Raw genomic sequence first — 72,089 nt, forward strand, 5'->3', positions numbered from 1 at the left:
TATGCTTAAATATTCACAAAAGTTTGGAAATGGTTTCTGGCATCTCATTGCCATGGTGATCAACTCCGTGCATGATATAACAGCATGAGTCAGTGTGAAACAGAAACCCAACCATACTTTCAGCTGCTGTATTTGTTTACATTTATATAGGCTATGAAGAAAATGTTTTGCTTTCCTTATTAGCCATGTCTAACATGTAGCAGCAGAAGCCGCGGGAAGATGTAAGGGTGGGTAGACAAACAATGGAGGAAGAAAATACTGAGGTAAATACAATCTCTGGTTGTTATTCACAAATTATGGAAATGCAGGGTGCGGCAGTGACAGGGCTGTCTGCTGCCAGAATAAAGATGCTGAAGACTTTATATTGGCTGCTATAGAAGTCTTCCTGGTGGCACTAGAGCCAAGGATGTCGTTGCATTGTGTCAAGAAATCATGAGACTCTGAACTTAAGGATCAAAAGTTCAAGATAAGGTTTTTATGCCATACCGGTAATTTTAATTTTCTTGGGGCTCTCTTTGTCTGAAATTTGGCTTCTGCCTAAATTTTTGTCTTTCTTCATTTGCCTGTTTGATTCATATTTTCAAAACTTTGCATGAAAAGACTTTGAAATACATGATAGAGGCTATGGTATTTATAGCGAAGCAGGAAAAGGTTAGTTTAACCGGGCAATGTTCCTATCTAGTCTGGGTCTGTCTGTCTTTTCAGCCTCCCACATTTCTGAGAAGATGTCAAGTTGTTAAATAAGGATTGTGTTCTCCAGACTGATTAATTTTTTTTTTTCTTTTTTTTTTTTTTTTCCCCGCAAGCTCTTCATGAAGTGTTCCAGAGAGCGGGAGCTAGTTGAATCAATTGAAGGGGCAGTGGAAAATAGATTATGTGGCTCAGTTGCCTGTAACCTTAAGCCTAAGGGGAGGCATGGCTTTGAGACCAGGGTAAAGCCACCTCAGATGCAACATGTAGTATCCACTTCAGACAGCTGTCTGCTGTGTTACATAATTTTCCTTATTTCATAAATGTTTTAACTTTTTATCTTACAAGCAACCTTTCTGAGTCTATTTTGTTACATAGCCCCTGTTTTATTGTGGTGAAACTACTGATGCTTTCATTTGTCTTATTAACACAAAGCCTTAGTATTAAAATAAATTTAATTAGATTATTAATAAACATAAATGATTAATAATGAATAATCAAACAAAAATAAATAAATAATAAATATGATAATTAAATAAATAATAAATTAAAATAGAATCTTTACTATGGATATCATCCTTTTATTGAAGGGAAAACTTTGAGGCTGGGATATTTAGTTGGATGAATATGAGCTTTATTTACAGCAGGGATGGGATAACTGGGGTCAGGGGAGAGCAGCGGTGTGCTTTCAGTTTCCCTTTGGAGTCTGGCTTTCCTTGTGCAAAGGAAAAGAATAGGAAAAGGTCTCAGATCCCTCTGTGGGATGAAAGGAGGGAAGGGCAGAAAAACACGTGGCCTTGTCCTGTCTCCTTCCACCCACCACTTGATCAGTGTCAGCTGGGGAATCTGTAAAAATAGATTTCCTTGCTGCCTCAGCTAGTGTCCCCTTCAAATGTTGAAGTCAAACTCTACCTACATCTTCTAGTAGATAATTTCAACATGTAAAAAGTCTCTTCTCTTCTACTGGGTCTTGTTGGCTTTATACCCCTTGTTAAACAGGTGCACTCCTCCGAACTCTGTGCTTGAGCAACAGAACAGCTGGATTGCTGACTGCCTCTAATATTTACTTATTTCTTTTGGGGCAACACTGTAAACACAATCCAAGCTAGTGGGCTGACAGAAGGTTGGGTTGTCCAGTGCCTGGTGCCAGATGACTTCCACCTTTTCTTCACACCAACTACTTGCCACAAGGTCTGACAGTTCTAGCTTTTGGGGTTTTTTTCTGTCTATTTCTATGCCTTTAAGAGTACTAAATGAGCTGAATTGCACTAAATTTATTTAAGTTTTTAAACTTTCTTTGAGCACTTTTTCCAGCTTGGAGTTTCATAAAAGGTATGCTGTTTAGCATCAGATGAAAAAACTTGGAGCATGAAATCGCAGTAATAGGTCCCAGCTGTTGCCTGTGATATTAGAGGTGTTGGGACAAGTGGCAGCTGTGGCTGTTTTCTTCCCCTACCTTCTTTTTGCATTTGTGAAGACACAAGCTACTTCATGAGCTTACTTTGCAGCTTCTTTTAGAGGAACCTCCAGCTCTGTTTCTAGACCACAGCTCCCAGGACATTTGGACACTTGAACTTTTGGATGTTTATTTGGATTCTTTATTTCTGTATTTCCCCATTGGCGAAGGTATAGTGCTGTGTAAAACCAATGGCAATGCCCAAAATGTAGCACGTAGAAGGAAAGAAAAGGTTACGAAAGTAATGTGAGCTGATGTAAGCTGCCAAGGAAATGACAAAGGGGTAAAAAAATGTAATAATATTTTCTGGGAAAAAAAAAAAAAAAAAAGGACAAGTAAAAGGTAGAGGGCTGCACAATAACCATTTGTGCTCTCTCCTGGATCTGCTTTGTCCTTATGCCTGTAGTGAGATCTCCCTTGGCAGCATTTGTGGAGGATATTTTTTGTGAAAAGCCAGTTTAAGAAATGAAGCAGTGTGGAAGGTAGAATTATCATAAATTATTTCTCTTGCTCTGATCTCTCTCTGGCAATCCTGCCAGTTGCAGAGCAAGGCAAGCAGTTCCAATTGGAAAATGCTGATCTCTTTTTCTGTTAAGATTTGTTAAACATAGTTTAGAGGGCTCTAGGTAAGGAAGTTCACCTTTAAAGACAGTGTGATAGTAGCCACGTGCTATTGCCAGCTGCCTCCAATTCTACCTTATCCTGTAAAACTCATTAGCAGCAGCATGTTTTGCAACATGCAGGGAACACCAGCAATTTATGAGGGGAAAAAAAAAAAAAAAAAGATCTTGCTGGTTTTTAATTAGCTATCCTGAGATATTAGTTGCGTGCTTCTACTTACTCCCACCTTTACTCCTTTGTAACAAAGAGCTTTTGCTGCATAATGAAACCATAGGGAGCTGATGTTTCTGTGGGTACACATTATGGCACTATTTAAAAATTAAGGATAGAAATTAAATAATCGGAAATATTTGAAGCAGAATGAGCTCATGAAGTTTGCTGGAATGTACTATTTTCTGACTCCTTGTTATAAAGCAAGAGTAAGCATCCCTAGTGATGGTCTCCTAACTATGAAGAGTAGGCTCTGCGATTTTCCTGTTTCTGCACAGCGCTGTATGACTGGTCCTGCCCACCTGCCACACATCTCCGCCTAGCATTCATGTTCACTTAAAAGCCGGGGTACTTTACAGCCTCTAGTAGTCTGATTTAAGTTTTCAGTGGAGCTTAAACATTTGGTAATTTTGGCTGTTCGAAATTTAAAAAACATACAGTAAAGTGTGTGTGTGTTATTATTTTTTTATTATTTTTTTTTAACTCAAACGTCACCTGTTTTGTGGCTTTCATTTCTTTCAAAAAAACAGTCTTGTTTAGCAACTGCCTAACCCAGCTAGCTCTGGGTTTCTTTTCTGCTACAAAGTGTTTACCAGGATACCTTAATCTTTCTTCACATGTGCTTTCTGAAACAATGTAGAGTAAAAGCAGCATGTAGGTACAGCACTGGCATCAGCCTATACCTATTTGCTAAATAATCTGTCAATGAGGACATGTACCTACACAGGTGTATTTACATGGCCCTTTTAACAGCTTACTGGACGCCTGTGCAGTGTGTAAGGTGGCAGGTGTCACTGGAGGGCTTGCAAGCTGTTTAAAGCGATCCTTTGCTAACCCGGTGTGCTGTATTCATAATTTTTGCTATAAAATCATGCCCTAGGTAAATCATGCACACTGTGTGATTGCAATTTGACTGAAAATAATTATCCAGGTAGCTATTGACTATCACTAAAGTATCGATTGCTCTCCTTGCAGGGCTATCACGATTCCCTGCCAGGTCTTCAGCTCTCTGCCGCTAATTATTTTTGTCTATAGATTCTTTCAAGAAGTAAATGTAAAAAGCTGAAAGCAGAAACGCTACTTTATATTTATATTCAGAGTGACTGATTGCTGGCAGTCATTGTAATACAGTTCAGGAAAACAGCATCTCACTGAGCTAGAGGGTAATTGCCTGGAAAGTTGGATTTGAACTTCTTGGATGTGGGAGTGCTGAGGCTGTAGCATGACAGCTCAGGGATGCAATAGGGAAATGTGTAATAAAACAAAGGAAGAAATCATTAAGATAATGCAAAGTACAAAAGAGGAAGCCAGAGAGAATTGGTAAGAGACAGTAGGAACCAGAACACTCCATTGTGTTTATGGTAGGAATAAATTTAAGAGCAACTTGGAGACTAGGCAGCTTAATTAAGCTTAATAATGTTAAGAAAGCTGTAGCTGGACAGACAGTTGCCTGCTGATGGAAGAAGTCAGAAAGTCAAAAACCTTCAGAAAATCAGCAGGAAGAAAATATTCCATATTGCTGAAGAACTGAGGCAAAAATGTGAACTGGTTGGAATTCCAAGTGAATAACAAATTAACTCTTTGCTCTTGTTTCCCTTCCCCCCCCCCCCCCCCCCCCCAGGTTCTGAGTAGGAGCTACACTTCCTCCAGATTTTCCATCACTTATCTGAACTGGAATGATTTCTGTGTGCAAGTGAGTACTAATTCTCCACATATGTTGGACAGAAAATTGGAAATACATAACAGGTGAACCAGAAAATGCCACACTTTTTTTTTTTTTCTCCCAGCATATTTCATTTCAGTGTTTCAGTGCTGTGCAGTCTTTAGGAAAAATTGATCTAAAAGTGTTTCTATGCCCCTTTTTTTGAAAAAAAAAAAAAAAAAAAAAAGTGGCTGAACTTATTAAAGCTAGTTAAAGTATGGGTATAATTCACAAATCCTCATTTCTGATCACTTAAAATAATTTTTCAGTAGAGATTCTCTCTCTCATGTACTGTAAGTATGTTACGCAGCTATATCAGGCAGAACTTGAAACCATAGACACTTAAATAGTGTAAAGAGAAAAACATCATCGGAAGTAAGCTGCTTAATAATAGGAAGACTCTGGTAAAAAATAGACAGTCTAATCTAAAGAACTTAGATTTTCCACTTATTATTTGCATATGCGTAATGCAATGGTGTTGCACTGGAAGTGAGATGGAGGAGTTGCAGAATATCCCAGAATATTCTGATAGCATTTAGTTTCTATATATTTCACAATGTGGAAAGCAAAACCCTCCTGGAAGATTGTGAGCTCTGATTGCACACAGATGATGTGCTGTAGGAGCGAATGGTTATTGTCAATGAGACGTCTACAGGACATATGTAGAAAGTCTTGAGTAAAATGACAGTTAGCAGAGAACACAGTAAACAATCGTCTTCCCAGCACTGCTTTAGATTAACGCAGCGAGAGGGTGAAGAGGCTGTGCAAACATGGAATCAAAACTCAATGCTAAGTTTTCATCCCTGAAGAACAGTGGCTTTTCTAACCAAAAAGGCTTCTCTAGCTACTGGTTTTTAACAGTCTGTGCTCTATCCTGAAAGATACTCTGCAGCTCTCTAAATAGGAAACATCCCAGATTCTTCTGGGAGAAATTACTGTTCTGCATTTTCTTCCTCACGGCATCCTGGCAAAAATCAGACACCACAGCAGTTTGAAACTAGTTCATCCTCAACTGTATTACGATTGCTGCAATGATGTATGTTGTAGGATAAGATATTCTTCTTGCTATCACTACGTCATTGGTACAGATGAGACCTAGAACAGTTTTCAGTTCACAGGTCCATAAAGACATTTAGTTCAATTTAGTGAAAATGATGGGGCTTGAAGCATCTAAAATCCTCTGATCGTCTGTTTTGAGCTTAAGCTTGTAAAAATGCAGCTAGAATAACGCTGGAGAGTAAACAACATGCAAGCTGTACATAACAATTTTTGATTTATATGCTGCACTGAGCCAAGACAAAGGCATTGGGAAAGATTTTCACCCACGGTTACTCCTACAATAATAACTGCAGGTTGAACATCCCCAAAGCCAATAACAAAGAGGTAATGGCTGTATTAGGCGCTTGTTTTTGTTGCTGCTTTAAATGAATGAGAAGGGATGGTGGGGGGAAGAAAGTGCAAACAAACTGTTATAATGAGAAGACTTACACTGGTGTAAATGCATACTAGGCTCATTTTGCTACTGGGAGTGAGCTCGGAGATATGCTGGTGTAGGTGCTAGCTCATGTCGTATGTACTGCATTAAACATGTTCCCACATAAAGTACAAAATAAAATGCCTTACAAAGTCCATAAAAATTAGCATCCTTAGGGATCTTCCTCCCTGTTCTCATAATTTCATCGCTTCACTTACTCACTACATGACTATTTTGCCATACAGCTGGGACAGATACTTGAGGGGCAGTAGACCTGCCCACCTTGCTGTTCTCCATGCAGCCTGGCTGCCTGCTCCACTCACCCGCTCCTTCCTATACCAATAAATCTTTTGGCAATGGTAGCCAGGAGTCTCAAGCTTTATTTATTTTTTTTTTTTTAATAATACTTTTAAGGTTTACATGTGTGTTTGGTTTTGGGGTTTTTTTTTTAAATCTGAGGTTTTGATTCTACATCTGTTAGGCATTACTAGAAGCCATTATAATAATACTTGAGGTACAATAGAAAAGACCGAAAGGAACAGTGGGATTTCTTTTAAAGGATGCTTTTAATGCTGCTTTTATCGCAGATCCTTTCTGTCTCGCAGCTAGGTGCAAACAAGATGACGATTCTGATGAGATTTGTACAAAGGTAGTGACTCAGGTGATGAGGGCAGAAATTTTAATTATAGAAAAATGCATCCTGCTTTACTCATGGCTTTGTTAAAAATTCCCATTTTTTACTTTTATAAATGCCTTTTATACAGTCTTTATATGGATTGTACAGTAATTGGAAATAAAACTTCTTCCATAATAGAAATGAATGTTAAGGAAAAAAAAAATCACCTAGACAACTACATAAGCTGGTAATTTCAGGTGTGCCTGACCTGAAACTAGCAAAGTGAGAAACAAAGAGGTTTTCTTTTGTCATCTAGAATATCTCCTGCCAATTTGTGTCTGGACAGTTAATGCAAAGCCCAAGGTTCTGAAAATTTTGTATGTCCCATCTTGCTTCACATAGTTCTCAGGGCTCCAGCTGAAGAGGTCACCAAGTCCTTCCTTTGGAAGATTGATTCACCAACTGCAGAACATTGCTATCAAGAGTAATTCTTGCTGTTTAGTCTGCATGTTCACTGCCAGGAACATTTCTTGATGTTCAGCCTATATTTGACTTTTAAGTTCCTTGTATATTACTGAAAAACTTTCATAAATAGGCTTATAAAAGTCCTACTCCTTGGTAATTTTTCTTAGTTTTTACTTTTTTGCAGCATTGTTTTGTCCTGTTTCTAGTTAACCAACACAACTTTTTTTTTTTTTTTTTAATCCCTTAAAGAATTATTTGTTCTTGGAAAGAAATTGTATAAAATATGTGGAGTAAAACTGTGATTGGGGTGTGTGTGTGTATATATACATATATATATATTTTTTTTTTAAGTGAAAATTCAAGTATCTATTTTAAGTGAATGAGTAAGATGCGGTAGGAGGCTTTTTGAGATGAAATTCTTCCACGGTCAATCTCGGCACAGCAAGTGTATTAAAGTTTTATGAGTTGTTTGTAAGTGGGAAAGCACTAACTTGTTTGTGACCAGCAACAGAGTTGCAAACTTGGTCACTAGGTGCTCCACAAGATACAGAGGTAAGTTTCGGTGCACTATGCCTTAAAAAGTGAAGACTTCTACTCATGACCAGTCTCAGCAGAAAATGTAACTAGGTATTTTTTTTTAAATGCTTCCTACCTGGACAAATAATGGCTTAAAAATGCTTGGTAAACTTGTTGGTTAATAACTAACAAAGTTTCATTCCTCTGAAATATTCCATACAAATAGCTCAGTCTGATTAGAGTACTGGGTTTATTGATCCATGTCCTGTTCTTTCTTTTTAGTCTTGCTGCAAGTCCTTTCATCCTTCCCTTACTGCTGGGCTTCATCAGTTTTAATTTACATCTGCATTTGCAGATGACTCTGAAATACAAGCTGCTGCTTGAAAGTTGCAGAGTTCCCACCAGCTTAGCTGGGTGGGATCAGAACTTGTACTGGAAGGATGCTAAGGTTTCTCTCTCTTCCTGCAAAGGGATTACTTGCATAATTAATTTAGACAGCCTAGAGTACGTTTCCATGAGGCACTACTCTGGCACCGTGGAGGGACCTAAATGTAGCACATTTTAATTTTTAAAAAAATTGTTTTTTATTAAGAGAAGTGACCTTCTGCTGTCTTTGTGATTAAAACCATTGCAAATCACATGCAGCATCAGGATGAGACAATCTGCCTTATGGTCTATTTAAATTGTAGTGCCACTCTGGCCTATGTTTTTCATCAGTAGGGAAATACAGGTACAAAGCAGTAACAATCACATTTTTTTAAATGTAGAAACTTAGATAAGAGCCAAGCTACAAGACAGCATGTGTGGAAATATTAGGAATATACCTGCAGTACATCTGGGATGTTCAGCTCTTGTATCGTTGTATGTGAGCAAGCAATTGTTGCTCTGGCTGTTTGTATTTGCCTAACCTTCCGTTATCAAATAAAATCCAGTAGAAAATACAGTTTCTGTCTGAGACAAATATAACTGGAATCCTCAGAAAGACTCTAAAGGTCAGATCACCTGTTTTGAAATATTGCTCCCCAGTATCTACAAAGTCTTAGTGACATTAAACAGTACAATGTGTAGGTTGCTAGAAGGTACGCCAGTGTTATATACTTAAAGCACAAGCTGTAACCTAGAAATAAATAAAAAATTTCTGTGGTGAAAGACTCTGACCAGTATTTGTGGAATAAGAATATTGTGGAAGCTGTTTTTAATTTGGCAGCAGGTGAGCTCCAGATTTCTGATGCTTCTGGCACTTTGTCTGCTGGTCTTGTCAGATAGTGGCTCTCACCGGGTCCAGGAACTATTGCTCAAATTGACTTCCACACCTATTTACTTTGAAAAGAAAATTGGTGATTGCTTTATGCATAAATGGACAAATATTTGCATTTTATAATTGTTTACACGGAGATTAGGAAAACAGAATCATAACAAGGCGTTTTTCTTCCTTTGAAACGGGGTAGAATTTCAATTAGCCGTATTTCTTATTTAGGAAATGTGGCACTATAGGGAGGCTTGCTGTTGGTTTTTGTTTGGTTTTTTTTTTTTCTTTTACAGTGAGTTTTACCATGAAGCTTCTTAACTAATATTGAAATAATTTCCTAAGCATCTACTTAGCTTGAATTAGAAGGCCATTTAATCTAAAAAAGTAGAGAAAAAGGCCAGTGGATCTACAAATATTAATTGAAAAACATCTTTTGTCAGGGATTTGTATGTGGGAAAAAGAAAGTGATTTTCATGTTTGCTAAATTTTCAAAGCTAACCGCACACACGCAGTTAAGATTGCATCTGTCCAGTAAAAAAAAATACACAAATGCACATAAATATATTATGGTGACATGTATGAGTATATGGGACTGTGAAAACATGGCCATTCAGCAAAACCATTGGTGTTGATGGGCAAAGTCTTTTTCAAAAGTGCAGCTGTGAGCTAGTTAATGTCTAGCGGGGGTGATGTGGTGGTGTGTGGAGATAGTTCTGGAAATCAGTTGAAGTTGGGCATGTAATATCCAGGGATGCCTCTGAAAATTTGCTTCCTAGAGTTAATCAGTAAATGGGAAAATGTATGTGAGAGATAGAGACAGGGTGAATATGCGCATGTAAGTAACTCCAGCCACATACCGACACAGCTGTGATTTTCTGATCATCAAGAGTGACATGGAAACAGTGGGAGAGCAATTCCAGAGAGCAAGCAGAGTTCCATGCAAACCAGAAAACTCTGAGGGGAATTAAGGCTGAAATGAGAGATGTTTCTGTAAGTGACTGCTTCCATATTACCACAAGAAGATCATGTTTAGTTTCTCAGGAGATACTTTCTATGATTAAATTTCACTCCTGAACTACCCTGGATTCAGCACATGATTGAGTCACCTTGAATGCAAGGATAATTTAAATGAGAAAAATCATATTCAACATCAAAATAAAATTTTTGCTCCCTACAACTCATTTATAACATGCTTCTTTCTGTTAAAACACTACTACCAGAAACCATTTCAGACTGTTGGAAAATATATAGGAGTTCAAGTGTAAATGAGACTTTAGTCTTTTTACTTAACTATGCAATGCTGAGTACTTACACTCTATGCATATTTGTTTAGGAGGCTTTCGGTAATGCAGAGCAAATCTGAGAGATTAATGTCAATATACTGTGTTAAAGGAATCATTTAATTGCCTCTATTGGTTGCACCTATATTGCTTTTTAGTGGTTTGATCATTCAATAACGCACAGTTTTACCTCCGAGTAATTCAGTATAGCTTGGGGTGGGGGGAAAGCCACATTCCATATATTTACAGGTTTTCTTACAGTTAGAAAATATCAAACAATCTCCTTTCATGCACTGAAGATCACTAAAATACAGAATCGGCTCTACTGAGCTCAGATGCTCGCCCGTTGTCATTGCTTAGCCCTGGCCGGCAGCTCAGCCCCACGCAGCCACTTGCTGGCTCTGCCCGTGTTGGGTTCAGGGAGAGAAATGGAAGAGTAAAGGTGAGAACACTTGTGGGCCGAGGTAAACAAAGTTTAATAGGTAAAGTAAAAGCCATGCACACAGGCACAGCCAAAGGCGGCACTCACTCACTCAGTCACTCACTCACTCACTCACTCACTCACTCACTCACTCACTCACTCACCACTCCCCCTGGGCGGGCAGGGGCTCAGCCATCCCCAGCACAGCCGGGCTCCATCGCGTGGAACGGTGACTGTGGGGAAGACAAACGCCACCGCTCAGAATGTCCCCCCTTCCTTCTCCTTCCCCAGCTTTACACGCTGAGCATGACACCATATGGAATGGGGTGTCCCTTTGGTCAGTCGGGGTCAGCTGTCCCAGCTGTGCCCCCTCCCAGCGTCCTGTGCCCCCCCGCCTGCTCGCCGGTGGGCTGGGGCAGGGGCAGAAAAGGCCGGGGCTCTGTGTGAGCGCTGCTCAGGGGTAACGAAAACACCCCTGAATTGTCAGCACCGTTCCCGGCACAAACCCAGAACACAGCCCCATACCAGCTACTGTGAAGGAAACGACTATCCCAGCCAAAGCCAGCACGCCCATTGCCTTCTGAGGAAATTCTGGTTTAAACTGAAAAACCTCCATTAAATCAATGTGGCAAAGTAGAACAGTCCCCTGCTGCTGATCTCATACTTGCAGGGTGACACATTGCGGTGTCAGTGTAGCGGAGGTAGGATCACGCTTCATAAGATTAAATTCCTTGTTTTTATTTTCTTGTACGTATATACCTCTCAGCCTAATTGAGTTATGGTCTAAGCTTAGACCTCTACTTTAGCCATAATAAAAAAACCCAAAAAGGCCTTTGAAATCTTCGGTCTTATCAAAATTTTATCACTGGCAAGAGCAGCTTGAAACACAATTAACCTGTTACCAGTATCAGGGTTATTTATCCTCAAGCTCAAACCATTGATGTTATTGATCTGCTTTAGGGCTAATCGCTCTGCTGTGTAATCTAGGAAGTTGTTACATTACTCCTTTCCGTGGCACTGATGTGTTTGAAACTGTAGGTTAGGACTGGTACAGTATGAGAACTGATAATTCCTCTGGTAAGATTGTATACCAGGGAGATAAGGACAATTCATTGTGGAATGGGAAGTAACCTCTCACCGTGACTGTTGTCTGCTTCTTTTCTGGCCACGTAGGAAACATTCACCTTTCCACCCCTTGTATTAATTTTAAAAAGCATAGTTAGAAAGGTTGTCCTAACGGTGTTTTAAAATCACTAAATATTTTACTTTATAGCTCTGAGGTTAAGCAGAAGCGAAATGCAGAGCTCTGAGCCCTTCATAATTTGCGAGACTAGAGGAAAGATGTTTAATCACTCTTTCAGCCAAAGTATTATGCCCTGTGGTATCTTCTGACACATTATCCGTGAACCTTCAGTAGGCAAAACACCAGCTGAAGTCCTTTCAAATCTGGCAATCAGTTGATTCGTGTTGATTTTTGCTGGATGAAAACCAGATCCCTGCAAAGGAAAGCCTAAGAAATAGCCATTTGTGCAGGCTGCTTCCTGAAAACTCCTTGTAATGACTATAGCCAAAGACTTTTTCTCCATCAAAATTAAGCATTCATTTTGTGTTGAAGGTTGACTTTTTATAATTACACATTTTTTTCTTATCTGATGCTAATAATGAAATACTCTGTCTTCCATCCTCCATTTAAGAGGTATGTCTTGGGTCACAGATACAGGAGAATGTGGCCATACATGCAAACTGCAGCACTAAGGGAAGTAAATTTAAGTATATAACTTGAGATATACACTATAGTCACTTTAGTAAAGACAAAGGTAGATTATTGATTTGTCAGTGAGGAACTGTGAATGAAGGTGATATTAGCTGAAACAGGGTCCTAGCAAAGTCTGAGATTTCATATAAATACATAGAGAGCCAGGTCTGCTACTGAGAGTAATGATGGTAATGTTATGGATCTGTCTTAGGCACTATAAAAGAGATGCATGATGATTATCAGAAGGCAATAGCTGATATCCAGCAAAGGTTTTTAGCAGTTGACACTCCATTATTTTAAGAGATGGAAAAGTAGCCATTGAGCAGTATTCCTGCTTAATCAACAACAAAATTAGTTTTCATGCACAAGCCACTGTGAAAGGGTTGTTGCATTGTTTATAGGCGATTTAGTGGCTGATTTTTTGTAAAAAAAAGCTTCTAATTTTTGCCTGTAGTATTATTCATCACTGTTGGTAAGACTGTAGTCTTAACACGAAAATAACTGCTAGTGTTTTCTTTGAAATAAATGGGCTGTAGTTAAGAATTATCTCTTTAACTTATATTCATGACCCTAGACTTGCTGGTGTTAATTGAGATGTTCTGGGCATGTATACAGACTGTGATGGTGTGTGTCAGGGTTTGGTTTTTTTTCTATATAGGCCTGTTTTGTTGTAAAACTCACAGGATTTATAGATTTTATCTTACTGGTTATATTTGGCATTGTACAGTTTAATGGCAGCAAAAGTTTCCATGTTCTACTGAATGTTACTGCAATTTGTCATAAAGTGGTTATCTTTGAACCTGAACATTTAGAAAAAAGATTCCATTGCCCTGTAGGATAGAAACTTTGTCTATATGAAAATCTGTGGCTGTTTAATTTAAGGAAGGATTTAAAATAAATTACTGTTGAACTAGTTCAAAATGACTTCATGAGAAGGGTGAGCAAACAGCAGAAGATACAGAATATTAACTAATTTATGGGAAAACAGTTTCAGTTTTCCCATAAAAGGTTAATTATTTTTAATATAATTATTAAAACACAACAGGGGACAGGAACAGACTAAAGAACGGGTCAAAGAACTCTTACATCAGTTAGATGCTTTCAGCCTAACAGGATCTGATGAATTTTCCCCTAGGGCATTTCAGAACTAACTAAAGCATGTCTATGCTTAAAATTGGGTAAAATCCCAGAGAACTAAAGAAAGTTCAAATTAAGCGTTATTTCTAAAGACAGATGGAATACGAAATGTTTCAGGAAATATTAAGCGGACAGCCTAATTACAAAATGCAAAGAGGAAGCTGTAAAATAAAATGTTCCATATGTGTACATGTAGAAACTGAGAATAAGCTGCCGATATGGTGGACTGTCAAGAACAAATCATGCCTCTTCTTTGACTGCTCATAACATGCTTAAATTAAAAGGAATTGAAGGTAGGGTAATGTAGCAGATGTAATAAAGCTTTGGTAAAGATTTATACATCACCCTCTATAGCATTTGCAAAAGCAAGCAACAAGCACGTGGTCTTAGTAAAATTTGTTTTAAATTTACTCACTTCATAGAAGAGCTACCCCCCCAAAAAATAGATATATGTTTTCCTGTGATGCTGGAAGGATGTTTTTTTCCTCTCATTTCAGTAATGGACACAATTCTGTATCCTATAGAGTGGTAAATTTTGCAGGCAGGTTGTCCAATTATACTTCTATTCCATTTTAAGGTTTTATAGTATGTAAAACCTGGTACCTTATCGATTACAAGTAACTAAATTTGCACATTAACTGCATATGGTAGGACATCTACAAAACCAGGAGCTGGTGTGTCCTATAGTAGAAATGTTCTGTCTTAAAACTTCTTCCTCATTTTGCTTTGATTATATTGTGTGACAACCCTTCAAAATACATTAGGATAGGAAAATTAATGACAAAACTGGTATAATGCACATCCTTTCGGTGTTTTTTTTTTTGAGAAGCTTCCACACTCCTGGGGTTTAGCAACACTGTCATTTGCAATCTGTAATTTTCCTGTTTTCTGCAATGATAGAGGATTAAAGACCAATTAGGTTTCAATCTGAGCACTAATCCAAGTTTTGGACAGCTTCCCATTTTTCAGATTTATAGTTGAATGTAAGCACAGTTCATTGTTCCAACAAACTTTACATTTGATGTTTTTTACTGTGTCCCCACACAACAGATAAAAATATTGCCATACTTCTCATTTTTAAAATAAATGTTAGATAGCATTTTACAACACATGGACCTACAATATCATCTGAAGCTGAACCTTTAGAATTGAAGGATTGTTTGTAAGGGATTTATGAGTAGCAAAGAAAATTCCTGAAAGCCGATATTCAGCGTATTGGATTTATATTGGGTTTTAAGATCGAGTTCTCATTGTAATGTTATATATAACTGCATCACTTGTTTACATTATATTATATAACCTTTTTTGGGGAGCAAAATGGTGATGAGTAAGACAAGATGCCATTTATTGCTTTAAATCGAAACTTGTAGGCTGCCATGGAGTGGGTGGGGAGGTGTGTACTGCATTTCTCAAGCAGGGAACGCTGTTTGAAGCAATTACCTAAACTGCTTAGAGACATACAAAGAAATCTTTCATACTTCAAGCATTTTCTGTTAGACATGAGACATGAATATCTCTATGTGCACAAGAGATAAGCTGCTTTAAAATGGTTTTCTCGCGTGTTTGGAAAAAAGCATGAGGCCCCTGGAGTTCATATCTTGAATTCCAACTTGGATGCAGTGTTTGCAAAGTCCCTCAGCAGCAACGGTGAATTTCAGCAGAAATATGTTTGTCATTCTGATTGCTTTTTATCCTCATTGCCTGTGTCTTTTATGATGTTTCTAGTTTCATATAGTTTTCTTTGGTTTTGTGTTTTGGTGGATTTTTTTCTCCCCTCCCCCCACGCAAGAGCTCAGTGACATTGTTGACCTGGCAAGCACATTGCCAGGCTAGGCACCTCAAGAAAACCTGTGGGAATGCTTGTTCTGGTGGTAAAAGGAGTCCTTTGAGATTTACTTTCTAATCTTGGATAATGTTTATTATTAAAAACCCTGTAATTCTACTGATTTAATTCTACTGTGCCTTGGAATGTTACACATTTGGGAAGGAGGCAAATTTGGGAACTTGGGTGGAAGCTCGTTAGTTAAATAATTTTCTGCTTGCAGGAAGAAGCAGTTTGCCAGGGACAGCTTGTTGTCTTGCAAGTTGTAGGTTGACTCAAGAATTTCAACATCCAGCTGCTGTGGTCCCAGGTGAAAATTCCTTTACCTGTCTCCTGGGCATCTCCAATACTGGTGGGAAGTGCCTCTGAGCACAATGTTACCAGCAGGAGTACCTTGGTTTTCTGAAATTTGCCTGCAGGATTGGTCTACCGGGATAAGTTCAGTTCCCATGAGGTTATGATTACTTATAGGGGCACCACATCCTACCTGTGCAACCAGAAACCTAGGTTAGAGACAACAAAACTCAGCTAAACCTACCAGATGCGTTATTCTTTTAGATTAACCTTTTTACCTTGAGATCCCCCCTGCCCTTAAAAAGGGGGAGCTTTGTGTTGTCAGGAAACAAAAAAGCCACTGTAAATACAAAATAGCTTCATAAAGTTCCAGTATATAATAAGAATATAATTTTTCCAAGCTATACCAGTCCCCGCACAGTCTCCTAGCTGTTTATCTCTTCTAATCTTCAATGATTTAGGACTTGAAGTGAGAGACAAATGTTTATTTTTTTACATTTCTGTGCTGTTCATTAATAAAATCAAGCTTCGGTAATTGGGCTGTGATGGCAGATACTAGATATGCATCAAGAAATCTCATTAATCTCTAAAATCATAAATGATCTTTTTAGTATGGCTTTCATTCAGTAATACTAATATCATCTTAATAATATCACATAGTAATTGCCAAGGTTCTTCTCTCCTGAAAGTGGAAAATGGTATGACTATCATTGTTACTCCATTTTACAGAAAAGAAAGCTGAAACACAAAGAAAAAACTAAATTCCCTGAACTTGCATGATACAATGGGTTCCAAGAAGTGTTAAAATCAATACCCATTGCCCCTGTAATCAGCCCATCATAGTATACACAGTGCACAATCCATAAACTGGTATTTGCATAGATTTACATATGAATAAAGTAAGATTTATATTCAACAGTTACTGGCAATATGAGAAAACCTTGGACATAAGATAACTGACAACAGTAGAGCTTCAGAAGACAAAGGAAAATCCAAGAGGAATTGCATCGTTTAGTGACATTCATAGACTGTTGTAAAATCGTATTAGATAATACTGAAATTAAAGGCATAGTTTCCAAAGATGTTTTGGAACGTAGCTTCCATCATGCTTTGGTTTGGAGGTGGAGGGGGGAGAGGTTATTCTCAGCAGCTAACTTTGAGAAACCTGTTCTCTCTGGATTTTCTTGCTTATTGAATTAGAAGAGGGTGGCTACAATTAAGAGCCATCAGGGTAGCTTCAACTGAAACCTGACTGAACCCTTTTGTAGAGGAACATATTGCTTTCTGTTGTCTTGAGAGGGAACGGAGACTGGGAGAGCTAAGCTGAAGTTCATGTTTCTGATTACTTTTTTATGCGGAGTAATTTATTCGATATCATAAAGTATCCACATTACAGTAAATTTAATACAACCTTCCAAATTCCTGCTGTCACGCAGCCATAGAAGGCTTGAATTTCTGATGTTCTGTGACCTCTTTATGCTGTTGGAGCAGCACAAAGTGACTCTGTAGGAGGCAAAACTGCTGACTGGGGAATCTTGCTCTTGGCATAAAGCTGGCAAAACACCTTTATACTTTGCTATGGCAGTCCCCATTATTCTTAGGAACAGGAAAGAAGAATCAGTCATTGGGATAGAAAAGGAAAGGGGATTGAAGCAGATGTTGTCAGAGATGATGATGAGGAGGTGGCAGATGTGAGACCTAAACTTGTATTGGTGGGAAGCCAGGGCACAACATGCTCCATCTGCTCCTGTCTGCATGTGACCCAAGCAGCAGTGAACTCTATATTATTAAGTGGAATTTGCTGTTGAGGGCAGGAAATTTGCCTCTCAGTAGAGGAGAAGAATTAAAGGGACAAGACTGGGGAAAAAAAAAAAAAAAGATGATATGACTAAAGCAAGAATTGTCAGAGGTGTATGATGAATCGCTGACAGAACACCAATGTGTCATTCATGAAATAAATGTAATTATTATAATTTTTAAATTATTATAATTTTTTAAGCATAGACATATGTCTTTGTTTCACCCATTCCCTGGAAGAGGAATGAAATAGGCTGAAGAGATGTGAGTTCCCCTTGCAGCATGCAATGGAAGTTTGGGTTATGATCCCTCACAACAGTGGCATGCAGCAGAAAGCTGAAAGCAGTGGCAATCATGCTCGTAGGAGATGACCTTTCCTAAACAGCAGTGGGGTTCTCAAGTTTGTCAAAACTTGTCAGATGTGTACATATCTCTGTAGGAAGGCCTGCTGCAGGGGAAAGGTTCTGTTTTTTGTCTGCTTCCAGCAAGAGCTTCCTTGTTTTATGTGTTCAGCAAAACATTTCTAAAAGTAGATTGTCCTCCTGAACGCTGTTCAGCTTCTTTCCTTCCAGCCTGCTTTTGATAGACTTAAACCAAGTTACATTTAAAATCTATCCAGACTGCATTTTTCTTGTTTCTCCTGAAATCCCAGACACCTACCTTCCATGGGTAGAGAGCAAGCTGAAATGCAGTCTGTTTATAAGAAACAGAAACCTATGCCATATTTTACGAAATGTTGTGAATGTCCTAATATTTTGCACTGTAGGAGCTTGGCTGGCTGTATATAATACCTCACAGAAATGTGTGTTTCCTTTCCATGAAAAACAGACAGTCTCATTAGAATAAAGGAAAGGTTTATGATGAGATTGTAAAATGTTCCTGTCTATCCTAATTAGTTCGATAAAGACACAAAGAGCAGTGAAAGAAACAACAATAAAAATCTTTCTGTCACTCTTAGTGGCAGAACAGTTTCAAGATTGTATCAATTTCAGGATCATCTGATAGCACTTAATTGACTTGGACAACCGTGCACTACAGGGGGATGTCAATAGCTGGTCTTTTTAGATGTATGTAATCAGCTGTTGCTTTAAATAAAAAGAATTAAGTCTCAAGAATGGCTTTATTCTTCTCAGAGAAAGACAGAAAATACAATACTGTTTATTGCTGGAGTATTAAAGAGTTTACAGGAGTATAGAGAAAAATAGTAAGAGCAAGTAAGAAGTATCTGTGTTTATAAAATTGAAGCCTTGGTAAAAACAGCTCCTAGGTGATGAAAGAAAGAGATAAAAGACAAAAGTATTCAGAAAGAGAACTTGAAGACTGAATTAATTTAATTTCTCGTTATTGCCATGGACACAGCTCCTAATCTAAACCTGTAAGTTTCACCTCTGCCCTGCGATAAATGCGATGAATTCCTTTGAGTTATGATGAATGATGAGGCTTCTGGATGGCAATTACCAGTAAGTCCTGAAATAAATTCTCATCTAACATTTTGCAATTGTTCACTGTAATTGGTTACTTTATTGATAGTGTAAACATGATTTCATCTGCCTTATAGCAGGAAACTGAATCCTTGGAAAAAGAATCCAGAAGAACTGGCCTGCTAGTGCCTTTCAGTCTGTTGCTGTCAGTGTGGTGGTGGTGATCTTGTTGTATCTTGACAAGAACATAAATGCTCTTGTGATTGTACATTCCTCTCAGCTTTATTTTTGCAGTCTTTTGGCTCTTTCCATTCCTCTCTACAGTAGTAGCAACTTCTTGGAAAATTCTTGATTCAGGTGGGAAAGGAACATGAGCATCAAGAAATCTTTATCCTTTTTAGTATGTCTGATCTCCTTGGAGTTCTCATCTGGAGCATCGGTCCTGAGAGCACAGTAATCTTTGCCTGGGTCCAACAGGAAAACTTGATGTCTGAAAGGAGACGGGGTAGAAGGTAACCATGTAAGGTAGAAGAATTTTATTTATTTTCAAAAGAAAATTTCAGTTTGTTACTGTTCTTACTACGTAGGTGCTTTACTGGTTTACTGTACTACAGCTGGAGTTAGTTCTTCCCTGTATCTTACATTCTCTCTGAATGCCCAAATCCAGGTGGGATCTGGAAATGTAAGCAACCCTTGATGAAAGGGCTCAATTCAGTCAGCAGTCTTGGAACACACCACCTCTGTGAGGGATCTCCACCTCATTGAGTCTCAAGTATTTCATGGTGGCCACCTGCTTTTGGAGTGGGGGACCTGACTTCTGCTCCTATTTCAGTTCTAAGAGTTACAGCCTGCATCTCCCAAGGCATTTCCTGAACATCCAGGATCTGAATTTCTTTGCAATGCAAGTATTTCTTATCCCTTCCATTGAAAGTTTTTGAATGTTGTTTCTAAAACTGGGCTTTCGCTGGGTCACTCCCATTTTTCAGTCATTCTAGACTTAGAAGGATTAGCTAGTAATTGAAGCTGTAGAGCCATAACCAGAGGGTAAACTCATCAGCCCTGTGCATATACATATCTTATTCTATACAGTAACTGGGACATGTTTATCAGATTTGCCTGGTGGTCTGGGTTGGGGCAGGTGGAAGTGGAACTTTTGACATCCTTTTTCACTTTCATATACAGCAATTTCATACTTAGAATTTTAATTGAAAAAACCCAACACCCTGAGCATTTGCTTTTACTGTAGTCTTTCTATGCTACCTGAGATTATCTGTAAACCAAGATATAAAAATGTGAATAAAACAAGCATGAACATGCCTGAACATGTTATTAAATTTGCAGGAAGACAATAGGTATTTAAATTAAGGAGACATCACAAATCTGCATAGAAAAATGTTCAGTGTAAAGACTACAACATCTAACAAGACGAGACAAGCAAGAACTCATCAACAGAGGGAGGCTCTAATTGGAGTGGCACAGAAAGGAAGACAAAGAAAACTGACTTTTCAAAGTCAGTTGTTTTTTTAGGCAATGAAATTTTTCAAGAAACCTAGGAGAAATCTCATTCCACTGTTTACTGGCATATCATCAAGGTAACAGAACAAAACGTGTTAAAAGCAAAAAGCATCAAAGAAATTCTGTAAAAAGAAATAGCAGCCTGGGATAGATGGAAATGCTCCCTCTGAGTCAAATCAAGCCTTAGAGCAGAATAATACTCTCTTACGTGTTATCTTCATTAGCGACTGTTCTGCATCCTATTTAACAAGTATTTCTGTGAGTGGCAGAACGCATGACGCTTGATTTTCTCCAGTGCCATCTGTTGTGTGGAATCTCTAATGGTTGAATCTGCTCTGTAAACATTTCTTCAGTAGGAGTATTAATCTCTCTTTCTCCTTGGTCGTTTTATGCCACCTCTTCTGACAAACCTGGGAGCTTAACATCTTTGGTGCTTCTGCCCCAGTGTCAGATAGAGTTGTCCTTGACTCCTAGGCATGGATGAGAAGTTTGATGTTTGGAGAATTACAGGGCGGAGAATGATGGATATTGGGAATTTTTAAGTTCTTTTCTCTTTCATAAGGGGAGAATCCTGAGCTGGGCTTAGAAAAGGAAGATTACTTCTGTAACAGGTTCATGCTCTTTTCTAGAAACATTGTATTTGTAAACAATCAATTAATAATGCCAAATGAGTGAGCCATGTTCAGAATGCCCAGTCTGATCCCAACTAGCTGACCACAGCTCTGTGTGCATTACAGCACTGTCTGTCATTAGTAACAAGCACTTACGCTCACAGTAAATGTGATGTTAGGCATCTGTGTTGTCTTTTCACAAGCTGACTTTCAGCCCTTACCCCAAAAGTACCCCTGCCCAGTGCCTGATTTGGTTGTCACGTATGTAAAGCTGTAAACTCTTCAGAAGGGATAGGCAAGGAAAGCGGCCGTGGGGTAGTCCTGTGTGTTAGGGAGTGTTTGGAGTCTCTGCAGCTCCACGATGGTGACGATAGGGTTGAGTGTGGGTAAGAATCTTGGGGAAGGCCAACAAGGCAGTGGGAGTCTGTTACAGACCACCCAGCCAAGATGAAGAGGCATGTGAAATATTCTACAAGCAGCTGGGAGAAGTCTCACAATTGCTAGCCCTTGTTCTCCTGGGGGACTTCAACTTACCAGATGTCTGCTGGAAATGCAGTACAGAGAGGGAATAGTCTAGGGCGTTCCTGGAGCATGTGGAGGATAATTCCGTGACCCAGCTGGTGAGGGAGCCAGCTAGGGAAGGCGCCCCACCACACCTGTTCTTTGTGAACAAGGAAGGACTCATGGGTGACGTGATGGCTGGAGGCCACCTTGGGCACAGTGATTATGAAATGAGTTTTTGATTCTCTGAGAAACAAGGAGGGGGGCCAGCAGAACTGTTACCTCAGACTTCTGCAGGGCAGACTTTGGCTTGTTAGGAGACTGGTTGACAGAGCCCCTTGGGAGGCAGTCTTTCGAGAGGGATATCTTAAAGGCGCAGGAGCAGGCCATCCCCATGTAGTGAAAGACAAGCCAGAAGGGAAAGAAGACCAGCCTGGCTGACAGAGATTTGGCTGAATCTCAGGGAAAGAAGGAGAGTTTATGGCCTTTGGAAGAAGGGGCAGGCAACTCAGGAGGGCTACAAGTGTGCTGCAAGGTTATGCAGGGAGAAAATTAGAAAGATATTGCAAGGTTACGCAGGGAGAAAAGCAGCTGTAGGCAGTTGTCTACAGCTGCCACTGTAAAAAAAAAACAAAAACAACCAACAATAAAAAATGTGTCTATAAATACATTAGCCACAAAAGGAGGGCTGAGTAGAATCTCCATCCTATATTGGATGTGGGGCGAAACACAGTGACAGTCTGAGGTGCTTAATGCCTTCTTTGCCTCAGTCTTTCACAGTAAGACCAGTTGTTCTCTGTGTACCCAGGCCCCTGAGATGGAAGATGGGGGTAGGGAACAGAATGAAGCCCCCATAATACAAGGGGAAATGGTCGGTGACCTCCTACACCACATAGACACAAGTCAATGGGGCTGGATCAGATCTACCCAAGGGTACCGAGGGAACTGGCAGAAGTGCTCACTGAGCCACTTTCCATCATTTCTCATGGCTAACTGGATAGGTCCCAGTTGAGCAGAAGTTAGCGAATGTGACACCCATCTACAAGAAGGGCCAGGAGAAGGATCTGGGGAACTACAGGTCTGTCAGTCTGACCTTGGTGCCAGGAAAGGTTATGGAGCAGGCCATCCTGAGCGCCATCACATGGCACATGCAGGACAACCTGGTGATCAGGCCCAGCCAGCATACGTTTATGAAAGGCAGGTCCTGCTTGATGAACTTGATCTCCTCCTATGACAAGATGATCTGCTAAGTAGATGAGGGAAAGGCTGTGGATGGTGTCTACCTAGAGTTTAATAAAGCCTTTGACACTCTCCCACTGCACTTCTTCTGGTGAAAGTTGCTGCTCATGGCTTGGACAGGTGTACTGTTTGCTGGGTAAAAACCTGGCTGAATGGCTGAGCCCAGAGAGTGGTGGTGAATGGAGTTAAAGCCAGTTGGTGACCGGTCACAAGTGGTGCTCCCCAGGGCTCAATATGGGGCCCAGTTCTGTTTAATATCTTTATCAGTGATCTGGACTAGGGGATCAAGTGCACCCTCAGTAAGCTGGCAGATGCCAAGTTGTGGGGGATTGTTGATCTGCTGCAGGGCAGGCAGGCTCTGCAGAGGGATCTGGACAGGCTGCACCAATGGGCCAAGGCCAGTTGTATGAGGTTCAGCAAAGCTCAGTGCTGGGTCCTGCACCTGGGTCACAACGACCCCATGCAACACTACAGGGTTGGGCAAGAGCAGCTGGAAATCTGCCTGGCGGAAAAGGACCTGGGGGGGCTGGTTGAATATGAGCCAGCAGTGTGCCCAGGTGGCCAAGAAGGCCAGCAGCATCCTGGCTTGTACAAGAAACAGTGTGGCCAGCAGGACCAGGGAAGTGATTGTCCCCCTGTACTCGGCACTGGTGAGGTTGCACCTCAGATACTGTGTTCAGTTTCGGGCCCCTCACTACAACAGGAACATTGATGTACTGCACCGTGTCCAGAGGAGGACAACGGAGCTTGGGAAGGGTCTGGAGCACAAGTCTGATGAGGAGCAGCTGAGAGAACTGGGGGTGTTTAGCCTGGAGAAAAGGAGGCTCAGGGGAGACCTTATCACTCCCTACAAGTACCTAAAAGGAGGCTGTAGTGAGGTGGGAGTCGATAACAAGTGACAGGACAAGATGACATGCCCTGAAGTTGCATCAAGGGAGGTTTAGACTGGATATTAAGAAAGAATTCTTCACTGAAAGTGTGGTCAAGTACTGGAACAGGCTTCCCAGGGAAGTGGCTGAGTCACCACCCCGGGAGGTAAAAGATGTGTAGGTGTGGTGCTTAGGGACATGGTTTAGCGGTGGACTTGGCAGTGCTGGGTGAGCAGTTAGACTCGATTATTTTAAAGGTCTTTTCCAACCTGAACTGTTCTGTGATTCTATATAGCAATGTAATTCCATTAGCTCAGCTTCGATGGTGTTAGTCCTCATTTACATGAGTATCAGCGACAGGAGAAGGTGGCCCTCTGAACTTCATCTGAAAAATACAATTACTCTGTGCATATAGAGATTGATCAGATCTTCCTGGAGCCGAGGAAAAGCCTCCCACTGATTTCAGTAGTCTTCGGGCCCTTATTAAAGAGTTCTATTTCATTCTGAGGTACAAATAAATAGTCTTAACAGCGGTGATCAAGCAATGCTGGTCCTGTTTAGAAGATGAATTAGCCAGTGAAGAGAAATGAAAGCTTATATGAGAGGTAATGTAATCTAAAGAATAAACCATTGTTTTCTTAACAGCAGTAGTTACTTCAGTAGACTGCACTTTTATCACTGAATAACAAACCTTTATTCAAATCTCTGTTCGAAGTTGGCCATCACAAAAATACTGGTAATGGTTTGAGCAGGTAGAAAAACATTGTCATTAAGGTCAAGGATCAGAGCCTTCTCTTTGGTAGAGAAATCTCCATCATGTGAATGTCTCTATTATGATAAAATAAGGAAGTAAACTACAAGGAGGTCATTGACTGTAAGAAGCAATTTTCTAGCTCTTATTGCTTCTGATACTCTACAGTGTAATTCACAAACAAAAGCATAAATCAAGAGCAACCTTTTCCAGCAGGTTAGCTGAGAATGGGGAGAGATGAAGGCACATAACACAGGATATTAAATTGCCATGACCAATTTCCTGTAATCATTCTTAAAAGAAAGCAGAACATGTCTTCCTTATAATTACAAAGATATTTTGTAAAATCCTGCATATTTTAGAAGTGTTTCAGAGCATCCAATATAATAAGTCTTTCTGCTGTAAAAAATACGAACAAGCAAACAAATGCAAGCATTCATATATATTCCCCTGCTACGCTAGTAAATTTTCTTATCACATGCATGAGTGCTCCCTATTCTGGCACTTACTTTATCACAACATTTACAAAGGCTTCTAGGCCACGAACAAGTAGTTTGAAGAAAAGTATGTAGAGGCTGCTGTGTCTCATAAATACAATCCATTTTCTTTCATTTCTTGATAGTGTATCCCCAGCTATAACAATTCTGCAGACTCAGCTATTGGGAGCATTTATAAATTGCATGGGTTTGTTTCCCAATATTTCTGAGAGTAGAAATTATATCAATATTTCAATAGTTCTTCAGTAAGCACTGCTGCTTATAATCCTCACAGGCATGCATTGATTACAATTAAGCTGAATTTAATAGTGGAATCATGACTCTCTGAATTTACATTTTAATTTTGAAAAGTTATTAGCTGAATTTTAGGTTTTTGCCATGTCTTGGCAGTATACCAGGATGTCATTGGTCACAGGTACCTTCCCTACTGCTACCTACCTCACAAATATCCCTGTCTGTGGATCACGTGCACTTTTGTAACGACACCTTCAGTGGCCAATATATTGAAACTTAGAATGAGGGCAAAAGCGGTAGGCATTAAAGGTTTTGTTTAGTTAATAAAGGAGGAAAAAGCATATGCCTAGGACATGAGCCCGAGATGAAGATTTCCAGTTGCGGCTCGATGCTGCCATTGACTGGAAATGACTGCTCCTGTGGGCTTTGTTACCTGGCCAGCTATGCTGGTAAGGTCACACTTTCATCATGAGATGGTCATGTGAAGGATTGTGCTACCCTAGTAGTGTGGTGGCTAAAATTGGAACTAGATTGTTATCCTAAACTCGAATTTTTTAGAATTTATGTTTTTAATAATACCTTCTCCCTTTCAATCCCATCGATGCCTAACTTCTTTAGAAACAGTCTTGTATTCACTCCTATATGCAACTATCTTATAAAAAGTAGATATTTTCAGAGAAGTCCTGATTTCCAAACAGCCTTGCCATTTCCTTTTTCAGTTATATAGTATTTCCGTTTGTTATATTTAGAGAATGGGTCTTACCTACATATAAACATAGTTTATAGTTTGCTGCTTTTAAGTAATGCTGAGGCAAACTGAATTTTGAAACAAAGGTTTTCTCTGGTATTTCTTTAAAATACAGTTGATTGCTCAAAGCCTATCATTTGGCAACATGCAGCTTCTAATGTGAGTGGTGAAATATGTTCTGTTAAGGTGGAGCTTCCTAGCCAATTAAGGATTTTCTTTTTTTTAGGGAGGTGTGTGTATATCTACATGTAAATTTAGCATTTATTAATAAACCTTGCTGAAAAAATGTCAAAAATAGAAATTGCCATTTGAGAAGCTATCAGCGAAGGAGAAATTAAAATGGAAAACAGAATATAGAATTTAAATAAATTCAATAGCAGAATCATCGAAAAAAATCTGCTCCCAATTTTAATATGAAACTGTATGTACTTTTTCCATTAAATTTAAAGAACTTGTACAGTGAATAGGGACATTCATAATGAATTTTACCTTTCAGCTGGTACAAGAAGTTATTTGTAACTGAATCTGTAGTTCTGTTCATTTGTCCAACGCCAGCATTTGAGATAGCCTTTTTTGATGGGTGGGAAACTCATTAATGTGAAAAGCCAAAGTTCACAGGAAAAACAACTGGTATTAAGTCAGCATTTCAATTTGGTGCTTGCGAGCAAGTTTCAGCCTTAGGGAGTGGGGCTGGTCCCCTGTGGTACTGGCACTTCAAGTGGTGGTAGCCCAAAGGATGTGACAGGGCAAAACATCCCTGTGAAGTTAATGGTACATCGAAGGAAGGTATGCTGATGTTACACCAGTTGTTAACAAATAATATTTAAACTTCTAGAGAGAAAGCAACAACATAATCTGGAACAACTTGTGTATGCAAGTTAGCGAGTGCCAATTACATTTCCATCCTACCACACTCCTTTTGACACAGGAAAAGGGTAAGGGTAGGGGATCTGCGTTCTTCCTGTCTGTGCCAGTGCTGCTCTCCTTCTACATGGTCTCTGAATGTTTTGCTCATCCCACGTAGCACTAGCATTTTCTCCATCTGCTTAAATCATCATTCAAATTACAATTAAATTCAAAATTAAGTATTGTGCACACAAAGTGAAGTAGCTAAGCAGGAGCAGCTTTGCCATATTGTGTTCTCACAGCACTTACAATTATAAATAGTTGTACTGAAGTAAGCTAAAAAGAAATAAATGTTTCTTTCACATTCCATAAATTTGCTTTCTCCTGAAACTAAGATTTTCTATATTTGTTGGGTAAAATTTTGAGAAGGACCTCCTTCATTCCGTGTGAGAGACAGAGTTGGATGTATCTATAAAATATCACTTCTTTGGATCTTTGTTTCTCTTTCAGGACTGTTTCAAAAAGGATATCATTTCCTATTTTTGGTATAGCTATGCTAGGAAAACAGTTCAGAATTTTTCACCTGTGAAATTAGAGTGCGGGAAATAACTGATATCAGCGAAGTGCTGTGAGCAATTTTGTTGTATGACTGGGATAGGAAAATTGCAAGAAAAACTCACACAAACCTATTTCTTTGATATTTGCATTGCACTTGCATTTCTAAGATAGAGGAGGTAAACCAGAAACTTTTGGAGACTATGTGATCTTCTTTTTAAAATTTTTTTATCTAAAGGAAACTTAAACTCAGTCATCTGTGTAATCGCTGGTTAAAACCTTCCTAAATAATAGCTGATGAAACACAAAACCAGCAAATATTAAAAGGCCGACAAAACCCTATAAATGGAGATGATGACTAACAGCTTTTTTCTTGTAAACATGTTGATTTAAAATGTAATTATGGAAATAATCTTTAGTTTAGATACCTTTTGCCTTAGGTCTTATGTCTGTGCATTTCAAACATATTTTGTTATGATATTCACACCTTCCTAAAACTACCTTTTACATCTTTCTTCATGATACTCTTCCACTGTTTATAAGATGGTGAAAAAGCTGTGTGCCAGTATTGAAAGGACCCTGGTTGCCTGCCAAAGCTCCACACCTAATCAGTGCATTTGTTGTGGGTAAAAGTGAGGTGCACCTTACAGATTTAAAGGGTCAATCTCTTAAATAGTTTTGAAATTATATTTCTTTGTGTATAAACAGAAGGACATTGCCAGCAGGACACCTGCTTTCAGATGAGGATCCCTTCTTATAAATTATCCCAAGACTGCATAGTAATGAGGCCATTTATATGGAAATAGATGCACTACTATTCTTTTGCTGGCTCTCCAGCAATTCATGAACTGCCTTTCACATTATGAGAAATGCTTCATGAATCAGATGAAAAGCAAAATTGAGACACTGGTAATTTCCAGCTTCCTTTGATAAATACTGCTCCAAACATGAAGGTGGTGAAAGAGCCAAAAGGTGTAAGACAGAGGAGGTGCAAGTGATAATAGTGTCAGGGGAATCGAATGCTATTGCAGATAATGGTCTCCTCTTTCTCTGGTGATAAATAGAGAAGGACAGCAGAGGCATTTATCAAAAGATAAACAATCAGCTCAAAGGTGTTTACTTTCATAGAGAGAGATGCTTTTTACTTTTGGATGATGGTGATGTATCAGTGACTCTTATCAATTAAAATCAGTAGTGTCTCCAGTACATTAGCAGAGCAGATACTTACCCAACTAAAAAGGCTGCTTGTTCTAATTTCCTTAGATAATGAATATTTCTGAGGGATAGGCAACATGCTGATTCATAAAAATATACTTGACTTAGGAGTCGCTTTAAAAGAAAATCTCAGAACTTTCTAAGCAAATGCAAGTAAGTTCAGGCAGAAGTAGGAAGTATTTCAGATGTGTTCTCTGCAGTGAGCAGCAATAATTGCATCGGAGTCTTGGTAGAATTTTAGCTTGCATTAATTAATTTTGAGCTTCACCAGGTAGTGAGTGAAAGCTAGAATTTGTGTAGGGATGCCCCAGAGTGGTAAATCTGTAAATTGGTAATTTGAAACTAATTTCTAATAAAGGACCTACTGAGCTCTTAGGAATTTGTGACACTGTATTCTCACCTACCAGTTGCTGAATATCATAACTGATTTTAGTAATTTTTTCCATCACAAACTGAAAATTATTAGTTGTAGGTAACATTTCATATAGCTAAAGAAAGCTGTTATATATATACACACACACAACTTTCTGCGTGTGAGTGACAGCTTTTATAATTTTATTTTGAATTTCACAATATTGTTTTTGCTTCTTAAAACCACTATTCTTCGAGTCTTGTAAATTATTAAAAATTTCCTCATGATTGGAATGAACACATTTGGAAATCAAATCTGTGAGAATAAAAAGAAATAAATATAAAGAACACATCTAAAATCTCAACACTGTGAAGGAGAAAGGACTGGGTTTTTTTCTGGGGACTGAATTACAGCATGGTATAACTCAGGTTGTTACTGCAAGATCTTCCAGGTATTTTCTTATTTTCAGGTGAGCGATAATTGGGGGAAGGAAAAATATATAATTAAAAATAAGGGTGGGTGAATATTTCTTGAATATTTATGAGTGATATTACTAATTTGTCTCAGTAAAAAAATGTTGGATTGGCTACCTTAGCTGGCTATGGTTGAACAAAGATTTACTATAATCTAGGAAAACTGCAGTTCTGCTACCCTTTGTAATTAAGGGCACTTGAAGGTACAGAAAGGATTCAGGGTCAGTCTGTTTCTTGGGTAGGAAGTTAGGTTTTGGAACTGCTGGTCGGTGGGTGCTTTTATTTTTTCTTCTTTTTCCTCCTTTTCCATAAATGAAGAACATTGTTTAGGATATTATATGTTTTCCATGGTCATTAAAGGAGCTGCTTGAACTCTCATAACAAAGATTCTAGGACAATAAAGTGAATCGCAAATTGGAGAGGCTAGGGAGAAGGGGAAAAAAGGAAATGGAAAGGTATTCTGGTCCTTTGCCAGTAAAACTTAACACTGCATTTACCCCATGGAGATCCCAAGCTCCAGGGAGGAGAAGGCATGCTATTTATTTCCTCATGCTACTTGTTTGTACACAGAGATCTGTCAAAGATATTAATCTTGAACTTTGTCCACCTGGTTATTATTGCATCAGGACGAAATATTGGACAATGGTTTTCCTTCTTAAAAAAAAAAAAAAAAGAAAAAAAAGAAAAAAAAAAAGGACGAATAGGAAAAATCAAAGGCAAGAAAAGAAATGGAATAAAAGTGGAGATTTTTCTTACTATGTCAACTTTGTCTTCTCTTGATGTCTCCTGTTTCTCCCCCAGAAAATGCAATTTGGATTGGAGTGTATAAAAAAGATGCTTTAAAGAGCCTTCACAAATTGGCAGTGCATTTATTTATACACATTTCACCCTGACTCATCACACATCATCATGAGGCTCCCCAGACTACGCATAAAAAGAGCAGGCATAAATCAAACTAGCTGCAACTCTTTCCTCTCTTCACCAATTTTTAGATTTTTCACCTGTTCTCCCACCCAGTAATACACATAGAGAAAACACAGGGATTTTTTCCTTATTACTTACAGAGGGAATACCATTCCTTATATTGTCATCACTTGTAATCCAATAATAACGGTAATAATAAGAATCCTCATTTCATATGTATTTTAAAGCAAGATATACTTCTGTGGAGATACAAGCATGTTATTTTTGCCATTGTTCATCTAATCTCTTGAGAATTTTTCTTTCTAATAAGTAGTTAATATTAAACCTTTCTGTGAGCTTCTAAGATGTAAAGTTTCTACCAAACAATTCTTAAGTGTTTTTCCTCTCTGATTTTCACTTTATATATGGAAAAAAAAATCCAGTCATTAAAGTGTGCAACCTTTTTTTTTTTTAACTTTTTTATGGAGACAGTAAATCCAAAATAAATTGTATTGAAATTTAATTGAATTCAAAGTTTTCTGAGCAGTTATTTTGCAACCTGTATCTTTAGTAATTTTTACAAATTCCCTGTAGGTGGTATTCTTTCTGCCTCATTTTAGACTAGTCTCCTGAAACCATCTGTCTAGACTCTTTTGTGTTCAATGAAGTGAGAAAGGTTTCCCTGGAGGATGATGCATGGAACCTAAGTGGGGGTTCTGCTCTGAATTTCTCTTCAGAGAAACAGTACTGTAACCCTTGTCAATACAAGGATATGTTTCAGTTCCTATTGGAAATAGATGACTGAGTACCTTTTCCTTTTTTGGGGGTTTGTTTTTTTTTTTTTTTGTTTTGGTGTTTTTGGTTGGTTTTTTTTCCTCATTTTGCATTGGGATTGGTTGGTTGTGGTTTTTTCTGCTAATAGACATGCCAGTCTTCTGGGATTTTGAAATATATTGCAGAAGGGCTCTGCCAATGGAAGCCAAGAAGTTAGGGACTCCCCCAAGATCTATATCTATCAGGTTCACCATATACCTGACAGTATTCCTTCAGAGGACTGAAAATGTGAGGGTAGGGCATGCCTGGGCAAAATCAAGATCTATATCTATCAGGTTCACCATATACCTGACAGTATTCCTTCAGAGGACTGAAAATGTGAGGGTAGGGCATGCCTGGGCAAAATTTGAGAGACAAAGCTGTTTTTGGAAAGTGACAAAGTAAGTAGTGGGGATATGAGAGAGAAATTTCTACCAAGGGAACTCTGGGCTTGATAGACGAGTAAGCAAGCTGCTGCCTCTGGGCATCAGCCAAGGCATGTTGAAGTTAATTGTCTTTTTTTCTTTTTTTTTTTTTCTTTTTTTTTTTTTTTTTCCCTCCAGTGTTCATCACACTCAGTGTGGAAGAAAGTTAAAATTTAATGACATGGGGAAATGACAGGTAGGGCTGAGGGGAGGTAAGGTCCTCCCTCAAATCTGCTAATTTATGAGTTGAGCACATGAGTTAAGATTCAGGTTTGTCATTCAAAAAGAATTACGTGAGAAGAGAGGAGGGGGCAGCAATGATAAGACACACTCCTTCCCCCAAACCGATTGTAGCTGTCTTGTGGTGAAAGAAAGATTATTCTTTCCTGAATAGACATCTCGCAGGACTTGTCTTAGGGCATGTTTGTTCTGCAGCTTAAAGATTATGCCAGAATGTTGCTAGCATAAATTTTAGATGTCAGTGGAGGTGAGAATTGAATCTCACTGTTTTCAGGTTGGTAAAGATCATCCAAAGCTGTAAATATTAATTAACACTGTTCTTTACCCAGTGGATCCTCGGCCTGTATAGATTAGGAGGAATTTTTTCTGCTTTCCAAAGAATATTAGAAAAATGGTTCTTTTTTGCACTGTTTTGTGGTGGCACTTGGTGAATTATGTCTAATTCTAAATGGTCAATGCTGTTCTTAATACGAAACATTTTTTCCATCTTTTTTTTAAAGGTAAAAATAGCTAAGCATTTCTTTCCAAATGGAAAGTGGCATTTATTTAAACCCTTTGGGTCAAAATTTATTTTACATATATATATAAAAATCTGTAGGTTGCTGCATCTAGTGCTTTTGAGTAAAGTCAGGATGTAAACAACTCTAGCAATTTAAAATTTTACAGTAGAATACAAAATACTGGCAGATTATCAACCTATAATTGTTAGGATTTTCATCTTCCAACCAGTAAAAATCACCTGCTTAGGTAATGATGGAAAGATCTTCCATTCAGGTTTTATGCAATACAGTCCCCTCTCCTTTCATTTTTCTTCTCCCGAGAGTATGAGTTTTTAAAAAATTATATTGTAAAGGAAGTTGGAATAATGGATAACATCACCTATTTTGGTTGTCCTGCACTGTTTGATGACTGAAACAATGTTGGAGGAGGGTTCAAGAATCAGGCTTTTGCTCTTGATCACAAGTTTCCTAGCTATTAAGACAGATTGCTTCTTTTTGTAGCTCTATAATATACCAGCTGTCTCTTTGGTGTCTTTCTTGAAAGAATAAATGCACTCCAAAAGGAATTACTGCCAGGAGGGAGAGTGCTTCTCTTGACAGTTCTTACGCAGTGAGCTGGAGGAAAGATGCTGATCCTGATGCTAATTCAGCTCACAGAGGTTCACCGAGCTATGACTGAGTTTCAAAGCCCAAGTGAATTTCTGGGGAACAGAGGCCAAAGGAATAGACTTCCACATCTAAACTTAGTGAGCTGAAGATTGTACAGGAAACCTTGCATGAGGTTTTGCTAAACTTCATGCTTTGCTGCTTTGCTAAACAATTCCAGTTTGACTTCCAGGCTATCCACTGACTCAGGTTGCCCTACTTGGCAATGCGCCATCTCATTTTCCAGTAGTCTTCCCTCAGCAGAACAGGGTGGAACCTGAGTCTATAATAAATCTGTCTAATTGAAATAATAGTCTTAAATTGTTTTATATTAGAAGAACACCTTTTTTTATTCCATTTTATGATTATACATACCTAAATATGACTTAAAAAAAACAATTGTACTGTTCTTCAGTTAGGAGTTGGTCTGAAAATGTTTTTTGCTAGACCTGGTCCCTCGTTTTGGTGCCCAGTGCATTACAAAGCATTATCCTACTGTGTCAACCAGCATGCTTCAAAGAACAGTAACTTACAGCTGGTTTTATTATCACCTTATATAAATCTACTAGAAGTGAGCTTGGATTCCAGGAACCAAGTATCAATGTGTTTGATCCCTAGTGTTCTGCTGTCCTAGTGGCATAATGAAAGCCATATATCTTCTACATGTAGAAGGTAGCCACATCCAAGAAAGTAGATGTGGATCTGAATGGGGGAATTCCAGCTTAACCTCTTGCTTTTGTATTTTATTTGCACGTTTCCCTGGGACCACAGCGGATAAGAAAAACGGGCAGTAACAGAATTTCCCAGTGTTGCTGTTCCACTTCAAACCTGGGAATATTTTCAGTTGTGTTGCATTTGCCTTAAACCCAGCAGATTGCTTTAGAGACAGTGACTGCTGCTTTTGAATACGTTGCCATGCCACTGTCTCCTTCCCTAGATGATGCAAAACCTACAGGAAGGGAGCGAATCCATCCAGGGAGAGCCCTGGGAAATAAGTGCTGGTTTCATTTATTGATTTTAAGGTGTTCAATCTCTTTGTCTCTAGGTCCTTCTAGCACGGACCTGGTATGTTATCACATATTTGTTAGAAGAAATAAAAATAAACAGACACTGTAAAGAATCAAACCGATCTAGATGGGGGTTCAGACCAGTTTTGCTAGAGGAGGCTTTCTGGAAACCCTGTTATGTTCACTAGAGAGATCTGTCACAGCATCCAGTTCTTGCCTTATGTTAGATCAGGTCCCACCAGTTTTAGTTACCTTCTCCATTATTGCGTTGCTCACTGCGGCTCTCATTGAAAAATCCGTAAGGTCTTAAACTTACATTATTTCCTTTGCAAAGCACAACCCCTTACCCTGATACTTTGAAGTACGTTTAATGTTTTCAAGAATAATTTGACTTTTGTATGATAAAAATAGAACTAATTTAATGATAAATATGTTGTTTCTGGAGATTAGTGTTTGTATGAAGAATAATTAGATTATTTTTAAATGATGATGTCAGGTGCTATTAATCTATTGATTTTAAATGTAGTAAACTTTCAGCTACAACCTGTATGTGAACTTATGCTACTTGTGTTGAAGCAATAAACATAATAATGGTATTGCAATTACTAGACAGGAATTATTCGTGTTATAAATGTTGTTCTCTACTAAATGTCTAGCACAAGACTGTTGTCAATTCTATCCTTTTCTCAATATTATTTAAGTAATACCAGATGCTCTTAACTTCAGGATATCGAATACTTCATTTCAGCAATTCAGACTGAACAATATATAAATCCTCACCTGTATCTGTAATTTGCTTGCTGCTAGGCACTGTCCAAAGTTTTAACCCTTCAGTGCTCTAAATTTTCTTTGAAAACCTGTAGCCTAGTCATGTAAAGAAGTTATTCAGCTGGCGTTAATTTTTTTTTTTTTTTGCAAGATTAGGTACTAATTTTTGTCTGTTGGTTTGACAGTATCTTTGAAGGAAGCCACTCCTTATGTGTCATCTTCCCATAAATACTTGCATTAACAAAGCCGTGTAATGCTATTACTTTTTACTATTTAAAAGCCAATGAGGCAGTATGTTTCCTTACTGTGTGTGATCTGTGGTGCAATGCAGAAGAAATACATGACATTTCACTAATTTTGCACTGACAAAGTGTGATCTATATTGATCAGTATCCACTGCAGTTGCCTGTCCAAAGCTGAAGTTTTTTCTTGCTTTTTAGTCTGGTGCAAGGAAGAGGAGAGTCCTCCAAATACTATAGACCCATTTCTCAACAGTAAGAATGAGTGTTGGCCACCAAATGTGCAACAAAATGCCGCAGAAAACAGTGCTGACCCTTTGCAATGTTAAGAGATGGTAGATTTGTCAAGACTTTAAAGACTAGTATGAAGTGGATTACATGACTGACAAGTATAAGGAAAAGCTTGCCCTTCTTATTTAGTCCTCGCTCTATTTTGTGCAAATAAGTCTTCATTCAGCAGTATGGAGACCTGATTTTACGCCATGATGTGAGTGCCCAAGAGACTGCACTTGTTTCCCAGTGCAGGACTGTAATGCATCCTACGTCTTATCAAATGCCTTGGCAAGAAAACACAGTGGTTAGGCTTTAACATATTTTTTTTTAATTCTTTTCTACTTTACTGTTTCTTGGGATGGATAAGATGTGGTCATTCTAAATCTGTTTGGGAAATTGGCACCAAATTTATTTTGCTATCATTATAGGTAGAGGAGAAAATTGTGCTTGAATACGTGAAGAAAATGGAGGTTTAATTACACTTGTTTTTATGGCTATAAGTTTAGCGTTCAGAAGCAGCCTATCATTGCTCCAAGTCGTAGTGCCTGGAGGTGTTTTACTGTTTTCTTTTCATCAGTAACTGCTGTACAGCTGACTGGAAGTGAAAAATTGAGCTTTTGTTAATGTGGGTTCAAATTCCAAAGAGATGCATTTCAAGCATGAGCATACCCATCTTTTCCTTCATAAAAAGAGTTCTCTTTAAAGGTGTAATTTAGCATGGTATCTGTGTAGGGAAATTATAGGTTTGCAGACAAAGAATTGTGTTTGAGTTGCATCGCATGATAAGAAATCTCTAATTTTCTCAAAATTCTTGCTTCAGAGAATTTCTGAGAGTGAATCATATGGGTTGGGGATCCCTTGATCCAACATCTCTTGATGTTGGACTAGATGACTCCAGTTCAACAATATTCTTCAGCTGGGTTTGCTCTAAATAACATGTCGTTAAGATTAACTGTTCTTTAACTTTGTTGTCTTCTAAAAGTTCATCTTTCAAATAGCAGAAACAACATTATACAAATAAAAGTATTGTCAAGAAGTTATTGATAAACAAGTGAATGGTTTAAATTATGTAAAGGTTGAAAAGAGTACTAATCCACCCAATAATAGCCAATAATAAAAACCAGCAAACATCAGTATAATCAAAGTGTCAGCTAAAATTTTACTTCGTTTATCCATACCTATAATAAAGACATAAGTGGATAAACAATAACAAATAAATACAAAGGCCCTGACATGCATCCAGGGAAACTAGAAATACATGTTCCAGAAGCTCTTTCTAGGACAGGCCCCCAGTGCAACAAGATGTTTTTTATTTTAATTGAATTCCTCTTCCAATCTGGTTGATGTTTTGAACTGTTATTTAAAAGACTCGTCTCCAGGGAAACAAGATCTATGTGGGACTGAGAGACTGACTGACAAATTAAAGTGTGGTTGTAGTCAGAAAAAGTGACTCTGGAAAAATGACATTGTGGGCTTCCATATTTTTCTTTCTCTGGGACTTCCAGATCAAATTAACTCAGCTGACAGGTCAATCAGTGATTTTTCTGCCAGTGTGTCGGCTCAGTGTGGGAACTTTTATCACATGGCTAGCAATGCCAGCTATCAGACCCAGGATGGGATTATCACCCATGACGCGCAAGGCAAAATCCAGGCAGTGTCCCTGTTTTTTACACAGGGAAACGATTTAAATGATATCTTCTTGTTTGTTCACTCTATATAGTTTACACCAGTCTTCATCTACCTTTCCTAATTCATACTGATCCTTGATTAGGATAGTGCATTGTCTTAATCTTCTGGGACTATAAACTTCAGCCAGGTCAAGTATGTAGCGTCTTTCTGGGCAGGTAGTTTAGCTACTCAATTTTAAACAGTTTTGTCACCATTTTCTGCTTTTTCACCCCCTTTTCCTACTTTCCTGTTATAAAGGCAGAGGGTGACTAGAAATGGAGCAGACGATAAGGTGTGGAGAGCAGGAATCTGCTGGGAAACTGGTGCAAATTGTTGACTAGAAGATACGGAATGTCATCTGAGAATTAGCACTGCCAAGGAGCTGGTTTAGTAAGCCAGAAAGAAAACTTGCTTGGAGGGGGTTTGGGGATGACATTTCTTATAGATCCAGAGGAGGGCCAAGCTCACAGGTTAGCAGAGTGACTTGTGGCTTAAGGTCAAAGACTGAAGGAGAAAAATTAATGTGTTAGGATACAGGCTCCTCCTCATAACACCGTGTAGTGTTACTGCTGCAGTATCCGATGACTTCCTACAACTGCAGTAAAGCCTCCTGGTCCAGGTGGCAGCCAGAAGCTGCATCTGCCCAGAGGATGCTCTCCTCCATCCTGGAGCCCCAGGCTTGGAGCAGGCAAAGGGGACGACTGGGCAGTGCTTGCAGCTGGGAAAGCCAAATGTCTCTGCAGCAAATGCAAAGTGCTTGGCACAGAGCTTACCTGGAAGAAATGGACAGTGGTAGAGGAATATTTCTCCTATGTGTATGCACATATTTAGGAGCTCATGTGTGAGACTGTGACTTATTTTTTCAGAGAAAACTGTTGGAAGTGTTTCAAGATCAGATAAGCATCAGGAATAGGACCGTTGCTCAGTAAACAACAGTACAAAATTCTGGTTTGTCTGTTCGCGCTCTCTCTCTCACAATTTTCCCTCTGGGAGAACTGCTTATGCAGGACAGCAGTGTATTTTGATAGTTCTAATACTGTTTGTATTTCAAAACATCTTACCATTTTTTTACAGAAATAAATGTTTAGGTCACATATTTGGACTAGAATGGCATGAGACCTGTGAAGGTCAAGTAGGAGCTTGTTCCCCTGTCTTGGATCGGTTTAAAGTTGATTGGAGGTGGCACTGTGTGCTGGACAGGTGAACTTCATCTTTATGGTTAAAGAGTGGGCAGAGTTGCATGACCTTTGCTGTAGACCTCTACTGGATCTTTTAATCTTGCTGACCTCAGCTTAATAAACGTACTGGACCAGAGGATCAGGAGACTGAATTAATGTTAAACTAGTCTTGACTTTCTCCAGAAACAAATGAAAGATGTGTTGAGAGGCTTAACCCCTCTGTATTGAGAACGGATGAAATGTAGGTTTATGCACTAGCTGAGTTCTCCCCCTTCTTGTGCATAATGGGAATGGTTGATACTCTTCACTGAATACCTATGCAGGGGCAGTTGTCTTCTGGAAAATATAATATGAATTTAAAATGAGCACTCTCTTTAATTCTCAAGTTGGATGAAACTTAACCATTTCAAGCCAGAAAGCATATATTTTTATCAAACTCAACAGGTTCTCTTTGTTCCATCAAAACCAGTCATGTCATATTAATGATAGCAATGTTTCTTTTTATACTTGTTTCATAATCTCTTAAAATAAACCCACTTTTTGTACTATTTTTCAGTCAACCATTGTCAGACATTTTATATTTTAAACTTCTTTGTGTAAGCATAACATTATTCCAAAATTATCCTTTCTGCAGATGTGTTCTACTAAAATTTCCTCTAATTATTACTTTTGACATCAGTACTTTATTGAATTAGTTGTTTCCAATTTAATTATACTTGCTTCATTGTCTAGGTCACCTTTTAAACAAACTCATATCAGTTTGAAATTGCTGTTATTACTGAATTGAATTGTGATTGTTCTATTCTCATGAAGATAATTCCTATTTTTTGCTCACATTTGTAAAAGCAGAATTAACATTAATTTATTTAAACAGTTTATAAATTTATTATTACTGGTAGTAAAAATGGATATAAATAATGTTTGCTTGTTCAGTTTTCAAAAACATATGGGAGACAGTGTTCTAATTAAGTAATCCTTGGTTTAATTATTGCTCATTCCAGAAAGTGAAAAGGTGAAGTCATATCCTTTTTGATTTTAATTATTTTTTTTATTTCTGAGAGATGCAATGTATGTGAGGGCTACACAGAAACAAGCAAAACCATTGGTCTTCACTCTGAAGAGCATAAAGTGTTGAGCATTTACCCAGTATATGTTTAAGCCCCAGAACAATCCTAGTGGACTTGCATGAAAACAGTTACAATCACAGTTGGTTTAGGATTAGGTTTTAACTCAAATTTGGCACAACAAATACTGGCCATAAATAAACGAACCCAAATGTAGAAGGATGGATTTAATAATATATTAGAACTGTAATGACAAAATAAATGCTAACTCTAGTAAGAACATGTTGGTAAATCAGACTTCTTACAAACATCTTTACAATCCCATTATCCTTTCTACTTGAGATGTGTTTAAATAAAATTGCATTGATGATATTAACAATTTGTATTAGCAAAACCAGTGCTAAGCTGGTTACTTACTATTATTACTACCAGGTCTTCTACTAAATGTTCCTCCCCCCCCCCCCCCCCTTCCTTCCACATAAGCAGGGCTTTGATGCAAACAAAACATGTTTATATTAATATCAGTTTGTTAGCATATGTGAGTTTGATAAAATACCATTGTTTATGTGTGACTGTTTTTCTTTCAAAACTTATCATTGTAATATTCTTATAGTCACATTAAAATTTTAAAGGTTTGGGTATTTTTAAATGGCACAAACATATATGAATGCAGTTATGTGTATACATATTTATGTAGTGATGTATATGTAATACCAGATTTGATAGTGCAGAAGTCAAGCAAATGCTGGCTTTCAGCCTAGCTGCCTAATTTATCAGCCAGAAAGATGAAAATGAAAAAAGTATTTAATTTAAGGCTAAGCCATGAAAGATGGCCAAGCCAATGAAGGAGGGATGTCCAACAGTGAGTTTTTTCTGTGTGTTTTTTGCCATCTCAAAGGGGTTGTTTTAAACACCGGGTTTGTGTACTTGTGTGGTGTAATTTTTCTCTATCACATGTAATGTCCCTTAGCTACATGCAGGTGCATGTTCAATATATCTGCAAAATGACACTAATAACTAAAATGAGTGGCAGTCTGGCTGCCCTTGCCTGTGGCTGAACGACAGCACTTTGAGTCCCCCCCCGCCCCTCCCTTGCAGGCTTTGTTTCACTGCATTTTACTGCATTTATTCACTTACCAGGAGAGTGTGAGCAATGCCAAACTCTGCTTTAAGAAACTTGGTCAAATCAGTATCGTGACACCTGGAGTGTTCACCTCTGTACCAGCGTTTGCACAGATGAGCGCTTTTGTGAAAGCAAACGTAATGCTTGCTCTGGGTCACCGGACATATAGCAAACAGACCTGATCCAGGCAGGCTTTTCCAGACGTGTTGTTCATCCCCATGAGAGATGCAATATCATCTGGTTGCATTATACTAACCTTCACTCAAAGGGGTACAGGCTTACTCTCATTTATTTCCAGTTATACTTAGCCTGGCAGAAATTTGTGTATGTACAAATGTTTAATTGCCAATGCTATTTAAAAAAATACCATGGGACCGACGGGCACATTATTACCCGCTTGATCTTTGGTATTTGCTGTATATCCACCAAGCCAGGAAAACACTTGTTTCTTATGGAGCCATTCTCCATGCTGTCAGAGAGATGAATCTGAGGTGATAGAACTAGGAGCTCAGCAATATTTCTTGTTCTCAGCTTTAAAAAAGAGATGTTGGGAAAATCTCAAAGCGTTTCACAGGAAACTTTGACGCTTCTTAAACAATAACAACCATGTCTGAAAAATGTCTCTTCTGAATTCATGGGAAAGTTTGAAGAAGGGTGGAAATTTCTTCTAAGGGGGAAAAAAATAATATGTAAACCCAGCATTTAATTTACGTTGACACAAGTCAACCATAATAATAGTCTACAGCATACTGTTAGGTTATTTTTTGCCAAATCATATTTTAAGGAATAAAGCCTATTAAGTAAACATAGTTTTATTATCGCACTCTCTTTGTTATGCTTGTTTCTCTGTAGATGAAGTTTATACTCAAACTGTCTATAAAGTATTTTTGCTTCAGTCAGCAGCTGCTGAGGTTTGAGGGAAATAAATTCATTTTTGAAACTGTGTGTTAATGTGTTTCCAAAAGGAATGTTGTAGAGATCATCTGTTTTGAGGGACATGTAAAAATATTATGTGTTATGAATGAGAAAAGAACCAAACTTTAAAATGTCAAAGTCTCCTGTAGACCAAAAATTCTCCATGTCAGTCAGCTCTGTTCAGGATGTCTCCCTTTTTTTTTCAGTCAAAGAGCCTTTACTGCAATCCTAAGTCCTGGTGCCAACAGGCCACTCGGCATCAGTGGCAGGCAGGTGCTGATGGGGAAGAGACAGGAGTGATCATGCACTTAAAAACCACAATAGTGACATCTGCAGACACTTCTGAATGTAAAAATTCTGTGCTGGGGATTAAAAAGTATAAACTTCACATTATGTGTAAATAGAGAATTTTTAGCTGATGTAGCTGCTGCTTGATATGCGATCTCTGTTCCTCATGATAACAAAGAGACTGGCCTGCCAGAAAGACAGAAAATGCACCTGGAACAGAATCTGACCCCATGAGCCGAGTGTAGAGTTTACTCTGGGAAATGGTCTTGGGTCAGCAGTGGGGCCCAGAGCAAACTGGACTGCAGAGAGTGTGGGATATGACCCTTTGGGCAAGTTTATTTTCCTCTCTAGCTTTATTCCAAGCATGCTGAAAAGATAGAAAATAAAGGAAATAACACACAACAGAGAACTTACCAGAAAGGCTGGTAAAATAATGGGTATTGCAAATGCAAATAATATAATGAGCTGCTTCAGACAAGCATAGAAGGTCAGCACTACCAACCCCACTTAAAACGATCACCAGTAAATAAGCTGTTATATGTTGGATTCCCTTATGTTTGTTTGGATAAAAGCTCTAATTTCACTGATGAAAATACTTAATAAAAACACAACCTTGACTGGATGCCTAATGTTTCCAGTCTTATGGAGATTTAATAAATGAGGCCCTGCAACTTTTATTTAGTGTCTTCAGGTGGTAAATTAACTACAAGAGGGCTTCCCTATTGTTTCCTGAAAGCAGTGCAGAGGGAGAATTAAAAGCAAAACACTAATTTAAATCTGAGTGTAAGGGCTAGAGAGTTCAAAGACAGCCTATCCTTGGTACACAATAATAGTCATATGAAGGCAGAACACCATAGAAATTAAATTTAAATGTGGAGTATATGTTTGAATATATGAACAAACTACTTCATAAATTATTAAGTGCAATGCACTTTGAATGATGGAAATCAATCTGGTGATTTTCTGATATAAACTATTTGTCATGCAGCTAAACAACATACTTTCATTGCTTTACTTTTAAAACATTCCTTGTAACTGAAACTAAGAATAGAATTAGGTGGCTTTTATGGCCATCAGTCTGACCATCAGGTCATCAACTGATGCAAAGGGGCATCTGCCCACTGAAGTCAGTGCTGGCTGGCAGTTACGACAATGGAGTCATAGTTTTATGTGTTATGGTTTGTTTTGGGTTTTTTGTTGTTGTTGTTGTTGTTGTTTTTCGTTATACACGCTGGACAAGAGCAAAAAGAAAGAAGTTACCTTTGCTTTACCTCATGTTGGTTTTTTCACCTGCCTCTTGTTGCTGGCAGATGTGTGAGAAGGCGCTTGCAGGAGGGGATCAACAGCTACATGAGAAATGAGATTTAACCTGGCTGGCCGATGAACAGGTACAGACGAAAGGGTTGCCAGCAATGCATGGTAGGGAAAACACAGAAGGGAAAAGCTGTGTAAAAATGTTTTCAAAGTGTGTGGGAGGTCTGGCTTCCTACGGTTTGTAGCTGAGTCCTCATCACAGCAGCAGCAACGTGTGTGCTCCTTTAGGGGTATTTCCAAGCGTGCTGTGCACCTGTGCACAGCCGCAGGGGTCCCTCTGCACGGCCCCTCCACGGGGGCTCACAAGGGCACTTGGTGCAGAGCCTGCCCCTTAGCAGGAAGCAGGCGTGGGGCATCTCTGCTCTACTCAGGCATATTGTCCTGAAATCCAGCAGAGTCCCGTCCCTTTGTCAAACACGGCCGTTTGTCCTCTGTGTTCAGTAAAGAATATGACAACACAAGCATCTCTTTCCGGGGAAGCTGAACAGAAAACGCGACAGACAAAGAAACAGATGAAGAGGGTGCAGATGGGACCAAAGGGGTTGGGGGAAAGACAAAAATACAAAAGTTATAGAAAGAGACACAATGCCAAGGCCTAGGAGAATCAGACCATCTGGTTCTGTTGCAGCATCTCTACACGATCGTCTCCTCTCTTTGTTTCTCTTTGTCACCAAGGTGGGATAAACTGTGTGAGATGTAACATAAAGGCTTTGGTCTGAAACAGATGCTGAAGTAGCCTGCATTAAGAAAAGCCTGTTTTATTCGCTATGATTTGCAAAAAATCTCTCAGCAGTACAGGCTGTGACAGTGATTTGCCGTATGCAGATTTTTCACTGCAGCGATAGCTGTTTGCAACCCCTTCTGCATGTTTATAAGGCGATACCTTGTGGATAAACTGTGAATCCCTTGAGCAAAGCAGTGCCTGCTAGCATTTTACACATCTGAAGCCTAGTTAAAGCTGACTCACATTACAATAAATGACCCAGCTGACCACTTCTCCCAGGCTGTGTGATTCAGGAAAGCTGAGCCGAAGGTTGCTCCCAGGAACCAGGGTAGTTCAGAGAGTTTGTAACAGAATGCAAAGCCTTTCACTCCTGGGTTGTCCATCTAGGTCCAAAATGACAGTGAGTTATGTTTGTATGGCCTGTGTGCTAAAACTGGGTTGTTTCACTCCAGTCTGCAGCACAGCTGACACATAGTAGTTGTAGCTGTAGGAAGACTAATGATCCCTTGTTCATGCCACATAAACCACCCCTAGCGACTTCTTTAGTTTCCACCAGGTCGTGATGGACACGTTTTGGCACCTGTAGGTAGGAGTCTGCAATGCTGTTACCTCTTCTGCAGCTCCTGGGGAATAAAAAGCAACCGTGAGTCTCGGTCAATCTGGCGCCTTTAATAGGCACTAAATTGACTTAGAAGGGATGGCGAGAGAAGCATTTGGGAAGCATATAATAGACCCAAAATGACCTTCATGCCCTGGGACTGGAGTTGCAACATTTACAACAGAACGAACATTTTACATGAATACAAATTTCAAGTGAAACAACCATGGGGAGAATTTTACATTCAGCAAGCTGCTGCTGGGCTGATAGGCGAGGGGAGTGTGCACACAGAGCTGGGTGCAAGTTTTGCATATAATTAAATGGGAAGCCTGCACGAAGGTTATGCCATCTCTGTAAGAAGCCCTGCATGTTTTAGCATTTGACATGCAGCATTGTGAGTAGGAGAATGGTTAAATGACAGCCACAATAACATGTTATATTGTTCGTAGCAGTCAGGTGTCAGCAAAATGGATTGATTTCTATTAGGGAATGTTGAAGGAGTATTGGATTCGACTGAATGAAGTAAATGTGCTGTAATATCTCTCTGAAGTTTCTTGCGTTTTCCTGTGGTAGTACCTGAGAGAAATAAAATTATATGTGTAAATACAGATATTAAAAATTAGCAGAGTACAGATACTGGAAAATTCCTGTCTAGGAAGCCCTTTGGGAACCATGTCCATGTTTACTGTTTCCAGCCTTTCTGGACAGGATGCTAAGTTCCACACCTATGATCAAAATAGTATTTTTCAAAAATGCTCAAGGAAAGCTGCCACAGAGAAATGCAATTCTTTGTTAGACTGACTTTTAACCATGCCAAGGCATTAGAAACAAAGTGACTTTCTCTAGCCTGAGTCAGCAAGGGTTTAAGTAATTGTGGTGTATTTTTTAGTGCTACTAAAGGGATTTTGCTTTAATAGAATAAGAAAAAATACCTTGGTCCTTTTATCCAAGACTTCTGAAATAGCAATGCCTACATTATCTTGAAGATGAGCACTCTGCAGAAAACAGGACAATTCCTTTCCCCATAAGAATAGCTTGCTGCTATCATCAAACTCTGCTGCTGACCCAGACTCAGATGAGCTCTTACTGCTTTGGTCTTCAGTTCATACATTTTTAAAAAATCTGCAAATTTGGCGGTGAAGGTTTCTGTAAAGGCTTTGTGATTGGTACCCTCTTGGTTTAAATCTAAGCAGTTGTCTAAACAAACGCCTCCCAGTCACGTAGGCAGCCTATTTTGTATGTGAAATTTAGTTAAGTGATATCAGAAATTTTAAGTACCTTTTTAAACACTTGCACTCCATCCTTGTGCTTGCACATCTTACAGGCAAAATAACAAAATCTCCAGTACGTGCTCTGGCACTCCAGGAAACCTATTTGGCTTATTCTGGTGTGACCTGCTCTTATCAGAATTTCTTTGTTTAGACAGCATTGGCATTTGTATAGTTTTCTTTGGGTTCTTTTTTTCCATGCTTGTTTTCCTAAGGTAATCATTAAGCATTAAAACAATTCTTCTACAGCTGCTTTCATTAGAAACTGTTACTGGTATGGTCTCAGTTCACGCTATTAGGACATATACAAAAGGTTAGACTTTTTGCAAAGTTGCAATGTATCAGAATTCAATGACTTGATGAAAACACACCCCCAAGAAAATTTTGCAATCAACAGTGATAGTGAGTGAGATCTGAATTTCACCTGCAATGATCAATAGCAGAGAACTTTCCATCTTTGCAGGCATCCACTGGTGGACACAAAGGATCAGAACAATACATTCTTGCCTCATAATCTTCTTGATTATTGTTTTTACATCTCTTAGGGTGAGCAGTAAGTTCCCTTTGTCTGATGCATAGTTGAGGTAATTACAGAACAAAGTAACGACAATGAGATATGACAAAAGCTGAAAACCAGTGCTCGCTAGGGGAACTATTTGGTATGTTTTGACCCACGTGCAGATATACAGACCTTCAGTGTTGGGCTGGACAGTCACAGCGTGCTCAGTTTTACCTACTAGGCACAGCTACTCACTTTGAGCCAGTGCTTGTATTGGGGTGGTTTTCAATCCCTTTCTTATTGGGAAGCAAAACGTGGATTTCGACTGATAGTCTGGACCTCCTAAGCAAACAAGTCCTTTATATTTGTGCCCTTTTTCTGCTCCTGTTCAGGTGTATGACAGCTGAGAAATTTTTATTGCTGGTGTGGAAGATCAAAGGTAAACTGTCTCTTCATTTTGCTTCTCTTTTTAGTTTCAAGCATTTGAATATGCTCCTATTGGCTAAATTATTGGTATTTGTTATACTGTGTATTGGCCAAATTACCCATATTTGTTATACTGTGTTATCTGTAGTCTTACCTATTTACTGAATAGAAAAAACAGGTATTTGAGATGGTTATTGTATTTTGTGATTCTTATCATGTTTTTATAGAAGAGTGACTCACTTCACTTGGGTTGAGATGTTTCTGATTTACATAATGGGAAAAGGAGAGACTTGAGGAGGGAGAAGAAGGAGGCCATGATATTTAAGGATGATATTTGTATCAGATCCTGGTGGCCCACAAAGCAAACTGGATAGATACAAGATATTAAATCAGGGGAACCAATATCTCAGGTTTATTTCTTTTGAACTTTGAAGCTTTATTTTGTCACAGTTATGAGGAAGAAATACTGTATGCTCACAGAAACAGAGGAAGGAAACAGAATTGTTTGTATATCATGAACACAAATTTGGTTTGAGATTTATATTTTTTTCCTCAAAATGACAGTGAGAGGCCTTATAGATGCATCTTTAAAAGCTCAGAAGCCAAGTTATATGCATCCTAAATAGCAGAAAATTATAGAAACAGTGGTGGTACGATTTTGTGGCCTTTTCCTGAATCAGCTCCAAACTGAAACTGCAGGTGCCAGAAGAGACCAATTAGTATGAATATCAACACTGTAACTGAGATACTGAAAATAAGTAACCAAGAAATTGTCAAAGAAAGAGCTGAAGAAAATAATGGTGAGATCAAAACAGTCATTAATACTGAAAAGCTAAAGTAGGATAAAAGGACCATGAGCATTACGGTGCAGCTACCCATGCAGCCTACAACAGTTTTGTAATTAAGAAGCCATTAGCAGTCTAAATGCGGGGTAGTGTTATTCTAACTCCCACATCATGTCAGTTAAAACACCACTAATATGTTTGGTGCATTGTGAGGCAAATCAGAGATAAACTGCTGAGGTCTACACAGATAAATTTATCCTTTATGCTTTTATAGAATTGACGGTGGGTGGTTGGGGAGGTTTTCAGTACCAGTGCTCAGTGGGAACACTGTGTTCCTGCCTGGCTTTCCAGTTGACAGAGGTTTGGGCTGAAACTTGAGAGAAAAGGGTTCAGCACTGGTTTCTGCCATAAGCCTACGGAGCAAGCTTCTTGGTCATTTTTTTCCTCCAATAAGTCTATGTTTTTTAGGTGTGGAAAAGAAAAAGAATGTGATTACTATATAAAGTACTTGGAGTACTAGAGGTTAAAAATGTTGTTATTTAGATAGATCAAACTATATATACACAAGCACACACATACGTTATCACCAAAATCACCGAGCTTCACACTTCGACAGTGTCCATCTGTTTCCTATTTCTCTCAAAAAGATACTTTCATTTATTAGCGTAAGAAGAAATGGAAGCAATTGCAGCGCTAGTTTTAGCTTAAAAAGTTAAACTGATTTCAAGTGTTCTATTGGTCAAAATACTGAGGGAGTTTAAAATATGTATATACCCACTGGATATCCACTGTGACTAGATATCACAGAAGAGTTGGAACAAATGTTAACAGAAATTAAACATGCATCTGAAGATCTGTGAGTCCCAAAGGAACAGATCCATAATAAATGAATAAAATAGTTCAAAAGCATGCACAAGAATAGTTCTCAAAATTATCTTAAAAGGCCAAACTAAGTGTTTCAAGCAGAAAACAAGAGGAAAACGGGGCTCAGACTTTGACATCTATATTTTTTGAATGTACTGCATGTACTTTAACATAGTAAACAAAAACATTGTTCAGTACGGTATAGCAGAAAATGGATGAATAGAACACATTTCACATATGAAGAGACTTTCAAAATTCAGGAGTATTTCTTCAGTGTAAGCCTTTCTAGTGGCTTCAGATGGGAAAGGATGACAACATTTTAATAGTGTTGAGCTTGAGATTTATTTCTCCATTTAACTTCTCTGTTAATTAGTTCATTTTACCAACTAGCCATTTACTTGACAGATGATTTGTTAAGTAAATGCAACAACAGTCATGCAAGCTTGGAAAAACTTTTTAAGATCTGCCAATATTGCAGTTAGGGGTTTCAGGAATTAGTGATTAGCTGATTAATATGTACATTTATGTTCAAAATGATAACAGCCTGTGGTATTGGGATGCCTAGAGTTCACTCTGTTAACACTTGGTCTTTCAAGCTGGAGAATTGCCTAAAATGCACCTAACTTAGCACAATGTCAATAAGTAGGTATGAGATTTTATATATGACTTGAAATAATACATTTATCACATTATAGTCAATAGTTAAGGGAAGTAGAAGAGACTATAACGGATTCTAAGAAAATATATGTAACTGTGCCCAGAATTCCTGTAAAAGAAAAGTGGAATATATGAGGTTGTTACTGCTTCTCTCTGTATGCCAAAAACAGTGTTTCAAAAACCCTGTGGCTTTAGGGAGTGAAAGCCTGGACCCACAGAAGTCAGTGGGAGTATTGTTATAAATTCAGTACGGCCAGGATTTCACCTCAGGTACTAGGAGTTTAGCATGCAGCAGGGAATGAAGGCATTTTGCTCTTGATTTATGAAATACATCTTGCTGTGTCAGGTTACTGCATTGTTGCTGGTTTATGTTAACAAAGTTGGGGTCAGATCTTCCTGCTGAACCCCCCTGATTGCTGCCATTTGATCCAGATCAAATCTCTATGCATTATTAGCAACACGGGATTTACAGAATGGGTCTGAGCAGTTACAATTCCACATGAAGAGCATTGATATGAGAACAGATACTACGCTGCAGTGCTGATAAAGTTTAAGCCTGTAACTGCTGATACCCAGAAAAAAGGTGAGTGTATCAAGGAAGAAGGGGTGTCCCGTCCTTTTTTTCTCTTGTATTCTTTTCCTCAGCATTTGCTGGCCACCGTTGGAGACACAGAGGTAGTTTATGTGAACATGTTTGGATGCTGTGTAGCACTTCTCACTCTAAGCCTTTGAGAAAAATATTCCCCCTTCTTTCTCTTTCGGTTAAAAACATGGAGTGAAAGAGCAAATACGTGTCATGAGCAACTCTGCCTCCTTGAACAAGGGGGATAGATAGCCCTGTTGTCCATACACACGTTATGGGGAAGCTGTGGAAGTTTACATGCTGGCAAGGTAGCAGTGTGGCTAAAATACTCCAGGTAAGAGCAAGACAAGCATGAGAAAATAATGGTGATTGATCACCTATTTCTAATAGTTTTTTCTTCAATTTCTGAAACACTAACCTGTGTCAGCCAAGTGAGGGTCAGCGCCCTTCTAGCAATTGTTGTATATATGTGTATGTTTGACATTAATGCAATTCGAATCACATCCTATATCTGCGATCCTTAGCATCTATTTTATTCAAACCATTCAACTCCCAAAACAGCATCCCTGCTTTTCTGATCCATTGCTTAAAAACCTGCAGTTCTCTCCAAATTAATTGGCAAGAACAGCTAAACGTGAGACAAGCCTGGGCTTGCTCTGTGCACCTCCAGCCCAAGGCTACAGTGCGTTCTGTAGCTGTCTGGTCGCAGCATGGGCTGCTTCCCTGCTGTTTTCCAATACCGCCTGACCCTTACTACAGGAGCACTTACCTGCCATTCGAAAGCACCTGCTCTAGCCCTAAAACACACTGGAAATAAAGAAGGGAGGAGCAAAGGCCCGGTGTGAGCACTGGGTAGAGCCTTGCTGGTGAGAGAGGTGTGTGTGTGTCCTCTGGGTCTACTCTGTTCCTGGTGAGCATTAGCTACTATTAGCCAGGCTGGTGGTTCCTACTTGTCTGGAGACACTTTTGATTTAATTTCATCTAAGACACGAAATACACAACTAATAAAGCTCTATGAAGTATATAAATATAATTTAGTGCTTTGAGTGAAGTGTCCCACAAATAACAAAACAACAAGGGAAGCAACAGACTCTTGCTTCAGTTATGGACTGAGATGTATTATTAAGCAATGGGAAATAGCACTGCAAACAGGATTATTCCTCAACGTGAACATGAAACCTGAGTGAATTTGGTGCTTGGAAAGGGAGTGCAGGTATGCAGGATAGTTACAGTGAGTTCAGTCCTTGCTCTACTGTGTGCCCTGAGGCTGCCCTTCATGCTTTCAAAGATTGCATTGGATACAGGAGGGGAAAAACAAACAGAAGGACATTCTCTGTTTTTATAATGGGGAAAACAAAAATTTTGGAGAAGTCTAACGCAGATTGTTAGCTTGCAATCCTGTCTTGCATTATAAACTCTGAAGTTAGCATTTCCACTATGTAAGTTAAACTACGGTATAAGAAATACTCTTTTTTCATGACCTTTCAGTAGAATTATTGTTTCCCTTTAAGAGTGTATAAACAATCTATAAATATGGAATTATTCTTATGAACTAAATGGATGTTGTTATATCTAAAATAAATCAAAAATTCTTTGAGCTTTTTACTGCTTCTGTTGGAAGTATCAGATTATTTTGGTCCAGACAAAAATGTAACTGCAGAGATTAAAAAAAAATCAACATCTCTAAAGTACCAGGTGTTATATTAATATATTTTCTTTAAGATATGCATTGAAATTGCAAGTGGATCAGAAGGCAGTTATTAAATTCTGACTCAATAAAGAGATTCTGAAGAGTTTAAATAAATGATGGGGCTTTTCCCCTTTGTGGAGCAAAATTGAAATTATGAAAATGTACAGTAGTCCCAGACATTTGTACATGCTCCTGAAGTTGCAGTATTTCTCATTATTTTCAAAATAATGAATGACAATGAAGGTCTTACCTAATGGGAAAAGAAAGTAATGAATTGCAGAAAATACTGAAAAGATCTTTTGATGTTAATACTGGACTACTAGTATGTTGTTTATGGACATCGAGATTTTTCTTTTTAGATTCTTATGAGAGTTACTATTCTGCAGTTTTCTATCAAAACCTTTTTAGTTTGCCCATGCAATAATGAATGCAGATTCCTCAAGTTTGAAAGTTTTTTTTTTTCTTCTTCCTACAAATAGCCTTATCTCCTTATATCATCAGAAATACTGTGTTATTGTGTTCTAGAGATAGAACATAGGATAGGAAATAAAAAAGATATGGAACAAAAATTTAAAGGCAATGTGCAAAGTTTGCCTCAAGGGATTTGTAAAGACTTTTACACAGCTCTTGCCCAGCACTCTTTGCTCTGGTTTGTTTGGATCATTTTACAGTCTTATCAGTTAAACCTCAATACTGATGTAACTTCTTGAAACAGTTACAGTGTCCTTACTTTACAAGTTTACAGAATATTTCATCCTCAGTGTCAGTCTGTGTGATGGATGGTATTTGCATCGCAATGGTTTTCTGAATGTGAAAAAGGGCTGACTAATTTATGACAAAGCCATTTTGTTGATGCATGAATTGATATCTATTCACCAGGCTCAGTCTGAAGCTGGTACCTTGAGAAATTAAGAAATGCAATCTATAATCCCACTGTTTTTGCACATATTAAAGGCCTATGTATTGTAGATGATGCATCTGTACCTGGAAACCAGCATGTAATATACAGGATACCCCAGATGTGTTGAAATGGATTCTGAAAGTACCCGAGAGGAAGGCTGTCCTCCCAAATGCAGTTACTGCAGCCTCCTAGCAATTCTGATTAAAAAAAGAATAGTGATATACAGTATTAATGGGAAATTATGAAGTTTGGAAGTCACACAAGATGACACATGCACAGACTTGCAAACCTATGGAGCCCTTGATCTCTAGATTAATATGGTGCTGTGGAGGTTCATTTACATTCTCGGTGGTATTTTTGTGGGGTTTTTTCCCTTTCACTATTCCCTGCTAACTAATTTTGGTGATGTTGACAAATCCTTTTTATTCAAGAATTAAAAGAGAAAGACTAGTAAATTCCATGAAAATCACACTGGACCCACCTAATTAGCTCACTGGAAAACAAAAAAAAAACCAAAACAACAAAACCCAAACAATTGCACGGCCTGTTTTGGGACATGGTTCCTGAGTTTTCTTTTGTTGTGATGCATTAAGAAAGGTTCATTGTCAAAATGATTGACAGAAGCTCATAACGAAAAAAAAAAAAAAAAAAAGAAAAAGAAAAAAGAAAAAAACCAATGGCTTTATCCACTGTTGCAAAATCCCACACAAGATGAGTCTTGATCTACCCTGCATCAAGGACTTACCAGTGCTGTAGTAGATATATAAACTTGTGACAACTGACCTAATAGTAGAAAGGAATTAAATATCTGTAACAACACAGATGAGGAGTCCTAGCTGTGTGAAAAGAATTTCAAAGCAGGTTCTTCTTGATCACTTGCTTGTACAGCACTTAAAAGAAGATTACCTCATAATACTAAATTTCCTGTAAATCCTGTTTAAAATACAGTAAGGTGGAAAACCCAAAACAAACTCCCAAACCCCACACAATTTAAAAAGCCAACCAATAAATGATTTGATAATGCAAACAAAATTTCAGCTGGGAAGAGAAGCTAATTAAATGGAGAATGTGTAAAGATTTTTAGTATTAAAAAAAAAAAAGTGCTAGCACAGGTAAAATAATTTTCTTTTGTTTTTATCTCCGAGTTTCCAAAATAGGTGTCTTACTATGGGACACATTACAGGTAGATTTTGCTGTGTTATCTGTGTCTTGCTAACATGAACTGACATAATAAGCATCAAAAATATCACATGTAAAATCAGAACTAAAGATCGTTCTTCAACAAATAAGTCGCAAAATAACATGGGTTTTACTTCAATAAAAGGATATATGGTTATATCTTTTAAACGTAATTTCCATTTAACTCTTTTATAGAGATAAATGGAATACAGACAATGAAGATGCTATGTTTACTGTCAAAGGGAACTTTTCTGCTGAGCCTGTGCTACATAACTATGAGCAGAAAATATTCTACATGTATAGTCCCAGTCCGGTGGTGTTTCCGAAGTCTATAGAATCTCATCTTCTGTCAGATGGCATCACTGTGCTCTGTATGGCCGTAGGCAGGCCCCACTCACTGTGGTGGGTAGGAAGGTACAAGAGACAAAAAGGAAGATTTTAACATTCCTCTTTATAGACAGATTTTATCTATTAAAGTGGTGGGATGAAAATGCAAGACGTTTCCAAAAGTACTATAAAGGGTGAGACACGAAGAGCAAAGCCTCTTTTTTCTGTCTTGGAAAGAAAAAATTAAGATAAACAGTAACTGGTTATCCTCTCTGTTTGATTTCCCCTCATCCTTAGTAAAACAAATAAAATCATAAAAGCTTAAAAATGGAGGGCAACTCTTTAAATTTATCCTTCTCTAGTGGCTCCTTACTTCTAATTTCCATGTTCTGAAGTTGCTTAATTAAAACCTGAGAAGGTTATATTATTACACATAGCCATCGAAGTTTGTTAGCTAAATGACACTGTAATTCATATATTCTAGGCTGTTTAGGGACATGTATGGGAAATTAGAACAAAATATGATTACATGGCTTTTATTTGTATGTAAATTTCTGCTGCTCTGCATGGATATACTAGAACATCTAACCAGACCAATAATAAACAAAATAATTGATGTCAAAAAGTTATAGAAAGGAACAAGAAGTGATCGTGCCTTTATGGATTTTTATGTAGAAGTTGATAGAATGTGGTCCTTTATAAATCACTGCTTTTGCAAATAACAACATCTTTTACCATGTTTATATATACACATAGGTATGTATCTATTTTTTAAATTAGGTGTTGTTATTCCCCATATACACATAAAAATCAGACCATTTTAGCCATTTTTTTAAACATTCTTTTTTACATTAAATTTCTTCTAGCCTGAACCAAAGTAAAATGAAGACTAAATTGTGAATTTAGTACAAATTATGAATTTTGCAAACAATTTTTACATTCTAATACCACCCCAGATAATACATCTTTGTATTTGTTAAAGGAAAACTATAGACTGAGACCTAAACAGCCTCAAGAGGCCATACCTGTCCTTTTAGAAGTCCAAAGAACTTTAAGGAAGATGTTAATTTGAATTCCAAATTAAAACTTGGACTTCTGTGCACTACCATGTGAACTGTTCCTTGTAGTTCTTAGCAGAAATATTTAGCGCATATCACAAAAATATCTGAAACTGAGATACTGAGCGCATATTAAAACTGTTTGTTAACAATTCCCGAAAAGCTGTTGCAGCCACATAGAAGTACGGAGCATTAGATTAATATGGATAGGGTTATTAAATAAAGCTATGAGTTAATGTATATTTCTGAGTATCAAGAACTTTGTTAGCTTAGTATAAAAAATATGTATTATATAAGCTTGAAAAAAACACCTTTAAAGAATCCTGTTTTAACATAAAGTTTTAAATTAATCTGACTAGCAAATATCTTTCTTTTTACTGATGTGGCTTTAAAATAATAGCAGAGGGTGGTTTGGTTTTGACTTTCCAAAGTCATCAAGAAAAAAATGCTGCTTCTTCCAAAATCTTTGTTAATCAAATACAGCCAAGAGTTCTGAAGAGGTTATGACTTTTAACGCAGGGAATCTTTAGTGGGTCGTTAGCATTAGCCAGACTATGGTGATACAAAAAGGTTCCTGTAAAACAATTTGTAATTGTTTTTTCTAATTGTTTCCAAGTGTAAAACAATTTGCAAATAGGGTTTAGAGAAAAAAAAAATAAAAAATAGAGACAGTCATTTGGGTTTGTAAAGAGAGTTATTTGGGTGTGGATTGTAGCCACAGGAACTTTCTATATTCTCTTTATAAAGCCCAAGAAAGCTTTGTGTTACGTGAGCTCAGGGCAGGTCATCTGCTGAACTAATAGGACAGGATTTTTTTCCAAGCAGCAGGATGATTGTCATCCTGGAAACATTGGTACAAAAAGTTAGCACCAACTAGATACAATTATTCTCCTTAAAGAATTACATATGTAAATTGTGCTTGAGTTTCCCTGAAAAGTGGCTATTTGGAATAGCATGTATGATGTTTACAGAATTGCCTAATAAAAAATATAAATTCACTAGGTAGAAAGGATAAGTTTGATAAAAATATGTCTCTTGATCCTGCCAGCAGTTCAAAATGTGTTATAGGTTCTCATGATATATGTGGAAGTGTGTGTATATATATATATACAAATACACATATATATACTAGTGGAAGTGTTTTAGCTTTTGGGTTTGGAGAGATATGTTACTAGTCATGGAAATTGTCCTCTTCCTCTTTTTCCTCATCAAGTTGAGGAAGACTTTTAATTTGTTGTTAAAACTTCCAGATCTGTCTTAATATCCATACAAATCCAGGGTAAAAATTGGTCATTTTTATGCCACTGAGTTAATTACATGTCAAGTAATGTGCTGTATAAATAGAGAAGGGATATCAGAATGGGGTCTGAATTGGAATGCCATCAGAGATACTACTTTAATTATACAGGGTGCACAATGCTATCTGTATGTATAAAACTAGTTTTCTTGGTAAATCTATGTGACACACAAACAGCACAAAGATCCTTAAACTTAGTGTAACAAAATACAGCAGATAGTTTCTTTGCTATGTAGGTGTGAAAAACTTCACGATCATAATATATATGATATTTTACTGGTCTATGAACGTCTAAAAATGCTATTTTAAGGCTTCAACTAGTTTTTTTAACATCAAAATGAAATACTGATAAATTGCATTATTGAATTGCTGCCTCAGTTATTTGTAAACTCCTTTCAATAGATTCATTAAAATAACATAACTTAAAGTATGATCTAGAAATTGAATTAATTATAAGATTACACGTCCCTTTCAAAAACAAGCAGTATATGTTTTAATGCAATTATCGTATCTATTTGCCTGTAAGCATTTTATTCAAAATTAATCTTAAATCTGACAGTTATTTCCCCTGTTGCTTCAGAAAGCTAGAAAAATATGTACTAGTCAATCAGACTTTTTGTTATCCCATCTGGCTTTCAAGCTCCCTGAAGCACTAATGAAGGTCAAGGCGTTTTAGAATGAAATGCGATCCCTTCACCTAGAGCGCAGTATCTGCAGTACGATAGTAACAGAAAACAGCTGTTTCTGTCTGGTGAATATTAGATTGTTTCAAAACTGAAGATCAGAGCAAGGGTGCTGAAAAACAGGTATGCCTCTTTGAGTGGATTCTGGCACTTGAGATTCTAGTGGCTGGTACCTGAGGGCTAGAGCTGATTGTTATTTTACTTATTAGAAATTCAATGGTTACAGCAATAGTTAAATATTGACGGTAAAAGTGAAAATAGTTAAATGCCTTTCTGATGTGGTCCAGCTCTAGCACAAGGAGCTTAAAAATACCTCTGGTATAATAGAAACCAGATATAACCTGGATGAAAGATGAGTATTTTATGCATGTTCTAACTTTAAGCTTGTATAAGCATTCAGTGAGATTGCTCAAGCGTCTGAAGCATAGGAATGCATCTCCTTTTACGACTTGCTGGAACAAAGCAACATCACCACCTCCTTTAAAGGATTCATTCTCACAGTTGCTCCCAGCAAGCCAGTGGTTGCAACAGTGCAGTGTAGATTGCTGTATAGTTTTCTATTTTCCTGTGTTTAAGAAAACAAATTTCTGTAGACTTCTACCTACTAAATTGTCTCTCAGATTTATAGTAATGAATATTATTTCAATTTCATTTTAAAGGGAACTTGCAGCCATGTGTGAGTTAAGGTTCCTTAAAGCAGAAATTTTTTTTGCCACTTGTTTTGTATTTTCATTGGATTGTACTGGTCATGAAGACACCCTAGAATTTAGAGTGTAACTAAATCAGGGTTCGTATTTTTCCTGCTTATTTAGTTCAGTGCTTCCACTGGCTGCAGTTGATTCACAGCTCAATAATGCTTTCCCATCAGGGGAAGCATATATGTATAAGTCAAGGGGGAATAAAAAAAAATATATTTTGGTTAAAAGGTAATTATTTAGGGGAAAAAAAGAATGAAATACAAGTAGACTGAGGTCTACCTCATGTTAGAACCGAAATTCTATCATGGCTAGAGAATAAAATATTTTATTTTGATGGTTATCGACTCTGTGTTACCTACATTTTATAACTGTGGTGTTCCTTTTAGGTATGAAATACCTCCATCAGAGAGATGGAATACCTTGCCCACGCTCTGAAATGTGCATTTCTAATAGTAAAGAAAAAGCACGGATAAACGTTAAGAGTTAAATGAGTGTCTGAGGCCCCATCTCTCCAGATGCTGTACAGAAGGCTAAGCATACCTGGCTTGCTGGCTACCACCTCCTGTGTCTGTGCTTAGCAAAACCTTAGTCAAATCTTCACGCTTTTGAAGTTGTACAATAAGCAGATGCTGTTATATTACTTCAGAAGGAAATTTTCAGTCTTTACGATAAAGGCTGATACTGTAGATTCCCTACATTACACAGAACTACACAACAATTCTACATTACACAGAACTACACAACAATTATCAAAGTTTATTTATATACCATTTTATAGAGTGTGTGTGTATATATATATATAGTGTGTATTTAGCTACTATTCCATCATGTTCACTTCTAAGAAAATATTTTTCTTGTGTGCTCTTTTTCTTTGTGACATTGAATATGTCCATACTAGGAACCTGAAGCAAGTTGCTTCGCATCAGACCAACGATCCATTGAGCTCAGTGCCCTGTTCCTCCGCTCCACAGTAATGGATGCTGGAGAGAAGACCCGTGTTTGAAATAAGCAGTGCTGCTGCCAGAGGTCCCTCTGTACTCTGGCCTACAGCAAGTCATGGCTTAAAGATTTCCGGCACTAATAATTGTGCCTTTAAAATTTAATAGTGTTTAATAGGATGTGTATGCCTAACTGTGTTGTGTATCCTGGTGCTCACAGTTACGATAAGCAGCTTCCCAACAGTATAAGCTCTTGTAAGATTATATGCTGTAGAAATTCAGATCGATTGACCTCGCTTCACTGGGGTTTAACTCAGGTTTTTCAGAGGATGAAAAGTCAACTGTGCCATGCTGCAACGTTACAGCAAGTGGAATTTGCATCATTTGCTGCCTTTTATTGTTTTGCAGCATCTTGCCAGGTTCTGCTCCTGCCCTGCCCCCACCTCCCCACCTGTTTACTTCCTTGCCTTTCCTATTCTCCTGTATGTTTTTAAAAAACGGTACAGTATTTAGGAAGCACCCACATCTTTGGATGTTTATTTTTGGATCTTCATACTTTGAGTCATGAAATTATTCCCTGGTACCTCATCTTGACAGTTATCTCTTGTCCCAGGGAAGAGGGCTAGGGGAAGGCTGTGAAAAATGAAGCCCTTATATCAACACTGCATTCTTATAAAGTAAGTGGATAGGATCTTAATAGCTTTTCAAATACTGACCATGTTGAACACAGCCTTTGCTTTTAACTTCAGAACTGGAGAGCTGCTGGCAAGAAATATATTTCTGATTTACTATATTTAATAGAGAAAAAAGTTATAAGGAAGTTTTCAGAGGGTAAAGCAGTTACAAAAAAGCTGCTGTTTCAGAAGTGTGGATGCTTATCTATATAATTTAATACAGAAATGGAGGTGTATTTCCATCCAACCCAGAAATTCCACCTATGCATCTTTCTCAGGCAAATTTTCTACCCTAAGCACACTCACGGAATATAATAAACTCTAGACAAATGTCTACGATACTTCTAACGAGATGTAATTTTATTGTCTTGTGTAAAATTGTCAACTTTGTTTTGTAAATGCCTACATCTGTGTGTTTGTGCCTATAGCCTCAAAACTAAAAACATTTACAAGATAAAACATTTTAAAGAAGATCTTTTTCACACACACATGCTACTAAAACCCCCTATAACTAGCATCAAACTTACTTACCTGAACATAAGCGTTGAGGTTTTAGTCAGATCTAATATATATTTTTAACTTCTGAGGAAATTTAAATTTGGATTACTTGGACCACTCTTGTAAAAATGTAATATTGATTTTCCATTACTTTATTGCCTGTGTTTATATCAACACAAATACTACTGTTCTTAATGTTTTCATGGAATTGCATCAAATATGCAAGTCTTGTACATGCTGTAGGAAAAGGCAGTGCAGGGTTCATCACTGAGCTTAGCAAGAGAAGAATTTCGCTCGGTATGTACTTCCATCCTGGTCTTGACAGTTTTCAGAAGAATCTAGTTTATTTTTTTTTTACTGTTCTTGATGGTGTTTCAGTAGTGATGGTCTAATTTCAGTACTCTACTCTGAAATGTTAGGATTTATTTTTCAAGCCAGCTGAAACTCGCAGCTCTTGTTAGACACACAGCAGTGTTCCCATGCTGAGATGCTTCAGTCTGGGGCCGGGGAGGATACGGGGAGGAGGCATACCAGAATGTTATGTGGAGAGGAGAAAGCTTTTCAAAAATTTTGGTCAAGAAACCCAAGTAACTAGTTAGCTAGATTTATGTTAACGTGTTTGGGGACTTAAAGAATCAACTTTAATTTAGATAACAAGGCAAACACCCTGCTGTCCTTAGCGTGCTTGTTAGTTGGGTCAGTGTCTGATTTACCTGCCTCAGGTGAGCAGAACCTACTATTGAAGAAAGCTGCGTTATGAGTCTTGAGGCTCTGTAAATGCCAATAGAAAGGTCAACCACAGTCTCACCACAGATAATTTCTATTTATTTATTTATTTATTGGGGGTCGGAGGGGGTGGGGGTGGGTGTTGGGTTTTGTCTTTGCTTTTTTAAGGAAAAGTTTTATGGTTAAGTAGAACCAAAATACCAGTAAGTTATGGGGGTTTGGATTTTGTTTATTTGTTGGGGGGGGGGGGGTTGTTGTGGGTTTGTTTTTTTTTTTCAATATAGCTTTCCCAGAGCAAGATTTCAATGTCAGGGGCTACATGTTCCTTAAGCATATCTTCTAGAGTAGTATACTATGAAGGAATTGGAGCTTTTCAGAAGCTGTTGGAGTGGTCCCTCTAATTGCTCAACAATACCTATCCACCTTCCTTTTCCCCAGAAGAAAACTGCATTTGAGTGTTTGCATCATTGGGTAACAACATAAGAAAGTTGTATATCTTATGAAAAGCCAGAAAAACGTTTTTAAAAAAATCTCCTCCCTGAATTTTACAATATTACTTGAGTAACAAGCTGTTCTGTAAGAAGAAGAAAATATAAGAATAGGGATTGTGCGTAACACTTGCAGAGGGCAGCTTTGGTACGCTGATGTTACCATGCCTTTGGCTGCAGTTTCACTGAAAAACGGCCACTCAGTCTGTCATTAGTCCTAAAGCAAATGGCAGTGCTAAAATGGGAAGGAGGAGAGTCACAGGGAGCATGGTATTGATACGGAATCACCTGCTCCTTCCAAAATACAGGAGATTCGTGTATTGCTCGCCAGGATGAAAATTCAATCTTTATTTTAGAGTTAAAATTCTTACTGTGAATATGATGCAGGTATATCTGATTTCATGTAGGGTAGAGAAAATTCTCAAATAATATTCTAAAAATACACAGCATTGTACAAACCATCTCAATCCTAATAAAAGCTTTAAAGTGCCCCTACTAATCCCATAATTGCAAAGAGCTTCTATGGGATCTTATTATAAAGCTATCAAAAGGCCAGCGAGACAGGCAAGCAGACATGCTTTAAAGTCTCAAAATCGTACTGTGATGAGGAGCTCCTAAACCCAGCTTTGTGTGGCTGCTCACACCCTCGTACCCACCTGTCTCCAATGATTGCACCAGCCTCTGGTGGTCACTGGCATCTGATGTAGATTGGAGCCACCTTGCAACTTCTGATTTACCCTGGCAACAGCACAGACTGCTCCGTGAGTGAACAGAAAAGCAGTATTTTGGTGCTGCTTGGGAATTCACATTTCTCTGCTGTTACTTTGGATCTTAGCCATCATCTTCAGCATCTTATTTGTGATGTGGTTACACTAGCTGCTGTTGTATTAGTGGTATTTGCTAGAGAGCTGCTGTAAGCATGCATAGAGCTGGGTCATTAACTGGAAGTAAATTGCTGATTTGTCTTTTAGTTAGTTAAAGGGAGGAAAACCAAAACAAGCACCTTCTTTTGGCAGGGACAGGATTGTTTTGCGTCAGGGCTGTGGACTTTTTGAGTTATGTGAGACTCAAGGAGCCGCACCAGTTAGCGGCTGCCCATCTTATCTGCTGCTGGAGCTACTGGGAAGTCGCACTTGAATGGCTTAGAGCAGGTCAGTCATGTCTGTTCATGCAAAGCCCAGGTTCCTCAGTTTACGTGTTGGCTGTGGCTCTGACTTGGGGTGAGCCAGTTGGTTTGCAGGCAGGTGCAAGGTAAGGACGGTTTCACTCCAACTCTTTTCTCCCTGAAAGCAGAGCTGTAACTAGCTGGAGCCACTTCTCTCTGAATGCAAACCTGAATTCAGCGTAGTATCACTGACATAAAAAATGTTCTTATCTGCTGATTGAAAAGCTAATAAAAATACTGGAATAAAACCTGCATCCACTCAGCATTCAAAATGTCTCTGCCTAGTATCAGAGGTTACAGCTGCCTCTTGTGCTCTGGCCTGATGGGACAGTACTTGTGCAACACACAGCTTGCTTGGATGCTGGTTTCTGGGTAGCCTGAGTGCGACTGACTCTACAGCTGTTCCTTCTGGTGGTGTTTCTTTGGCACGCAGACTGTAGACCGGCATCTGATAGAAATGCCCTCCATCCTTCTTGTTGAATGTATGTGCTCTCAGTAATACAAGATCTGTGAGGCTGAAGAAAGAGCAAGTAAGAAAGTATCTGTTTTATGGCCTAACTGATAGAAAATACTTTTCCAAGAGGGGTGGAAGGTTTGGGATATTTCTCTTGTTAAAATGGTTTTATAGCGCTGGATGGAACGGTTTTGAAGGCATCAGGTTACACATCTTCAAGGCTTATGGAGTTTTTTTCTCAGATGAAATGGAAACATGAAACTTGTGAGTCCTTGTGATCTTCAGCCTTATCTCCCAAAATACTGTTCAAGGTGTGAAGTCCGATGGTAGTCTTTGATTTATTTGGGCAAATACTTGGCACTGTAGCCACTAACAGACCACAGGTTTACATACTAGGTGTTTCTCAGGTGGGATTCCTGTGATGATGTGAATATCTTTGTTGTATGTGGCAGTAAGTGCTTCCTAAATGGATGTGTCTTGGGCAATGTGGCATAAGCTTTAACCTCTTCTGCTTCAGTGTACCAACAGTAAAATAGTAACAGCAGCTTTTAATACTTTTTTGTAGTTTTCCAAGGGGTAAATTAAATGCTTAATTTCTGTGGTTAAACTAGGACAGAGTGAAAGAGACAGAATTTCTTAATTCCTTCCTTATCTTGATATGTCTGATATTAAAGCACTTTGAAAAAATCTATTTTTATTAATGCACAGATTCAAATAACTTTGAAACATTATTCTCCTTCTGATATTATTCTGTCAATATTCTCTTAGTCCAAGAATAATGGGAAATATTTTTAGAGAAAGAAAGCAGAGAAAATATAAGTTTACATTCCAGAAAACACTTTGAGAAAGACAGTATTCTTTTCAGATCTAAGTATTTAATATTATTGTTGTGATTTTGACTCTGTACCCTGAGTTTATCTATTTCTACCTCATCCCAGATGACTTGGTTTTATTCAGTGAACAGGACAGATGTTTCTGAGGTTGGCATATTTTTTATTCCCAAGAACTTTAGTTTGTATACATCAGCGTTCTCTAATTGTGTATGGAGAGGGGGGTCTTAACATTTTAAAGTTTTAATATTTAAAGGTCAACATCACTACTTAAAAAAAATATGTAGGAAATAATGAATAAAGTAATAACTGTAGCAGAATGTCCAAAAAGGCTAGAGGTGCCAACATTAAACTCCCAGGGTATCTGTAATTCTTCCATGCAGTTGTGCATAGGTATTTAAATTAGTGAGATCAAGTTATCTGTTATGGAATAAAGTAATGCAATTAATATTATCCACAAATTGCTTTTATATACAGGAAACAACCCATAACATCATTTTTGCTGCAGTGTACCATTTGATGTTTAAAAATTTATGAAAGAAAAGTATGGGACTTTCAGATTATACCTATAAATGGTATGTGCCAATGTCCCTAAGAGGCGGTTCTGTCTCAATGCAGAAATAGGAGTGCATTTAAAAGGGCTTGGAAATTCGGCATTTCCTTACCTTTTATCACTTTAAATGAAGGAAACTATAAATTGTGCTTGTAGTTCATGCCTTTGCCTTTTGTGATTCTTTGAGGGTGGCATTGAGAGGAAAGGGGGAATATGAGCATCCTACTTTTTCATAAACACGTCAAAGGAGAGATTAACCTAAAATGATATTTTACGATCATAACAATCTGCAATAACTGCAAATAAAGTCATATCTCTCACTGAAAATGTCAGAGAAAAATTATCCTAAAATAACACTAGCTGAATAGATTACAACTGGCATTTGATAGAACAAAGGAAAAGAAAATACCACAGTTCGAGCCGCCAGCATCTTCCATCATTTTACTTGCTGGCAAGAACTGGAGGCAAAAGAGCAATTTCTAAGTCTTCTCTTTGATATCTAATTGTGCCGTCCTGCAGCTGGCATGTCTACTAGGAGAGACAGGCTCTTTCAGAGGCTATGATGGTAAGCTGGGCTTTCCTCCCCTCTCTCAGTAAAGCTCTGCTCCACTCACCCAAAGGGACTGTGCCTGTTCGGTATAACACTGCCCAGTGCCTTGCAGACTCATTATGCTAATGGGGCTCCTAGGACACTATCTGAGCACTGGAAAGATTGTCCTGACTTGTTACAAGAATAATGAAGAGGGTAAGGTAGATTTGGGGCTCCTTTTAAAAATACTGGGTCATTTCATTCATGACCTTGAGGAATAGTTCATCCAAAATACCTCTTCATCACATTTATAACAAGGTGTTTGGATACTACTGTAATGATTGTGTAGAATGGCAGCCTCTATTACCTGCCAGGAATGAACCAGACTGTTGCAGTCATTGCTTGTATGCGTTAAGTAACTAGAACCATGTGCACTGTAGTACTGCTCTTTGTTCCAGTGGTCGTGGTGTGCTGAAATTTAGAAAAGCATTTAAATGAAGCATTTGCTTCCAAATACTCCTACTGCCGATTACACCTTATTCCAAATAGGGCCAAGATGTAATCTGCAATGTAAAGTTGTGTCTAAGCCTGTAGTGAAGCAGAATAAATTCCCATAAAGCATGGGAATTGCAAGCTAGGTGTGTTAGCATCCTCAGTCTTTTACTGTAGAGTCCTACCTCACTGCAGGTTGCTTTAAAGTTTTGATAATTCATGTTGAGTTATACCTGAGATGACAGGGAAATTCTTTGCTAAGAGATGACATTTTTCTATTTTTTTTTAATTATACTCTGAGTATAAATATTTCAATAATAAAGATGGTTAATTAATATTTTCCCTGTGTTGGCTGCTTGACTCGCCTCTCTTGCTTTGCCTTGTAGTGATGCTCATTAGCCTTCTGGCCACATGGGTAGAGATGTATAGATTTTTGTTTTATTCTGTGGTTGTTTTTGGGGTTTTTTTACTGTAGAGTCACTTAGGGAGTACATGTTAATGGTGTTGGGCTCAGCCTTGGTGCTTGCAGGCTGCTGTCCTTGTAGTTGTGGTTAGATCTGTGAGGCAATGGAGCAACCGGTGAGTAAGCTACTGCCCAGAGCATATTCACTGCAGGGGGGGGGTTACAGCTGGTTTAAGTCACTTGGCAAGAGAGTCGTTGAAAAGAATAAGTAAGGAACAACCAGCTGTTGCAGCAGTAAATTTTCAGGGGAGGTGTCTCAGTAGATCTGTCTTGAGCCAAGGTGGCGCAGCAGTGCTGTCAGCTGAGTGTCAGTTTTGGAGAACCTGTGTGGTCTGGACAGAAATATAGCTCTGAAACCTGGATCTAATGACTTCAGTGGAACTGGGAAGCAGTGATTTAAGTAGGGGACACACTTGTGTCCTTGTCACTAAAGAGAACAGCAAAGCCAGAGCTACTGGCAACAATTGGGCTGAAAAAGCACAGGGGACAAGAAAGTGCAGTGTGGTCACACAAGGGCTGGGGTAAAGATGGACACAACGTCCCTTCTTCTGTCTTATTGCTGGACTGTTCCAAGTGATGTACTCCTGTTCAGAAAGCTGTGCAGGTAGCAAGGATAGCTCAGTGACTGCTGATCACAGAGGAGCAAATTCGGGGCATAGCAAATAAGAAAAGTAAGAGGTGGTGCAATCACTCCTGTGCCTTGTTAGGGGCTGGACTTGGGGAGAAGCAGGGCAGTTAGTAGAGCAGGAAAGTCACAGGAAACAGAGTAGGTTTTAGTGGTGTTTGTTTTTTGGTTTGGGTTTTTTTTTTTTTCTTGTTTCATTTATTTCCTTGCAATGAACTACTCTGAGGGACTTGATCCAGTAAGGCGTTGAACCAGCAGCAAAATTTGTGGTGACTTGTTGAATGTGGTTTGGACCTGGCAAAAACACTTGGATCCTTTGCGGTTTTTGCTATTGAGCATCACCAACACCCCTGATAAAGTACCAAAACACCCTTAAAATACACAGATGTGTCACCTGTTTTGGAAGAAGCTAAGACTGTGGCAAAACTTTTGCAGTACTTGACAGTCTTTAGCCTCCACAGTTTTATAAGAAATCTTACCAGGGTGGGACTTCCAATAAGCCTCTTGGTAACTTCTGCTCCAGCAGTGCCATAAACACCTCAAGCTGTCCTCCTCTGGAATATTTTGCCTCCCATAGCTCCAATCTCCATCAGAACTGAAATATAGAAGTACTTGTATGTGTGTTTAATGCATGCAACATTTAAGACATTCAACAAACACCACAACCTTTTTAAAGCAGTCTTCTAAATTAAAGGCTGTAAGATTAATTTAAAAACGAAGAAAAAATCCTTGTTCTTTTCCTTTTCCAAAGCTGAATGTTAAGTGCAAATTATTTTTTTAATGAGTTAAACCTGTCAAATTTAGTCAGTTACCTGAATGAATTAAAATATTTGCCTATTTAATGATTTGTCTTTTGTCCTTTAAAACATCTATTTATAATGACTATTTATAACTTTATTTTTTTTAAGAAAATAAAATACAGAATTAATTCCAGACGGCACCTCTTACGTTGAGGAAAGTAAAATTATTTCTAATTTTACACTTGAAAATTTGCTAATACTTTGCATATTTTTGTTCCAGTTAATTATTTACTGGTAATGTATATTGCAAAAAATATTATAAGCAAAAATGGTAAAGGAAAATATCCTTGGGACAGAACTCAAGATGATAGGTGAAGTAAAATCCAAATATTTGGAGGTTATAAAGTTATATTTTTTAATTAAAAAGTGACTTTTTTTTTATCACTTCTGGGAGGTTAAATCATTCCATGATCTCTCTATTTTTAATGCAGAAGCTCACAGTTGAATTATGGAGTATAGGAATGGTTTATAGATGTCAGCAGATAAGAGTAAAAGCAGAACATTAATATTCTTAGGAAAGTTTATTATTCATTCAGGCAACATGACTTTCCCTCCCCCCACCCCCGCCCCTCATTTTTTTTAAACCACAATACCTATGGTTTAGGATATAAAACCAAATTTGGGGATTTTTTTTTTTAGACAGTTATAAATTGAAATTAATTTTGTTAGTGTTGCATTTTATTGTGGTATATTTTTATCGGTTAACTCATTAAAAGTCTGACTAGAATACTTGCAGTCCTGCCTTTTACAAGTAAACAGGTATTTAAAAAAGTACTATTATTTCCTGCAAAGCCAAATGTAGGTCTGATAATCCTCACTTATCTGTACTAGAGTGATTTGCACAAGAACACCAGTTGATCTTTTATCTTTGTGTTTTCTTGTAGGAACTTAAAAAGGAAGTCAATGCAAATATGACAGCAACATTAAAATGCTGTAGAAATCTCTTGTACTTGCTTAGTGAGATTTCAAGATTTAATATGTCTAGGTATATCATTTTTCCCTGTTGTTGAGATAACACAACATAAGCTGCCACAGAGTTTGATTATTTTTATTTTTTTTCTATTTGTGTGAACCTGTCACTTGTGGCAGCGTGTTTTGGTTTGGGTTTGGTTTTTTTTTTGTGTGTGATATTGCTTTAATTAAAAATGTAAAGGAAACTGAACTATTAATAATGAATATTATATATATGTTTTTATTGGCAAAAGTATCCTATCCATTTTTTTCAGATTATTGCTTCTGCCATTAAGAGCAATTTAATTTTGTTTTATTATGGCAAATACCTAAGACGATATTTGAGTTCACACTTGTTAAAAATGCTATGTGTACATAATTTCAGTAAGAAACATTCTATTACAGAAGTATTTCTATTCCTCTTCTTTAGTTACGTGAGCCATACTTTTTAAGGAAACTTTCATTTTGAGCCAAATTCCCCACTAAGCAGTTAGGAAATATTTCTCCTCTCATGTGTTCATCCTCCACTGGCATGTGTGAGAGCCTCCAAGGAATGCCGCAAATGACGTGACAAATCTGCTTGGTCTCATTCTTTGTCCTTTCTAATTGATGGGACTTGCTCGACGTGACGCTGTGTAGCATCGCTGCCCGAGAGAAACTGGCATGACTTGCAGAGCATGCGTGCTGCTTGACACAGGGTCTGGGGGGGTTACCCCCACGCGGGGGTTCGGCAGTCTCAGTTTCTGATGGTCTGCTTCCCTGCTGGTATTTTTTTTCCCTGAAACAGCTTCCATGCTCTGGACAGAACTGCTGTTAGGGCATTGCCACTTGCTTCCATGGCACTTAGCACATTCTGTGACATGTTTCCCTAGCTAGACCATAGCTGCCTTCAGAAACCAGAGCTGTGCAAAGAGAAATCAGCTTTTGGGCAGAGGGGAGCCATTCCTTAGGGAATACTGAACAGCAGGTTGAACTTTGGCTTGCAGAGATACGTGGGCTGCCGAGTTACCTTTGAAACTCTTCTGGCTGCATGACCTTACTGCTGGCGGTGAGGAAGTACAGCAGCGACACTGCGGGGCCAAGGCAGCGGGTCAGTGTCCGACAGGCTGTGCGCCCCTGTGCATCCGCATCAAATAACAGCGAATGGGCCAAAACTCTGCAAAGTGATTTCTCAGTGCAAGGAGAGGTGCCCTTGAAAATACTACAGTTGATACATTTCTCCAAGTCTATTTGTCTTCTAACTAAGCCTGCTTTCCTTGACTTTTTCTTGAGTTTAGCCAGCTGTTTTTCTTTCTGGCGCTAATTTTGACTGGATGCTCAGATGCCTAGTAACTTTGCCATTTCAAATATTCGTCCATGTACCACTTAGGTTTCATCTCATGCTGTGAAAAAAGCTTTCAGAATGGCTTCCTACAGGTGTTGAATAATTTAGATGAAAAATGAAACTTGCCGAATGCCACAATCAGTTTTAAGTATATAGAAGAGTTGCTGATAAGAATGACCTTTTCAGAGAAGGACTTTTCAGGGAGCTTCTCTTCATCCATGCAGCTTGTTAGAGACTTCATTCATCCCTTTAAAATTAATAATAAAGATTAAGAATATCTTATTGATGCACTAGTAAGCCTTGATAAAGATTTATAATGTTATTAATAACAAGATTAATAAAAATAACAAGCACTTGATCATCAAAATAAAGAAATCTTTAGAAACAGTTACTTTGGACATGGACGCACTTAAGTTTCTAAAGTTGTCCTGAAGTCCATCTTCTCAGCATTTGGCATCTTGGGTAAATAAAGTTATTATGTACTGTAGGAAATTCTAATATCACTGCCAGCATTTCTCCTTAGACTGTTTCAGGATGCTTATGATATTTAACAGCAAAAATTCACTGAGGGTTAAAGGCAGAGATCTCTGTTCCAATTTTTAAAATATGTTTTTCAGGAGGGATAAATGGTCTTTTTAAACACAGTTAATAAACTGTGATATGGACATTTTACTCTTCTATTTTAAAATGTCTAACTGAATATGGCTTGAAACTAGCCTTCATTAAAAAAAAACATTCAAGACATGAATATAAGCCCAAACCCTGTGACATAATTGCTTCTGTTGCTTTGGTTTGGAAAGGATGGATGTCACTCACCTATGTAACTACATATAGTATATATCATTCATAAATGCTCCTGATATGTTGCAGTGGTTTTTGTCTGTTTGTGGTTTTTTTTTTAAAAAAACCCACCTATTCATAATTAGAAAGTGGATCTACAGTTCCGTCAGAGCTGTGCAAGACAATAATCCTCATTTTAAAAGCGTCTACTTTTAACTCACTTTTGCATGAAGCTTGCCGCTGTGCTCCACTTAAAGAATAAACCAGAAATTAATCTGAAGAAGCAATCTGTCGTAAGCATATCAGCTTCTATAGTATGTTATGGATTTTAAAGAGATTTTAAGCTACATTATAAAACAAATAATACCCTTTTTCTGAAAGAGAGTAAAGGGAAAAAAATGGTCTTTAAATAGTGCTGTGTTGTCATGAAATATGTGCTTACCCTCAGGCAAATCCACTTTTAATAATACCCATGTTTTTATAACATGCTGCCTTCGTGAAATTTCTCTGCAGTCGATGAAGCTCCACCGAGGTGAAAAGGTCTGTGCTGATGGATGGGGTTGTGAGGCCAGAGCCACTTTTACCAAATTTATCTGCCAGATCCTCACTGAATCCATACAGTGTGATGAAAGGGGCAGCTGGAAAATCCCCTGCTCCCTTTTCTCTGTTGAAACGTAGGTACGGCATCCTTCAAACTGTTTAATGGGTCACATTCCTGCCTGGGTGACGGCTTTTCTGGTGAATAGAAGAGGGGGAAAATGTCAGTGATTATGTTTCTTCTAGATGCTTTGAGGTCTAGGGATGAAAACGAGAACTGGAAGGAAGAGGTGTTGAGATATGGTGTAACAACATCCCACGTGGGGAAACACAAATTTTAGCATTCACCAGCAAACACGGGGAAGGAATACCCTTAACTGAAAAGCTCAACATACTTTTTTTAATCTGGGGTAGCTACCTATGTGGAGACAGATGTGACAGGGAAGTGTTTACACTACCACAGCCATATGGTGGCTTGAGGGAACAAACAGCTTTACGTTTCCCAGAGCTGAAATTCAGCCATATGATTGTGCAGTAAAAGCACGTAGCATTGGTAGGGAGAAATGAGCTTGCTTTTAAAGGCATGTTGAATTAAAGGTATTGTGAAATTAATGAACTGACCCTTGAGTCAGGGAAAGGGAAAAGGAAAGCAGAAATGTTTGTCGCCTTGGTGCTGGGAAAAAAGTTACCATGACTATAGGTGTAATTAGGTGTAATTTTTAGTGTTATGGTTTTCCTTTCTGCTCCCCCCCCCCGCCCCCGAAGGTTTTATTTTAATGCCTTTTGAGTTAGGACCAAATATGAGTAAATCATAACACCTGGAGTCATGTGTGTTAGGTAGAAGTCAGCTGAGGACACCACTGAAGCGGATGGCTATGTGTCAAATATTTGTTAGGCCATTTCAATAACATCTTATCTTCATCAGTCAATATAAGGGATGTCTAAATTCCTTCTCTGGCTTCATTATCCTGGGTCACCTTATTTTATAGATGGTTTGTGACAAACAGTTAAGACATGGAGAGATGCTCTTGTCCTGGCAGATGCTCTGGGGTGTTCAGGTACCGAAGTGCCAACAACGCTGGGTTCTTCACTTACGCACCGCAACTTGTGCACAAATCTCACTTGCCAGAGTTGTTCTGTGTTATTAATTGGATAATTAATCTGTATTTTCCCCTCTCATTTGCAACCAGAGCATTTTACAATGAAGAATTGTGCCATTATCCCATGGCTCAGGCCTGAGCAGGCTGTTTGTTACCACTGAAGTAGATAAGTACCCTCAGCCAAAACAAAACCTAAATCTTCTCTCTGCTGAAGCTGCACATGGTAGTAATATTTCCATGTGAGATGTGGGAGTCACACTGCAGACCTCTATAGGTGGTTAAGGCCAGTGAGGAAGATGAGTTGTTGAAAAGTAAGAATAATATAGTATTTCTTATAATTAAAAAAAAATAAAAATCCGGTGTCTTTAATATTGGCAATTGTGTGATTAACATGAATACAATCCTACAATTCATTTGCAAACTATAGTGGTGTCCGGGTTTTGGCTGGGAGAGAGTTAATTTTCTTCCTGGTAGTTGATATAGTACTATGCTTTGGATGTAGGATGAGAGTAATGTTCATAACACACTGATGTTTTAATTGTCGCTGAAGAGCACTTACACTAAGTCAAGGACTTCTCATCTTCTCATGCTGCCCTGCCTGTGAGGAGGCTGGGGGCACAAGAAGCTGGAGGGGACACAGCTGGGGCAGCCGACCCAAACTGGCCAAAGGGATATCCCACACCATACAGTGTCATGCTTAGAGAATAAACTGGGAGTAAAGCTGGCTGGGGGCTGCTGCTTGGGAACTGGCTGGGCATCGGTTGGTTGGTGGTGAGCAACTGGTTTTCATTTGCATCACTTGTTTTTCTTGGGGTTTACTTCTCTCTCTCTTTTTGTTATTTGCCTTTTCATTACCATTTATTAGTATTTATTTTTACTATTAAACTGTGGTAATCTGAGCCAGCCCACGAGTTTTCTCACTTTTACCCTTCTGATTCTCTCCCCCAGCCCACCGGGGGGGAGTGGGGAAGCCGCTGCGTGGGGCTGAGCTGCTGGCTGGTGTTAACCACAGCAAGCAGCAATGTTGGCCAGCAGGAATCTTGTAGAGGGTGGTTTAATCTGCACTGAAGGTCGATGAGATTCTTTGCAACATGCATGCACACGCACCCCCTGCTACCTCTGTGCCTACCAGGGATACAGACATGGCTCCTCTTGAATATTTTCCTCTGAGTTTGGGCAATGAATCCTCTCCTGCTGGTGACTGCTGTTGCTCAAAATCATAGGGAGCC

The sequence above is a fragment of the Falco cherrug genome, chromosome 8 (genome assembly GCF_023634085.1).
Source record: "Falco cherrug isolate bFalChe1 chromosome 8, bFalChe1.pri, whole genome shotgun sequence".
Lineage (NCBI taxonomy): Eukaryota > Metazoa > Chordata > Aves > Falconiformes > Falconidae > Falco > Falco cherrug.